Source organism: Zea mays, chromosome 5, assembly GCF_902167145.1.
Source record: "Zea mays cultivar B73 chromosome 5, Zm-B73-REFERENCE-NAM-5.0, whole genome shotgun sequence".
NCBI lineage: Eukaryota > Viridiplantae > Streptophyta > Magnoliopsida > Poales > Poaceae > Zea > Zea mays.
This window is the reverse complement of record NC_050100.1, coordinates 160,150,058-160,222,146: the sequence shown is the minus strand read 5'-3', so window position 1 is coordinate 160,222,146 and position 72,089 is coordinate 160,150,058. Positions and strand designations below refer to the sequence as shown.

At 47.3% G+C, this 72,089-nt stretch overlaps 2 protein-coding genes across 4 annotated transcripts; one reads left to right on the top strand and one right to left on the bottom strand.

Annotated features, from left to right (window-relative positions):
* Positions 1 to 30,516: 30,516 nt before the first annotated feature.
* Positions 30,517 to 50,341, top strand: LOC103627118 (ABC transporter A family member 8). Of its 3 annotated transcripts, none has more exons than XM_008647434.2 (18): positions 30,517 to 30,771; positions 31,190 to 31,577; positions 31,655 to 31,734; positions 31,833 to 31,986; positions 32,487 to 32,600; positions 32,681 to 32,829; positions 33,130 to 33,288; positions 33,406 to 33,568; positions 33,838 to 33,963; positions 34,055 to 34,138; positions 34,333 to 34,697; positions 34,874 to 35,074; positions 42,288 to 42,397; positions 42,507 to 42,591; positions 49,185 to 49,313; positions 49,418 to 49,523; positions 49,629 to 49,717; positions 49,832 to 50,341. In XM_008647434.2, the coding sequence occupies exons 1-18, from the start codon at positions 30,532 to 30,534 to the stop codon at positions 50,096 to 50,098; spliced, it is 3,009 nt and encodes a 1,002-aa protein (XP_008645656.1). In that variant the 5' UTR covers positions 30,517 to 30,531; the 3' UTR covers positions 50,099 to 50,341. The 3 variants fall into 3 exon arrangements, with proteins under 3 accessions (XP_008645656.1, XP_008645655.1, XP_008645657.1); XM_008647433.2 differs by having other exon boundaries at positions 49,821 to 50,341; XM_008647435.2 differs by lacking the exons at positions 42,288 to 42,397; positions 42,507 to 42,591 and having other exon boundaries at positions 30,518 to 30,771; positions 49,821 to 50,341.
* On the bottom strand, positions 38,927 to 41,945 carry LOC109939955 (uncharacterized). Its single transcript, XM_035959162.1, has 3 exons — positions 39,986 to 41,945; positions 39,569 to 39,913; positions 38,927 to 39,439 (listed from the first exon to the last, which is right to left on the bottom strand). The coding sequence occupies exons 1-3, from the start codon at positions 41,378 to 41,380 to the stop codon at positions 39,245 to 39,247; spliced, it is 1,935 nt and encodes a 644-aa protein (XP_035815055.1). The 5' UTR covers positions 41,381 to 41,945; the 3' UTR covers positions 38,927 to 39,244.
* Positions 50,342 to 72,089: the final 21,748 nt, after the last annotated feature.

Here is a 72,089-nt window from a genome sequence, read left to right as displayed (position 1 = left end):
GATACTTTTGGGAACTATCAATTAAATAGTTCTTATCTATATGATGCTTGTTCTTGCTGTGTGTGGTTTTATCAACCCCTCTCCTGGTACTCACCCCCCTGGGATGTAGGCTCGATGCGTCGGGGCTAGATACCAGCATACCTAAGGAAGAGTTGGTGTCCCGGCCCCCAGGAGGTAGCCTCGACTGGGACCTAGACCTGCACACAGCTTCAACTACGAAGTGTTAGTAGCACACCCATAGGACCCATCGCCTAATACTAGCCATCCTTTGATACATGCACGGGACCTGCAAGATTTAGTCTGGGAATCCAAGTTGTGTGTTCGGACCCCCCTGGACCGTGGTTCTAGATACTAGGACACCCGTCGTAGAGTGGTGGAGTGTGCAGGCTTACGGTACGGGACCAGGCTAAGTGGCTACACGTCTCCGGACCACCCCAGGAGACAAGCGTCCATTCTCTAGAACTGGACCCTAGGTTACTGGACCCACGGGACTATAGCTCCAAATACTAGGGTACCCGTCACAGAGTGGTGGAGTGTGCAGGCCTAGGGTACGGAACCGGGCTAAGTGGCTACGCAGCTCCAGACCACTCGAAGGAACGAGCTCCCGTTCTCTAGAGCCGACCCCAGGCTGCCGGACACTCCTGCTTTCGCAGAGGGGTCCTAAACTGCAAGCCTGGCTACTCAATTCGGATGTCATCATGTCAGCAGGGATGGGAACCATATGGGTGGGTTAGATAAAAATTGATAATATCTGGAAACTGTAGCAGAATAAAACCATCATAGGGGCACATCTGAGGGGGTAAATTTTTTTCCTTATAACTTGACATGCATGAGTGCAGACCAACAGGCCGGGCTTATGAGGGCGGACATCACTGGGCTGGCGTACACATATGCACAACCTAGTTACAAGAAGAAATCATAACCCCTCGGACTTGCTTCTGTGGGTAGGACTTACAGGAATGCTCTATGTTCTAGGGATTGGGAAGAGGTACACCTTCAGTTGTGGCGAGGCTGAGAGCACCTAGAGGGGCGTGAATAGGTGATCCTGTAAAATTCAAATACTAATAGCCACAAAACTTGGTTAAGTGTTAGTACAGCTAAGTAGCAAGCTCTTGTGAACACAAGTAATCACGAGAAAAACAAGCACAAGAGACACGGTGGTTTTATCCCGTGGTTCGGCCAAGTATAACACTTGCCTACTCCACGTTGTGGCGTCCCAATGGACGAGGATTGCACTCAACCCCTTTCAAGTGATCCAATGATCAACTTGAATACCATGGTTTTTCTTTTCTTAGACTTTCTCCCTTTTGCGAGGAATATCCACAACTTGTAGCCTCTTGCCCTTACAAAGATGATCACACAAGAAGCACGGAAGTAAGGGAGGGGAAAAGCAACACACACAAGGCAGCACAATCACGCACACAAGTCACAACTTGAGCTCAAAACACAACCCATAGAGTTCTCAACTCAAATGGAGCTCAAGTCACTATCACAAAGAATCAAATGCGTGAAGTTGGAGTATTGATGCTTAGGAATGATCAAAGAATGCTTGGGTAACTCCTCCATGCGCCTAGGGGTCCCTTTTGTAGCCCCAAGGCAGCTAGGAGCCGTTGGAAGCCAACAAGGAAGGTAATTCTTGCCTTCTGTCGGGTGGCGCACCGGACAGTCCGGTGCACCACCGGATAGTCACTGTAGCATGTCCGGTGCGGATCTCCTTCCTAAATTGGCGCAGCCGACCGTTGCAACTCCGGGCTGGTTGGCGCACCGGACACTGTCCGGTGCACACCAGACAGTCTGGTGCCCCCAGCCGACCGTTGGCGCGGGCCACGCGTCGCCCGCTGATTGCGCGGCCGACCGTTGCTCTGGCGGCCGTTGGCTCACCGGACAGTCCGGTGCGCCACCGGACAGTCCGGTGAATTATAGCTGTACGCCGCCAAATTCTCCCGAGAGCGGCCAGTTCGCCGGAAGCCAGCCTGGCGCACCGGACACTATCCGGTGCACCACCGGACAGTCCGGTGTGCCAGACCAAGCTGAGTCTTGGCTGCTCCAGCCAAATCCTTTTCTTATTCTCTTTTCTCTGATTCTAGCACTTAGACAAATATATTAGTACACACAAAAACCAATGTACTAAGTCTAGAACCATACCTTTGCCTTGATTATCACTTCTCTCTTTGTTTAGCACAAAAGAGCTTATTTAAATGTGTTGGACACTTAATCACCAAAACATAATAGAAATTGCCAAAGGCACATTTCCCTTTCAATCTCCCCCTTTTTGGTGATTTATGCCAACACATTCAAAAGCAATGCAAAACATGCAACATTGATTCAAATTGAAGACCAAATTGTTTTTAACTCTAATTTGGCATATTTGGATCATTCTTTGCCACCACTTGGTTTGTTTTTGCAAATCAAATTCATTTTCCTATCTCTAAGTCAAACTCACTTGTTTGGGCACAAAGAGAGATATTCCAATTGAAAAATTGATCGAGTGCCAAAAACTCCCCCTTTTTCTCATAATCATAAATTCTCTCCACAAGAGACCCAATTTTGACAATAAGAGTATTTTGACAAATCAAAAGTTCTAACTCTACTATTTTCAAAATTCTTAAGTGGTAGCTGATCCATTTGCTTTGGCCTTAATTTCTCCCCCTTTGGCATTAAGCACCAAAACGGGATCATTATTGGCCTTGTAACCCCATTGCCTCACCAAAATTGTCAATTAAGAGCAAAAAGGCAATAAGAGCATAGATATGAACTTGGAGTTAATTACCCTCCCATCGGAGTGCAGTGGAAGTCTTGCATGGTCCAAGTTAACTTTTCCCTTTCAATGCACCTTGGAGACTAAATCAAATAATCTTAAACACACGGTTAGTCTCAAAGGGTCAAGTCGTAGCACATCTCCCCCTAAATATGTGCATCACTCACACATGAACTTGTGAGGTCTGGGGATCCCTTGTACAACTTGAGCACCATAATTGAGTAATAAATTACATAAATGCATAAAGAAACATGATCAAAGGCATAAAACACATGTATGCTATAGATCAATCCAAGTTACGCGAATCTAAGACATTTAGCTCACTACGTAGCCTGCAAAAGGTTTTCTCATCTAAAGGCTTGGTAAAGATATTGGCTAGCTGGTTCTCAGAGCTAATATAGAACACCTCGATATCTCCCTTTTGCTGGTGGTCTCTCAAAAAGTGATGTCGGATGTCTATGTGCTTTGTGCGACTGTGTTCAACAGGATTATCCGCCACGCGGATTGCACTCTCATTGTCACATAGGAGTGGGACTTTGCTCAGATTGTAGCCAAAGTCCCGGAGGGTTTGCCTCATCCAAAGTAGTTACACGCAACATTGTCCTGCGGCAACATACTCGGCCTCAGCGGTGGATAGGGCAACAGAGGTTTGTTTCTTAGAACTCCAAGACACCAGGGACCTTCCTAGGAATTGGCACGTCCCTGATGTACTCTTCCTATCAACCTTGCATCCAGCATAATCGGAGTTTGAGTATCCAATTAATTCAAAGGTAGACCCCTTTGGATACCAGATCCCGAAGCAAGGCGTAGCAACTAAATATCTAAGAATTCGCTTAACGGCCACAAGGTGACACTCCCTTGGATCGGATTGAAATCTAGCACACATGCATATGCTTAGCATAATATCCGGTCTACTAGCACATAAGTAAAGCAAAGAACCTATCATAGACCGGTATGCCTTTTGATCAACAGACTTACCTCCTTTGTTGAGGTCGACATGCCCGTCGATTCCCATTGGCGTCTTCGCGGGCTTGGCGTCCTTCATCCCAAACCGCTTGAGAAGATCTTGAGTGTACTTCGTTTGGGAGAGGAAGGTGCCGTCCTTGAGTTGCTTCACTTGGAACCCAAGGAAGTAGTTCAACTCGCCCATCATTGACATCTCAAATTTCTGTGTCATCACCCTGCTAAACTCCTCACAAGACTTTTGATTAGTAGAACCAAATATTATGTCATCGACGTAAATTTGGCACACAAAAAGATCACCGATACAAGTCTTAGTGAAAAGAGTGGGATCGGCTTTCCCAACCTTGAAAGAATTAGCAATTAAGAGATCTCTAAGGCATTCATACCATGCTCTTGGGGCTTGCTTAAGTCCATAGAGCGCCTTAGAGAGCTTACACACATGGTCGGGGTACTTGTCATCCTCAAAGCCAGGGGGTTGTTCCACATACACCTCCTCCTTGATTGGCCTGTTGAGGAAAGCGCTCTTCACATCCATTTGAAACAACCTGAAGGAGTGGTGAGCGGCATAGGCTAATAGAATGCGAATAGACTCTAGCCTAGCCACTAGAGCAAAAGTCTCCTCGAAATCCAAACCTACGACTTGGGCAAAACCTTTTGCCACAAGTCGAGCCTTATTCCTTGTCACCACTCCGTGCTCGTCTTGTTTGTTGCGGAACACCCACTTGGTTCCCACAACATTTTGCTTTGGACGTGGCACCAGGGTCCAAACTTCATTTCGCTTGAAATTATTGAGCTCTTCCTGCATGGCCAACACCCAATCCGGATCCTGCAAGGCCTCTTCTACCCTGAAAGGCTCAATAGAAGAGACAAACGAGTAATGCTCACAAAAGTTAGCTAATCTTGAGCGAGTAGTTACTCCCTTGCTTATGTCACCCAGTATCTGATCAACGGGGTGATTTCTTTGAATTGTCGCCCGGACTTGAGTTGGAGGGGCTAGTGGTGCTTCTTCCTCCATAACTTGTTCTTCTTGTGCTCCCCCTTGATCACACGCCTCTTCTTAAGGAACCTGTTCATCATCTTGAGTTGGGGAATGCACCATCGTTGAGGAAGAAGGTTGATCTTGTTCTTGTTGTTCCTGTGGTTGGACATCTCCAATCGCCATGGTGCATATTGCGGCCGTTGGAACATCATCTTCATCTACATCATCAAGATCAACTTGCTCTATTGGAGAGCCATTAGTCTAATCAAATACAACGTCGCTAGAGACTTCAACCAAACCTGATGATTTGTTGAAGACTCTATACGCCTTTGTATTTGAGTCATAACCTAGTAAAAACCCTTCTACAGCTTTGGGAGCAAATTTAGAATTTCTACCTTTCTTCACTAGAATGTAACATTTACTCCCAAATACACGAAAGTATGAGACATTGGGTTTGTTACCGGTAAGAAGTTCATATAAGGTCTTCTTAAGGAGGCGATGGAGATAGAGCCAGTTTATGGCGTGGCAAGCTGTGTTCACAACTTCTGACCAAAACCGCTCAGGCGTCTTGAATTCTCCAAGCATCGTCCTCACCTTGTCAATAAGCGTCATGTTCTTCCTCTCCACCACACCGTTTTGCTGCGGTGTGTAGGGAGCGGAGAACTCGTGCTTGATCCCTTCCTCCTCAAGGTACTCCTCCACTTGTAAGTTCTTGAACTCGGACCCGTTGTCGCTTCTTATCTTTTTCACCTTGAGCTCAAATTCGTTTTGAGCTCGTCTTAGAAAGTGCTTGAGGGATCCTTGGGTTTCTGATTTATCCTGCAAAAAGAACACCCAAGTGAAGCGGGAAAAATCATAAATAATAACAAGACCATACTTACTTCCCCCCATGCTAAGGTAGGTGACGGGTCCGAAGAGGTCCATATGTAGTAGCTCCAGTGGTCTTGATGTTGTCATCACATTCTTGTTGTGATGAGTGCTCCCCACTTGTTTTCCTGCTTGACACAGTGCACAAGGTCTATCTTTCTCGAAACACACATTTGTTAGTCCTAACACATGTTCTCCCTTTAGAAGTTTGTGGAGGTTCTTCATTCCAACATGTGCTAGACGGCGATGCCACAGCCAGCCCATGCTAGTCTTAGCTATTAAGCATGCATCTAGATCGGCCTCCTCTTTCAAAAAATCAACTAAGTAAAGTTTACCGTCTAATACACCCTTAAACGCTAATGAACCATCACTCCTTCTAAAGACAGAAACATCAACATTTGTGAACAAACAATTGTAGCCCATGTGGCACAATTGACTTATAGATAGGAGATTATAGCCTAGCGACTCTACTAAGAATACATTGGAAATAGAGTGCTCGCTTGTGATGGCTATTTTTCCCAAACCTTTGACCTTGCCTTGATTCCCATCTCCGAATATTATTGTATCTTGGGAATCTTTGTTCTTGACATAGGAGGTGAACATCTTCTTCTCCCCCGTCATGTGGTTTGTGCATCCGCTGTCGATAATCCAGCTTGAGCCCCCGGATGCATAAACCTGCAAGACAAATTAGGCTTGGGTTTTAGGTACCCAACTCTTGTTGGGTCCTACAAGGTTAGTCACAATTGTCTTTGGAACCCAAATGCAAGTCTTGTCTCCCTTGCATTTGGCTCCCAACTTCCTAGCAACCACTTTCTTATTTTTACATGAGAGTACAAAGGTAGTGTTGCAAGCATGGAAAACAGTAGCAGATTCATTACACATTTTTCTAGGCACATGAGACACAAGGTTTCTCTTAGGCCTACTTCTGTCGTGCACAAAAGTAGAACTTGAAGCAATCATAGCATGTGAATCATAACTTCTATCATAATGAACATTCCTAGAAAATTTTCTATCATAAATGAACGCATGATTCCTTTGAATGCTACTAGTCATAGGGGCCTTCCCTTTCTCCTTGTTGGGAATGGGAGCCCTTTGGCTTGTTAAGTTCTTGGCTTCCTTTCGAAAGCCAAGCCCATCCTTAATTGAGGGGTGTCTACCAACAGTGTAGGCATCCCTAGCAAATTTTAATTTATCAAAGTCACTTTTGCAAGTCTTAAGTAGAGCATTAAGACTTGCCACTTCATCATTTAATTTAGAAATGGAAAAATGTTCATCACAAGCATCAACATTAAAATCCTTGCATCTATTGCAAATTACAACATGTTCTACACATGAACTTGGTTTATTTGCTACCTCTAGCTTAGCATTTAAATCATCATTCAAAATCTTTAAACTAGAGATTGATTCATGGCACACAGACAATTCAGAGGATAACAATTCATTTCTTTTAGTTTCTAAAACAAGAGACTTTTGTGCACTAACAAGTTTGTCATGTTCTTCATACATAATATCCTCTTGCTTTTCTAAGAGTCTATACTTTTAATTTAAGGCATCAATTAACTCATTAATTTTATCTACCTTTGCTCTATCTAAGCCCTTAAATAAATCGGTATAATCTACTTCATCATCACTAGAGGCATCATCACTTGAAGTAGTATACTTAAGGGTTTCTCGAACGCTTACCTTTTTCTCCTTTGCCATGAGGCAAGTATGGCGTTCGTTGGGGAAGAGAGAAGACTTGTTGAAGGTTGAGGCAGCGAGTCCTTCGTCGTCGGAGTCGGAGGAGGAGCAGTCCGAGTCCCATTCCTTTCTGAGATGTGCCTCGCCCTTTGCCTTCCTGTAGCTCTTTTTCTTCTCCTTCTTCCCGCTCTTTTCTTGTCCCTGGTCACTATCATTATTGGGACAGTTTGCAATAAAGTGACCAGTCTTACCACACTTGAAGCAGGAGCGCTTTCCCCTTGTTTTGTTCTTGTTGGGGTACTCCTTGCGTCCTTTAAGAGCGATCTTGAAGCGCTTGATGATGAGAGCCATCTCATCTTCGTTTAGCCCAGCCGCCTCAACTTGTGCCACCTTGCTTGGTAGCGCCTCCCTGCTACTGGTTGCCTTGAGGGCAATAGTTTGAGCCTCGTGGACGGGGAGTGGACCGTTTAGAGCGTCGTCCACATATCAGGCCTCCTTCACCATCATGCGCCCGCTCACAAACTTTCCAAGAATCTCCTCAGGCGTCATCTTGGTGTACCTGGGATTCTCACGAATAAGGTTAACAAGATGGGGGTCAATTACCGTGAATGACCTTAGCATAAGTCGGACAACGTCGTGGTCCGTCCATCTTGTGCTCCCATAACTCCTAATCTTGTTGACCAGGGTCTTGAGCCTATTGTATGTTTGTGTTGGCTCTTCTCCCCTGATCATCGCGAACCTTCCCAGCTCGCCTTCCACCAACTCCATTTGGTGATCATGGTGGCATCATTACCCTCATGAGAGATCTTGAGGGTATCCCAGATTTGCTTGGCGTTATCCAAGCCGCTCACCTTGTTGTACTCATCCCTGCACAATGATGCTAGCAAAACAGTGGTTGCTTGTGCATTCTTATGGATTTGCTCATTAATGAAAACGAGGTTGTCAGTACTATCAAAATGCATTCCATTTTCAACAATCTCCCAAATACTTGGATGGAGAGAAAATAGGTGACTACGCATTTTGTGACTCCAAAATGAGTAGTCTTCTCCATCAAAGTGTGGAGGTTTCCCAAGTGGAATTGAAAGTAAATGAGCATTAGAATTGACAGGCATGCGAGAGTAATCAAAGGAATAGTTTTGATTAACCATTCTTTTCTTCGACGAAGAATCATCGTCATCGTCTCTTGGTGAAGAAGAAGATTTGTCACTATCGTAGTAGACGATCTTCTTGATGCGCCTCTTCTTCTTCCCGTCCTTCTTCTTGTGACTCGAGCCAGAGTCAATGGGCTTGTCATCTCTTGGCTCATTGAAGATGGACTCCTTCTCCTTATCGTTGACCACCATCCCCTTTCCCTTAGGATCCATCTCTTCGGGCGATTAGTCCCTTACGTGAAGAGAACGGCTCCAATACCAATTGAGAGCACCTAGAGGGGGGTGAATAAGTGATCCTGTAAAATTCAAATACTAATAGCCACAAATCTTGGTTAAGTGTTAGTACGGCTAAGTAGCAAGCTCTTGTGAACACAAGTAATCACGAGAAAAACAAGCACAAGAGACATGGTGGTTTATCCTGTGGTTCGGCCAAGTATAACACTTGCCTACTCCACGTTGTGGCGTCCCAATGGCGAGGATTGCACTCAAACCCTTTCAAGTGATCCAATGATCAACTTGAATACCACGATTTTTCTTTTCTTAGACTTTCTCCCTTTTGCGAGGAATCTCCACAACTTGGAGCCTCTCGCCCTTACAAAGATGATCACACAAGAAGCACGGAAGTAAGGGAGGGGAAAGGCAACACACACAAGATAGCACAATCACGCACACAAGTCACAACCTGAGCTCAAAACACAACCCATGGAGTTCTCAACTCAAATGGAGCTCAAGTCACTATCACAAAGAATCAAATGCGCGAAGTTGGAGTCTTGATGCTTAGGAATGATCAAAGAATGCTTGGGTAACTCCTCCACACGCCTAGGGGTCCCTTTTATAGCCCCAAGGCAGCTAGGAGCCGTTGGAAGCCAACAAGGAAGGCAATTCTTGCCTTCTGTCGGGTGGCGCACCGGACAGTCCGGTGCACCACTGGACAGTCACTGTAGCATGTCCGGTGCGGATCTCCTTCCTAAATTGGTGCAGCCGATCGTTGCAACTCCGGGCTGGTTGGCACACCGGACACTGTCCGGTGCACACCAGACAGTCCGGTGCCCCCAGCCGACCGTTGGCGCGGGCCACGCGTCGCCCGCGGATTGCGCGGCCGACCGTTGCTCTGGCGGCCGTTGGCTTACCGGACAGTCCGGTGCACCACCGGACAGTCCGGTGAATTATAGTCGTACGCCGCCAAATTCTCCCGAGAGCGACCAGTTCGTCGGAAGCCAGCCTGGCGCACCGGACACTGTCCGGTGCACCACCGGACAGTCCGGTGTGCCAGACCGAGCTGAGTCTTGGCTGCTCCAGCCAAGTCCTTTTCTTCTTCTCTTTTCTCCGATTCTAGCACTTAGACAAATATATTAGTACACACAAAAACCAATGTACTAAGTCTAGAACCATACCTTTGCCTTGATTATCACTTCTCTCTTTGTTGAGCACAAGAGAGCTTATTTAAATGTGTTGGACACTTAATCACCAAAACATAATAGAAATTGCCCAAAGGCACATTTCCCTTTCAGAGGCGGGCATTCCCGGGTCGGCATGCTTCCGTCACATTGAAGGGTCCTTCCCAACTGGGGGAGAGTTTGTGGAGCCCTTCTCGGTTCAGTACTCGCCGTAGGACTAGGTCCCGGACCCTGGGCTCCCTACTATGCACGATCCGCTGGCGGTGGCGCCCGAGCGCTTGGTTGTACAGTGCATTTCAGGTCGCCGCTTTGCCATATGCGTTCGTTGATGAAGTCCACGTCCTCACGTCGTAGCTATTCCTGCAAAGACTCGTTAAAATACTAGACCCATGAGGATCCCATAAAGGTTTCCGGGGGAAGGCAGGCTTCAGCCCCGTAGACCAGGAAGGACGGGGTCTCCCCGGTGGCCCGACTAGTTGTCATTGCCGGAGTCGGAGTCTCCAGTGAAAACATCCTTCAGGACCCCCTCGATTGACTGATACCCGAGGTCCGGTTCTTCCGCAGCCACCTCGCCGCTGTCGACCCTTTCCTTGCCACGCCATTAACGAGGAGGGGAGCCATCCTTGGAGGTCTGCTCACGCCGTTCGCTGACGCGCTTCGCGAGTTCGATAATCTCGCAACACTCCGCGGTGCTATGGCGACTGTTGGGGTGTACAAGGCATGAGCCGCTGTTACCCCTCTGCGGTCGTGGGCGCTTGTTGCGCTCGTTTCGGCCCCTAGTCGTAGCTGCGACGACCGGAGCACAGACGGTGGCCTCTCTGTCACACCCGGGTTTTAGGGATCCAAAGCCCGGGTGCGAACATAAACACCAGGTGTGCTGGGACCAAGTCTCACACATATGATGCATAGTGGCACAGGATCGAATGTCACATCTTTACTATATAATAGGAGTTCTGTACAAAATAAATAAATAATTACATTATAAGGAGACAACGGTCCAGCAACCCGAAGTTGACTGGGAGACGACGGCCTAGACCACTCACGAACTCATCACGGCATCCTCCACGCGCCTCATCCTGTGGTACCTGCTCTTGACCTGTGGGGGGTGTGAGACAGCAAGAGTGAGCTCACATACGTTCATCGCTCAACAAGTTGTGGGGAATAATGTGCATGAACTCGCCAAAGGTGGGAGCTCACGTGAAGTGTAAGGCTTACCAAAGAGGATGGTTAGAGCTGAGCATTGCTTTTAAAGTTGGTCAAAATTTTATTAGCAATTACTAAGTATAAGTAAATACCAACCCAATTAAATAGTAGAACAAAAGTAACAAACTCACCTGCGATGCAATGCATATGACAAATTGAGTTTAAGTTCCATAATTTAATCATGTGAGTGTCCGAGCCGCTCATGACCGTGAGCACGGCTAGTATACCAGTTTTACACTCTGCAGAGGTTGCGCATCTTTACCCACAAGTCATGTTACCCATCTACCAAGGGATCGCGACTTCCCATACACCTCTACCGAGGAGGCGAGGCAGGGTAACACTACGAGGCCTTTACAAAGTTCCACTAGCTTCAGAAAACCCGCTACAGTTTATAGGAAGCTCCAATGCAGGAATCCCTTGCAGGACCGCCATCACAGCAAAATCCTCCCGAGGGCCTCCCCAGGAATCCCTTGCAGGACCGCCATCACAGCAAAATCCTCCCGAGGGCCTTCCCAGGAATCCCTTGCAGGACCGCCATCACAGCAAAATCCTCCCGAGGGCCTCCCTACACTGACCACTCCCCTACTGCCCTTGCCCCTTTCGGGTAAGGTAGTCTTCCACTAGCTTTCCTAATTAATCGGCCAAGGGCGTCCCATTAAACCCTTGTGGTAGCACTGTTTTCCCGGGTGGTTCTCCATGTTCCAATTAACATAATGATCTTATCATGAACAGTGATAATAAACAGATAATAAAAGTGTGATCATGAATAATGTATCTTCATACCCAAAACCACATAAAGCACTAGCAAGTACTACCCAAAAAGTTCAGTGGTAAACAAGGTATAAAGATAGACAAACTAGGGTAACCTATTGGGTCCCATCAAATTAACCTATGCAGATCATTATGATTAATTAGAACATGAGTGGGTAAAAAGAAGTGATCAAGGGCACAACTTGCCTGAGACTTGAGATTCCAGGTACCAGGATGATCTTCAGGTGACTCGTGACCTCACGCTAGTCGTAGCAATACAAACAAACATTGTATAGGCAAAATTAACATTACACCAAACATAAGTAAAAATATATATTAATAATCTACATATTAAAATAAGATCACAGGAACAAGAATTATTAATTTCGGAGTTATAGATTTTAAGTTATGAATTTTCAAAGTTTTTATGTGTTTAAAATGGATTAGGTGAGAGATAACTTTTCTTACTGTTTTCATGATAAAACAGAGGCTCTGAGTGATAGAGAATAAAATTATAAAATTTTAGAAAGTGGAATGGAGTAATTTGGAGTTCATATGCATTTTCTATGAATTATTGAAGTTCTAGCAATTATTTTCCTATTAAAAATCCCTTTATAAATTATTTTCTCTGGTTTTAATCCCTTCTGGACTGGGCCCCGATTTCTAGAAAATATAGGGTTCTCGGTGCAAGATTTCTAAGACACAGAGAATAGTGTTCTCTGGATGGCGGGTTGATTTGTAATTTCTTCGGGGTCTCTTTAGAAAAAATGCCAGGCGAAGGGGTATCAGCAGATCTGAGCCGTTCGATCAGAATCCCGCGGTTCAGATTAAATTATGAACAGGTACGGAACGCAAACCCACGGATCAAAGATCGACGCACCAGATTTAATAGGGCCGCGATTAAATCCCCACTCTCCATCCAGAATCCAACGGTCCTCTCCACCATTCCGAAACGTCACTCGGGATTTAATCTCAGCCCTTGATTTAAGGATCAACGGTGATGGCACCCTTCTCCTTCCCAGCGCCGGCCCGACGCAACGGCGCCCCAGCCCCCGTGGCGGCGCCATGGCCAGAGCGAGCCGAGAGACGATTCCGATGTCCAAACTTAAATTAGATGAACGCTACGCGTAGAGGAGGTCAAGGCGAACCTAGAGGAGTATTTCTCACCGGCAATGGTGTAGTAGGGATCTCGGCCCATGGTGAGGCGCGATTTTTCCAACGGGCGTGACGACGGCGAGCAATCCGCCGGCAACCAGGGTCTCTCCGGGCCAGATGCCACCATGTCCGAGTCCCGGAGATCGCGACAATGCTCCCAAGGCCGAGCTTGCGCACCGAACGGCAACACGGACACAGTCCCATGGCGGCGGCGGTGGAGTTGTGTGGTCGACGACACCTATTGATTTCGTTGCCTCCCCATTGCCCGAGACGGATGCTTCCGATGGTGGAGGAAGAGGATCACGCCACGATTTTATAGCCGAGGATGGGGACAAGCTTGGTTAGGCCGCGCGACAGGTGCGGGAAATCCCCCCGCGGATTCCGCGGCGTTAGCCGTGCGCAGCGGAACGCAGGGAGGGGATGAATCTGTTCGGTGGACCCCACTCCCGAAGTCACAAGGCGCGCGGCGAGTGGCTCAGGGCAGCGGCCTAGGCGGAGGTGGTTCCTAACGGTGATTCGCGCCGGCGCCGCGAAGACAGCGGGGAAAAGCTCCCGCCGAGCTCGCGCTCCGTGGAAGACGGAGGAACTGCAGAAGGGGCCCACCCGTCGGTGGCAGGTGACCAGAGCGTGCACACAGGGGCTGGCTTGCGGGACCCCTTCGGCAGATGGCAAGTGCGCCACGCGCTCGGTTGGGCCGGTAGGAGAGAATGGGCCAGGCGTGGTTATGGGTTTTATCCTTTTCTTTTTTTTTTATTCTCTTTTCAAATTTCCACACTCAAGTATTCAAACTTAAACTTAGACCCATGTTTTAAATTTCCAGGTTTCCAAATGTTTTAATGGAAACATAAATTCTACTGTTTACAAATTTTATTCTTCTTCTTAATCCATTGTGGAGGGAATAAAATATTTTGCTTTCTCATTTATATATTTTTTTCTAATTCGAAATCTACTTTCTGAATTTGAATTTGTTAGTGAATTTCACCCATGGATTATGTGTACCAATAAAAGTGCTAACATGAAGGAATATATATATATATATATATTTATAGTGTATATTCTTTTCCCTCTCTTTTCTTTTCTCTTTCAATTTTCAAATTCTAATTTTCACACTTAAACTTGTCTCACAACTTTGAATACAAATGCGAACATACAAGAATTCAGCATGGAATGCACATTTATGTTTTTTTTTTGCCATTTGACTATTTTAATTCCTTTTGTTGAATAGACACAAAGAAAAGAAGATCAAGAAATCCTAAAAATTCTAGCATAGAAGTATATTTATTTATTTATCCCATTATCTTTCTCTTATACCAATTTTGGGCATTACAAATCCTACCCCCCTTAAAAATAATCTCGTCCTCGAGATTTGTAAGGAAAGGGATGTAAAAAAAAATTATTTATAGTTTAGCCTTTAACTTTTAAGTTAGTTTTAAGAATAAGAAGTTTCATGTTAATTAGAAAGTGATTATGAAAGCATGGGTATCTATATGTATAGTCATTTTATTATAAAAGATGGGTATGTTAGGGCAAGAATAGCCTAGGGTAAGAAAGTTTATGGTGAGAAAGAACTCCATGTTAAGTGGTAATGCATCTGAAGATTGAGTTTGACTTCTCTCCTCCCTTGACGAGGTTGGTCTTTTCTCCTCCGATCTTGGTCCCATTGATTCACGGTTAGTGTATATCATTGGGGTTCTGGAATATGGTTAAGATAGATATAGATGAGATGGACTACATGTTGTAGGTCAAAAGTTTGTTTGATAGGAGTAGGTTCTAATTTATTTCACCATTATTATCTTGTTAATTGACTGACCTAAGATTAGGTCGTGTTTTATATTAGATGGGATCTAGATTAGTTTGGCATGAGTAGATTTGACTAGATAAGATCGAATTAATTTGGATTAGATTATGGTTGTCACTCTAGGAGGAGATATGCAAAGTGTTTAGGATAAGATGGAAGGATAAGATAGAATCTTTTTAAGGTAACATGGGTCTATAAGATAGATCTACTTATTTTTTTTTATGGGTGATAATCTATCTTTCTAACTATATTCTTATGTTTGTATGTATTTGGATGTAATTGTGGACATTACTCCACAACTCATCACACTCAATCAAAGATCCAAATCAGACAATTATCATAAGAACAAACACTCAAGCGTATAGATATTTAAAGAAAATATGGTCTTGTTTTTGTTCCTAAGAGTAGGTCTCCTATTCCTAAAGGTTACTTTAGGCACGAGATTTCAAGAGTGTGAAATCCACATTTGTCTTTAGAAGGAAAAGGTAAGAATAATCAGAGTAAGCGGAAATAGATAAGAATAGATTAAGAAAAGCCTAGAAAAGAATCAGAGTAGCAAAGGTAAGTAAAGAATGGTTGTCCAGTTCTATCTAGGTTTCGTCCTACAGTCAACATTCCTCTGATACCACTTCTGTCACACCCGGGTTTTAGGGATCCAAAGCCCGGGTGCGAACATAAACACCAGGTGTGCTGGGACCAAGTCTCACACATATGATGCATAGTGGCACAGGATCGAATGTCACATCTTTACTATATAATAGGAGTTCTGTACAAAATAAATAAATAATTACATTATAAGGAGACAACGGTCCAGCAACCCGAAGTTGACTGGGAGACGACGGCCTAGACCACTCACGAACTCATCACGGCATCCTCCACGCGCCTCATCCTGTGGTACCTGCTCTTGACCTGTGGGGGGGTGTGAGACAGCAAGAGTGAGCTCACATACGTTCATCGCTCAACAAGTTGTGGGGAATAATGTGCATGAACTCGCCAAAGGTGGGAGCTCACGTGAAGTGTAAGGCTTACCAAAGAGGATGGTTAGAGCTGAGCATTGCTTTTAAAGTTGGTCAAAATTTTATTAGCAATTACTAAGTATAAGTAAATACCAACCCAATTAAATAGTAGAACAAAAGTAACAAACTCACCTGCGATGCAATGCATATGACAAATTGAGTTTAAGTTCCATAATTTAATCATGTGAGTGTCCGAGCCGCTCATGACCGTGAGCACGGCTAGTATACCAGTTTTACACTCTGCAGAGGTTGCGCATCTTTACCCACAAGTCATGTTACCCATCTACCAAGGGATCGCGACTTCCCATACACCTCTACCGAGGAGGCGAGGCAGGGTAACACTACGAGGCCTTTACAAAGTTCCACTAGCTTCAGAAAACCCGCTACAGTTTATAGGAAGCTCCAATGCAGGAATCCCTTGCAGGACCGCCATCACAGCAAAATCCTCCCGAGGGCCTCCCCAGGAATCCCTTGCAGGACCGCCATCACAGCAAAATCCTCCCGAGGGCCTTCCCAGGAATCCCTTGCAGGACCGCCATCACAGCAAAATCCTCCCGAGGGCCTCCCTACACTGACCACTCCCTTACTGCCCTTGCCCCTTTCGGGTAAGGTAGTCTTCCACTAGCTTTCCTAATTAATCGGCCAAGGGCGTCCCATTAAACCCTTGTGGTAGCACTGTTTTCCCGGGTGGTTCTCCATGTTCCAATTAACATAATGATCTTATCATGAACAGTGATAATAAACAGATAATAAAAGTGTGATCATGAATAATGTATCTTCATACCCAAAACCACATAAAGCACTAGCAAGTACTACCCAAAAAGTTCAGTGGTAAACAAGGTATAAAGATAGACAAACTAGGGTAACCTATTGGGTCCCATCAAATTAACCTATGCAGATCATTATGATTAATTAGAACATGAGTGGGTAAAAAGAAGTGATCAAGGGCACAACTTGCCTGAGACTTGAGATTCCAGGTACCAGGATGATCTTCAGGTGACTCGTGACCTCACGCTAGTCGTAGCAATACAAACAAACATTGTATAGGCAAAATTAACATTACACCAAACATAAGTAAAAATATATATTAATAATCTACATATTAAAATAAGATCACAGGAACAAGAATTATTAATTTCGGAGTTATAGATTTTAAGTTATGAATTTTCAAAGTTTTTATGTGTTTAAAATGGATTAGGTGAGAGATAACTTTTCTTACTGTTTTCATGATAAAACAGAGGCTCTGAGTGATAGAGAATAAAATTATAAAATTTTAGAAAGTGGAATGGAGTAATTTGGAGTTCATATGCATTTTCTATGAATTATTGAAGTTCTAGCAATTATTTTCCTATTAAAAATCCCTTTATAAATTATTTTCTCTGGTTTTAATCCCTTCTGGACTGGGCCCCGATTTCTAGAAAATATAGGGTTCTCGGTGCAAGATTTCTAAGACACAGAGAATAGTGTTCTCTGGATGGCGGGTTGATTTGTAATTTCTTCGGGGTCTCTTTAGAAAAAATGCCAGGCGAAGGGGTATCAGCAGATCTGAGCCGTTCGATCAGAATCCTGCGGTTCAGATTAAATTATGAACAGGTACGGAACGCAAACCCACGGATCAAAGATCGACGCACCAGATTTAATAGGGCCGCGATTAAATCCCCACACTCCATCCAGAATCCAACGGTCCTCGCCACCATTCCGAAACGTCACTCGGGATTTAATCTCAGCCCTTGATTTAAGGATCGACGGTGATGGCACCCTTCTCCTTCCCAGCGCCGGCCCGACGCAACGGCGCCCCAGCCCCCGTGGCGGCGCCATGGCCAGAGCGAGCCGAGAGACGATTCCGATGTCCAAACTTAAATTAGATGAACGCTACGCGTAGAGGAGGTCAAGGCGAACCTAGAGGAGTATTTCTCACCGGCAATGGTGTAGTAGGGATCTCGGCCCACGGTGAGGCGCGATTTTTCCAACGGGCGTGACGACGGCGAGCAATCCGCCGGCAACCAGGGTCTCTCCGGGCCAGATGCCACCATGTCCGAGTCCCGGAGATCGCGACAATGCTCCCAAGGCCGAGCTTGCGCACCGAACGGCAACACGGACACAGTCCCATGGCGGCGGCGGTGGAGTTGTGTGGTCGACGACACCTATTGATTTCGTTGCCTCCCCATTGCCCGAGACGGATGCTTCCGATGGTGGAGGAAGAGGATCACGCCACGATTTTATAGCCGGGGATGGGGACAAGCTTGGTTAGGCCGCGCGACAGGTGCGGGAAATCCCCCCGCGGATTCCGCGGCGTTAGCCGTGCGCAGCGGAACGCAGGGAGGGGATGAATCTGTTCGGTGGACCCCACTCCCGAAGTCACAAGGCGCGCGGCGAGTGGCTCAGGGCAGCGGCCTAGGCGGAGGTGGTTCCTAACGGTGATTCGCGCCGGCGCCGCGAAGACAGCGGGGAAAAGCTCCCGCCGAGCTCGCGCTCCGTGGAAGACGGAGGAACTGCAGAAGGGGCCCACCCGTCGGTGGCAGGTGACCAGAGCGTGCACACAGGGGCTGGCTTGCGGGACCCCTTCGGCAGATGGCAAGTGCGCCACGCGCTCGGTTGGGCCGGTAGGAGAGAATGGGCCAGGCGTGGTTATGGGTTTTATCCTTTTCTTTTTTTTTATTCTCTTTTCAAATTTCCACACTCAAGTATTCAAACTTAAACTTAGACCCATGTTTTAAATTTCCAGGTTTCCAAATGTTTTAATGGAAACATAAATTCTACTGTTTACAAATTTTATTCTTCTTCTTAATCCATTGTGGAGGGAATAAAATATTTTGCTTTCTCATTTATATATTTTTTTCTAATTTGAAATCTACTTTCTGAATTTGAATTTGTTAGTGAATTTCACCCATGGATTATGTGTACCAATAAAAGTGCTAACATGAAGGAATATATATATATATATATATATTTATAGTGTATATTCTTTTCCCTCTCTTTTCTTTTCTCTTTCAATTTTCAAATTCTAATTTTCACACTTAAACTTGTCTCACAACTTTGAATACAAATGCGAACATACAAGAATTCAGCATGGAATGCACATTTATGTTTTTTTTTGCCATTTGACTATTTTAATTCCTTTTGTTGAATAGACACAAAGAAAAGAAGATCAAGAAATCCTAAAAATTCTAGCATAGAAGTATATTTATTTATTTATCCCATTATCTTTCTCTTATACCAATTTTGGGCATTACACTCTCGGAGCCGCGGTTCTTCTTCTTCTTTTTGCCGTCCTGAGTGATGACACCCGAGCCACCCGTCTGGGCAACCCCGATCTATGGTGCCAAGTGCCATGCACGGCCCTCGGTAGCCCTGGCACACTTGTCGGCCAGAGTGAAGAGCGTGGTGATAGTTCCTCGTACCCTAGTGAAGCGGGAGATGAAGGTCCGGAGAGTTTCCCTGGGCTCCTGCCTCACTGCATGGAGGTGAGCCTCCACGCCATGCCGCTGATAAGCACTGGCGAAGTTTGCTGCAAACCGCGCACAGAGCTCTTCCCAGGAGTAGATTGATCCTGGGGTAAGGTTCATGAGCCAAGTCCGGGCAGGCCCAGACAAGGCAACATGAAAATATGTTGCCATTACGGCGGTGTCTCCACCTGCTGCCGTAATGGCGGTGATGTACACCTGCAAGAATTCCGACGGGTTGGACGTACCGTCGTACTTTTCTGGTAGGTGCGACCGGAACTTGGGTGGCCAGGTCGCCACGCGGAGATGATCCGCGAGTGCGGCGCAGCCCACGCCGGCCAAAGGGACACCCGCCTGAAACCGGGCGCCTATTGGGGTTTGCGGTGCTACCGCAGCAAAGTCTTGATCGAGGTTGCGACCCTCAATGTTTAGCCGGCGCTCATGCGCCCTCTCTAGAGAGACTCGAGCGTCTTTGCGACCCTCGAAGTTTTGTCAGCGCCCTCGCGCCCTCTCCAGAGAGACCCGAGCATCCTCTCCCGCACGCCTGCGGTTGAGCTCTACCCGGAGGTCATCGGTCTGTGCACCCCTCACCGAGGGTGAGCGCACAGACGTTGTCGCCTCATGTTAGCGCCGAGATGACCGCGGCCTAGACCTGGTCGAGCCGGAGTGCGCCATGCCGAGCAGTCGGTCGATGTCGTCACACCACTGCTTCATGGCCCCTAGTGAGATCGTGGAGCTTGGAGGGTGGCACAGCAACTCCCTGGCCGCAGACAATGCCCCTGGAGCTGCCCTCGATGGAGTCCGGGATGTCTGCGCAGTTGTATGTTGCTACGCAGCGTGCATAGCAGCAGTGCCCAGCACTGGGCGGTTGGGAACCCGTGGCATGGAATAAGCAGCTTCCTCCTCCACCAGGAAATCCCCCGTAGTCTCGGCGCGGTGCTCAACGATTTGCACCATCATGCTGAGCAAGAAAACAAGCAAAAACCTAAAGCCTATCCCCCTACCTGGCGCGCCAAATGTCGAAGAGGAAATCTCCGGCCGGGTGGCGGAATGCACCCGCCCTAAATCCTAAGATGAGGAGGGGCCTAAGTGTTTTGCCTGCTAGGTGGAAACGGGGAGAACACAAGAACACACAAGGATTTAGAGTGGTTCGGGCCGCCGGAGCGTAATACCCTACTCCATTGTGTGATGTATTGAGCTTGAGAGATTGTATGAACTTGTGTGAGCTTGCCTTGTAACGTCGTGTGCCCTCCCTTTTATAGCTCAAGGGGGGCACATACAAGGACACTGAGCCCCGACATGTGGGCCCAGGGACATAGCGGATGTAATACTTGGAGGAACTAATGCCAGTTACCAGTGCAATCTCCATGCGCCCTGATATCCGTGGTCTGCGTAGCATTGGCGTGCAGCGGAAGCTTCCTTGGCAACGTACGAGTGATGATGAGCACAGTGTATGCTGCAGCACAGGCGTACCGCCTTCCAACGGAAAGGACAGGCACGCCGCCTGTAGGGTGGCTGGGCCGCCGTCCGTCAGCGGAGTGGACAGGGCGCATTAAATGCTGAGGCGGCACATCGCCCTCCAATGGAGTGGACAAGACTCATTAAATGCGGGGGCAGCACATCGCCTGCCAGGCGGTGTGTCTTATCCGCAATAAATGCAGAGGATGCGCGGCCCAGGAGCCTTACGTTAGGCTCCGCCCGTTGGCTTACGTCACGGGCAGTCGGCCACGCAGCAGCATCGGGTCTCCGCCTGAGCGGGGAGCTGAAGCCTACGCGGTATGGTCCGGACACGTGTCAGCTCCGGACCCCCGCCTGGCCTTGGTCAAGGCCTGGGTCCCAGGACCTTGGTGTGAGTGGCCCAGACCCTGCACAGGGGGGTCCGGGACCCGTCCTAGGGGTCCGGGCACGCCCGTGGAGGTTCTGGACCTTGCCCGGATGTCCGGCCCATACGTACAGGGGTCCGACACTTTCCCATGGGGGTCCGGACCCTCTGTTGATATCCTAGAATATATCATCTTATCTGGCCACGTGGCGGCCCTGGAGCTGTCCATGTGGTGGGGTCGGGTGTTGTTCACCACACGACTAGAGATAGCCGCGCGGACACCGTGTCTTCATACTGTAGTAAGGGGTACCCCTGATTCAGGGTACCGATAATTCTATTTCCAATCTTAGAAATGAGAATGCCATGTTACATGCTAAGATTGATGAATTAAATGCTTGCAAACCCTCTACATCTACTGTTAGCCATGTTTCCATTTGTACTAGATGTAGAGATATTAATGTTGATGCTATTCATGATCACCTAGCTTTAATTAAACAACAAAATGATCACATAGCTCAACTTATTGCTAAAATTAATGAGCATGAGATAGAAATGAAAAATTTAAATTTGCTAGAAGCATGCTCTATAGTGGGAGACGCCCTGGCTTCCAACAGGTATCTAACTTTGTTAAGGGCAAAGCTCCCATGGTTCAGGATAACGAGGGCTATATTTTATATCCTGCTGGTTATCCCGAACATAAGATTAGGAGAATTCATTCTAGTAAGTCTCACTCTGGCTCTCATCATGCTTTTATGTATAAGAGTGAGGCATCTAGTTCTAGGCAATCCACTCATGTTAAATTGCCTAAAAAGAAAACTCCTACTGCATCAAATGAGCCTATTGTTTCATTTAAGACCTTTGATGCATCATATATTTTAACTAACAAATCAGGCAAAGTAGTTGCCAAATATGTTGGGGGCAAACACAAGGGCTCCAAGACTTGTGTTTGGGTACCCAAGGTGCTTGTTTCTAATATCAAAGGACCCAAGACTATTTGGGTACCTAAGAACAAGGCCTAAACTTGTTTTGTAGGTTTATGCATCCGGGGGCTCAATTTGGATAATTGATAGCGGGTGCACAAACCATATGACTAGGGAGAAAAGGATGTAATCCTCCTACGAGAAAAACAATGATCCCCAAAGAGCTATCACATTCGGGGATGGAAATCAAGGTTTGGTCAAATGACTTGGTAAAATTACTATATCACCTGACCATTCTATTTCCAATGTTTTTCTTGTAGATTCTTTAGATTACAATTTGCTTTCTGTTTCTCAATTATGCAAAATGGGTTACAACTGTCTTTTTACGGATATAGGTGTTGCTGTCTTTAGAAGAAGTGATGATTCAGTACATTTAAGGGAGTATTAGAGGGTCAGCTATACTTAGTTGATTTCAATAGAGCTGAACTCGATACTTGCTTAATTGCTAAGACTAATATGGGTTGGCTCTGGCATCGCCGACTAGCCCATGTTGGGATGAAGAATCTTCACAAGCTTCTAAAGGGAGAGCACATTTTGGGAATAACCAATGTTCATTTTGAGAAAGACAGGGTTTGTAGCGCATGTTAGGCAGGGAAGTAAGTTGGTGTTCATCATCCACACAAGAACATCATGACGACTGACAGACCGCTTGAGCTACTCCACATGGATCTATTCGACCCGATCGCTTACATAAGCATCGGTGGGAGTAAGTATTGTCTTGTAATTGTGGATGACTATTCTCGCTTCACATGGGTGTTCTTTTTGCAGGAAAAATCACAAACCCAAGAGACCTTAAAGGGATTCTTGAGACGGGCTCAAAATGAGTTTGGCTTAAGGATCAAAAATATTAGAAGCGACAATGGGACGGAGTTCAAGAACTCTCAAATCGAAGGCTTTCTTGAGGAGGAGGGCATCAAACATGAGTTCTCTTCTCCCTACACACCACAACAAAATGGTGTAGTGGACAGGAAGAATAGAACTCTACTTGACATGGCGAGGACCATGCTTGATGAGTACAAGACTTCGGACCTGTTTTGGGCGAAAGCAATCAACACCGCTTGCTATGCCATCAACTGTCTCTACCTTCACCGAATCCTCAGGAAGACATCCTATGAACTCCTCACCGGTAAAAAGCCCAATGTTTCATAAGGGTCTTTGCTAGCAAATGTTTTATTCTTGTTAAAAGATGTAGAAAATCTAAATTTGCTCCCAAGGCTGTAGAAGGCTTTTTACTAGGATATGATTCAAACACAAGGGCATATAGAGTCTTTAACAAGTCCACTGGACTAATTGAAGTTTCTTGTGACATTGTGTTTGATGAGACTAATGGCTCTCAAGTAGATTAAGTTGATCTTGATGAGCTAGATGATGAAGAGGCTCCGTGCGTCACGCTAAGGAACATGTCCATTGGGGATGTGTGTCCTATGGAATCTGAAGAGCCCACACAAGCACAAGATCAAGATGATGAAAATGAAGATCAAGAAGAGCCACCTCAAGAGGAGGATAATGATCAAGGGGGAGATGCTAATGATCAAGACAAGGAGGATGATCAGGGTCCAAGACCGCCTCACCCAAGAGTCCACCAAGCGATTCAACGAGATCACCCCGTGAACTCCATCCTCGGCGATATTCATAAGGGGGTAACCACTCGATCTCGTGTCGCACATTTTTGTGAGCATTACTCTTTTGTGTCTTATATTGAGCCATACAAGGTGGAAGACGCATTAAGAGATTCAGATTGGGTGTTGGCAATGCAAGAGGAACTCAACAACTTCACGAGGAATGAGGTATGGCATTTAGTTCCACGTCCTAACCAAAATGTTGTAGGAACCAAGTGGGTATTCTGCAACAAGCAAGATGAGCATGGTGTGGTGACAAGGAACAAAGCCCGACTTGTGGCCAAGGGATATTCACAAGTCGAAGGTTTGGATTTCGGTGAAACCTATGCACCCGTAGCTAGGCTTGAGTCAATTCGTATATTACTTGCATATGCTACTTACCATGGCTTTAAGCTTTACCAAATGGACGTGAAAAGTGCCTTCCTCAATGGACCAATCAAGGAAGAGGTCTATGTTGAGCAACCTCCCGGCTTTGAAGATAGTGAGTACCCTAATCATGTTTACAAACTCTCTAAGGCGCTATATGGGCTCAAACAAGCCCCAAGAGCATGGTATGAATGCCTAAGAGATTTCCTTATCACTAATGGCTTCAAAGTCGGTAAAGCCGATCCTACTCTCTTTACTAAAACTATTGAAAATGATTTGTTTGTATGCCAAATTTATGTTGATGATATTATATTTGGGTCTACTAACAAATCTACCTGTGAAGAGTTTAGTAGGATTATGATTCAAAAATTCGAGATGTCTATGATGGGGGAGTTGAAGTATTTCTTAGGATTTCAATTCAAGCAACTCCAAGAGGGCACCTTCATCAGCCAAACCAAGTATATTCAAGACATACTCACCAAGTTTGGAATGAAGGATGCCAAGGCCATCAAGACACCCATGGGAACCAATGGGCATCTCGACCTCGACATGGGAGGTAAGTCCGTAGATCAAAAGGTATATCGGTCGATGATAAGATCTTTACTCTATTTATGTGCATCTTGACCGGATATTATGCTTTCCGTATACATGTGTGCAAGATTCCAAGCCGATCCTAAGGAAGTTCACCTTAGGGCCGTGAAAAGAATCTTGAGATATTTAGTTCATACACCTAAGTTTGGTCTTTGGTACCCCAAGGGATCCACCTTTGATTTAATAGGTTATTCAGATGCTGATTGGGCAGGGTGTAAAATTGATAGAAAGAGCACATCAGGGACTTGTCAGTTCTTGGGAAGATCCCTGGTGTCTTGGGCTTCAAAGAAACAAAATTCAGTAGCTCTTTCTACCGTCGAAGCCGAGTATATTGCCGCAGGCCATTGTTGCACGCAATTACTTTGGATGAGGCAAACCCTCAGGGACTATGGCTACAAATTGAGCAAAGTCCCTCTCCTATGTGACAATGAGAGTGCAATCCGCATGGCGGATAATCCCGTTGAACACAGCCGCACTAAGCACATAGCCATTCGGTATCACTTTTTGAGGGATCACCAACAAAGGGGAGATATCGAGATTGCTTATGTTAGCACCAAAGAACAATTAGCCGATATCTTTACCAAACCACTAGATGAGAAAACCTTTACCAAACTTAGGAATGAACTAAACATTCTTGATTCTCAGAACTTTGATTGATACTTTACACACATAACTAATTTATATACCTTGATCATATCTCTTTCATGTGCTATGACTAATGTGTTTTCAAGTAAATTCTTCGGCCGAGTCATAGATTGAAAGGGAAATGGAGTACTCGGCGAAGACAAGGCTTCCTCTCCACTCTACCGGTATCATTTACCCTTCGCCATCACTCCACTCTCAATTGGTATAATCTTCACTCATATTCATTAATACCATTGGAGATAAAGTAAAAGGGCTCTAAAGACTCCGTTTTTGGCGATTAATGCCAAAGGGGAGAGAGTATTAGCCCAAAGCAAAAGGACCGCACCACCACGCCAATTTCAAAATTTTTCGAAACAAGTTTAAATTGTTAAATGTTTTTCAATTAGTATCTTTGAAATTAGTATTCCTCTAAGAAATTCTATCTCAATTGGTAAATATATTTTAAGGAGGAGTTTTTCAAAAATTTGGTATCTAATATATTTGATCTTCTTTCAATTGATAAAGCCCTCTTGAACACTAAGAGGATAATTTCATTAAGGGGGAGTTTTGTTTAGTCAAAAGAAAAACATTTGAAACAGGGGGATAAAACTTCAAATCTTAAAAATGCTTCTCGAAATCTTATTCATATACCTTTGTCTATTTGCAAAAAGACTTTGAAAAGAATTTCCAAAAAAATTGCAAAAACAAAACAAGTGGTGCAAGCGTGGTCCAAAATATTAAAAGAAAGAAAGCAATCCATGCATATCTAATGAAATTATAAATTGGTTTAATTCCAAGCAACCTTTGCACTTATATATTTGCTTTAGTTTGTGTTGGCATCAATCACCAAAAAGGGGGAGATTGAAAAGGAAAAATGGTCAAACCTTTTCCTAAATGATTTTGGTGGTTGAATTGCCCAACACAAATAATTGGACTAATTAGTTTGCTCTAGATTACATGTTCCACAGGTGCCAAAGGTTCAACACAAACCAATAAAAAGTTAAAGTTAGGGTTCAAAAAGAAAGGAGCAAAACCAACCGAAGGCTGCCCTGGTCTGGCGCACCGGACTGTCCGGTGCACCACCGGACAGTGTCCGGTGCACCAGGGAGATCAACTCTGAACTGCTCAGCTTCGGGTTTTTGGAGAGCCACTCCGCTATGATTCACTGGACTGTCCGGTGTAGCACCGGACTGTCCGGTGTGCCATGCGGAGCAACGGCTACTGCGCCAACGGTCGTCTGCAAACGTGAACAGTGAACGTGAACAGTGCGCGGACAGCGCGCGCAGAGTCAGAGCAGTGCCAAAAGGCGCACCGGACAGTGAACAGTGACTGTCCGGTGCACCACCGGACTGTCCAGTGGTCCCAGCTGTCAGAGCTCCAACGGTCGAACCCTAACGGTTGGGTGACGTGGCTGGCGCACCGGACAGTGTCCGGTGCGCCCATCGACAGATAGCCTCCCCAATAGCCATTTTGGTGGTTGGGGCTATAAATACCCCCAACCACCACACTTCAAGGCATCCAAGTTTTCAGCCATTGCATTCAATACAAGAGCTCTAGACTTCACTCCAAGGCACAAATCAAGAGATCAAATCCTCTCCAAGTCCCAAACTCATTCCAAAGACTTAGTGGCTTGTGAGAGAGAGACATTTGTGTTCATTTGAGTTGTCGCTTGGATCGCTTTTCTTCTTCCTCCATTCTTGTTCTCAAGCAACTTGTAATCAACGAAAGAGACACCAAGTTGTGGTGGTCTTTGTGAGGGATCTAAGTGACCCATTGATTAAGGAGAAAAGCTCACTCGGTCTAGGTGACCGTTTGAGAGAGGGAAAGGGTTGAAAGAGACCCGGTCTTTGTGACCACGTCAACGGGGAGTAGGTTTGCAAGAACCGAACCTTGGTAAAACAAATCACCGTGTCATCCGCTTTATTTCCTTGTGATTTGTTTTCGCCCTCTCTTTCAGACTCGCTTTTAATTCTAACGCTAACCCGGCTTGTAGATTGTGCTTAAAGTTTATAAATTTCAGATTTGCCTATTCACCCCCTCTAGGCGACTTTCAAACATAATCATCAGTAGTATCAGCTGCTACTCCATATAACAACATCCAAAACGTTGTATTATTTTTTTGCAGACTAAAAAGGCCAAGAATACCGATACCATTCCTTTTCTGTACAAAGTAATGGTCATGTTGTTCTACGACATTCCATATATGTTCAAACAATGGATGGCACATTCGAAACCTGCATGTCAACGCTAATGAGGCTCATATGTACAATTAGTATTTGCAGAACAAGGGTATAAAAATCGTTTACTTACGTACTGTCGTCGAAAGAAATTATGCCCGTACATAGGATCATTTGAAAAATAATCTTGATACAATCTTTGCCTATCTATCTCATTGAAGTACTCGGTGTCCTTGGATAGAGCCACAATATTTTGTCTCATTGTCTGACTCATCAACATTCGTAACCACATGAGTAATAGAGAGAAGGAAATCATCATCGTCGTCATCCGACGATGGATCTAGCACGTATTGCAGTGACAAGTTTTGGCGATTCATTGGAATTTTGTTTTGCCTACTACACTAGCGATGGAATCATTAGAATCAATAAACAAAACCCTATGAAGGGGGCTAATCAATAAACAAAACCCCATGACGAAATTATCATAACCATGTGCCTTTTTGTTTAGTGGAAGAATCAAAGCGAATCAAACACGTACCAATCACTGCCGACAAGGATGAGGTAATCGCTGGCAGCAAATTGCAACGTTGGTGTCCAACGGTGACGCAACACAGGGACAATGTGGCCTAGACTTGGTGCAAAGGCATATGGCCCAATAAAAGTAGATGTGGCCCATGTGGGTTCTTTTAATTTTTTTTGGGACAAATTATTAGCATTCTAGTGTGGGTTTAGATTTTTGGGGATTTTTTCTACAACCCCCAATAATAAGTTTTTTGGAATAATTTATTGGCATTCTATTGGAGATGCTCTAAGTTATGGTTCCCTTAGAGCCTAAAACATGATTTTCTAGTTAGATACTCCTCCGATCTCATGGGGAACCTATAAATTTCACATGGAATACATTTTCTATTAAAATATGACCACACCTTTCTCTATTTGTATAATAAGATCATAATTGATTGAAAAAACCATCTACCTAATATGAAAAACACAATTTCTACCTTACATGTTACCTCTAGACCCTAGTCTTTTCAACCCATTGCTATCAGGGGCGGATTTAGGCCCCGGGCCACCTGGGTCGTGGCCCGGGGCGCAGCCCAAAAATGTTCTTTTATATAGGTCTTTTTTCTACCAAAAAATCTAGCCAAAATACATTTCAGCCCAAAAATATGACCCAAGAGACCTCTTGCTTGTATCGATTGAGTCTGGCGCTGGTGGCCTCTCTTATGTAGCCCAAATAGAATCTGGAACCAAACACTACTATTTGTTTACATCCATTAGTGTGTAAGGGTTTCAATGCGGACTTTGATGGGGGTCAAATGGCTGTTCACCTACCTTTATCCTTGGAAGCTCAGGCGGAAGCCCATTTACTTATGTTTTCTCATATGAATCTTCTGTCTCCCGCTATTGGAGATCCTATTTGTGTGCAATCGGACTTTATGTATTAACGATTGGAAACTGTCTAGGTATTTGTGCAAATAGATATAATAGTTGCAGAAACTCTGTAAATAAAAAAGTAAACTACAAGTCACGAGAACATATACTCTTTTAATTATTTCGGAAATTTGCGCGGCTGCGTTTCCTATGTTGCCAGCGGCGCGACCGCCTCCATTCAGTACTCTATCGCTCTCCACGCCTTCAGGCTCTACGAATTCGGCAAGGGCACAAAGCAGCATCCTCCGAGGCGGCCGGGCGGGCTCTGACTCAGGCATCCGCCACCGCCAGTCCGTCTCCAGCGTCCCTGCGATCCTGTAGCAATGACGCGCGCGACCTGCATTGGCGCCGCGCCACCGCCTAAATCCGCCCCTGCCATTACATCTTCTCCCAAACTACACAACTTCCTCAACCTGATTCCCTTTCTTTTCTTATTCATAGGCGAGGGCGGAGCGCCTCCGTGGCCAATGGGCAGCGACCACCTGAGCGGCGAGCGCTATGTGCTGAGTGCTGACTCCTTGCTGCCATATGCCTATGATTCTCCTCTATTGTTAGTAATTATTTCTAAATGTCTGATTCTCTTTTCCTATCTGCCACAATTTCACTGGATTGTTTTAAATATTAGTACCCCTAAAGTGCGAAAAAATAAAAAGACGAGTAGTAAATCGTTATATTTGTAGAGTGGCCCGGGACGTCATTTTTACGGAGCTCCGCCACTGATTGCTATCCAATATTTTTTACGACGAGTTTTTGTACAGTTTTTCTCTTTTCGTCTAATATATTGGAATGACAAATCTTTTGCCTTTCCCTTTCAGAAAAAAAAGATCGATTGACTTTTTAGGTGGCCTTGTCGATCCTGTGGCACCCCTATTACATGTCTCCGAGGCATTTGAGGGTTTCTTGGACGAAGAATGAGCATCTAATTGGCTTTATTGACTAACTAGTCGACATCAGCATTGGTATCTCCCTTTGCTACGTATCTAATTGGTTTCCAACTGAGGTTGAAAGTTGAAACCATGCATGGATTTTTAATTTCTTCGACTTTCAGTTGACTCTGTTTCCAGAAACGACCACTGGGCCTCCGGTTTCTCCTCTCCCAGCTGAAGGCCAACTGGCCAAGTACGGAGGCACCTACGCGTTCACGTCGACGGCCGCGGCGGACCAGGACGAGGCGGTCCCCTGCCGCCAAATGGACGTACCTACCACATCGCCGGGACGGGACGATGCCCAACAAGCAGGACGAGGGGGGTGAGGATCGCCAAGGCCATCCGCGCCATGGAGCAGGCGAAGCGCTCGCTGAACACCGCCGCCTGCGGCCTGCTGGTCCTGGTCGACGCCATGCTGTTAGACGTTCCCATCAAGGCGTTGCTTTTGCTGCCTGAGAAGTGCATGCCATGCGCTGCGTGACTGGAGCCGGCCGGGTCCGGGATCGCTCGGAGATCCATCCATGCAGGATCTGGGACGCCAAGTACGTGACGTGATGATGCAGCGCTTGCACCGGCCACCCAACTGTGCCTGGACACATTCGGTTGCTGTTGCTCGATCTGTTCGTTGCTGCGGGCCGGAGGAGGCAACGACGCAAGCAGCGTTGGGTACAGGTACAGCGACAGCGGTCGTGCCATGGGATGGGATCGCCACCGAAAAAGCGTGCAGCGGCTTGCGGATACGCTTCTTCGGGAACCCAACTGCCATGGGAGACGCTTCTTCGGAGGAGGCAACTTGACCTCAACCATGCAACGCCCCTCTGTAGACGCCTAAATGCAGATTGCAGAGTTGATGGTTTGCTTCCTACAAAGCCGTCATTTGCATGTAGTGCTGCACTGCTGGTGGCTTCAGTCCTTCACACGCCTGCTCCCAAGTGTAGCAGCAGGGTCTTCTACTCTTCTCTTCTCGAGCTCCCCCCATTTTCTCTCCAGAGGGAGGAGCCGAGCAGGCAAAATGGGTGCCAACTGCCTCGCGCAGACCAACGCACTCTTCAGGAAGAATCTTGTGATCCAGGTGATGCGTCCTCGTCTCCTGAGTCCTGACCACTCTAATTTTCCTTCGTGTTTCGAATCTCGACTCCTTTTTCGTGGGGAAAATTTTGTTTAAGACCCTTCCTCCAAAAACCTATTTTCTAAAGTGAAAATAAACTAATTTTACTTTAGAAAATAGAAATCCTCAGAAATGTTCTCAAACTAACCATGCCATAAAAGTTTGCCTCTGAAAAGATTAATGCTACTGCAGCAGTACTGCATATGAAAAGAATGCAGCTCGATCCTGTGAATTCCGAGGAACTAAAAAGAATGCAGCTCTTGTGTTTTGGTCCAAAGATTCGACCTTCTTACCGGAACAAACCCCCAAAATCCTCGTTTCTGCTTTGCGCTGATGAACTCTGACATGTTCTACCTCCACTACACTGTCGATCCGCGTGCAGAGGCGCAACCACAGGTCGAACTGCTGCCTCATCTGCTTCCCGCTCGTCGTATGCCTGCTGCTCGGAGGGGTGCAGCTGATCGTGGCGATAGCGTACGCCAGTTCGGCGGCGCACAGGCCCCGGGTCGACTGCGGTGGCTGCACCGCTAGCACCACCAGCAGCTCCAGCGCGGACACGGTCGTAGGAGGACCGGTTTGTCCGACCCAGTGCCCCCTGCCGACCGCGCCGAAATGGCCGCCGGTGCTGCAGCTGCCGCCGGCGCCGGAAGACATGGAGGAGATCGGTTCCTCGACGTCGACCGATGATCTTACCGGCGCTTCGACCGCACGGCCGAACCCACCCGCGGCGACGTTCCTCGTCACTGGAACAAACAGGTCGTTTGCAGAAGGTATGCACATCTTCAGTAAAATGCTGGTGCAAGTTTGGAATTTTTTTCTCTCTCGTGATTTCCGGTTCTTGGAGCAGGTGTCATGAGTAACATGTTCTCCAAGCATGACGAGTTGAGCTCTGCAGCCAACATCTCCGCCGTTGCTGATTTCGCACTGGTCGGTGGTGCTTGGTTCCCTTCCCTAAATCGAGCTTTGTTTGTGTGATGCTCACTTACTGAGCCACTGATCCAACTTCTCCTGCGAAACGTTTCCAGGGTACAAATGAGATGCGCTTCATCTCTAATGGCGCAGAGGAACTTGGTTCAGATTTTGACCGCCGCAACCACCTTTTCTTTCTTCAGACAAGCTGCACTCCGAACGCGACACTTTCTTTTCCAGTCCAACAAGGTCGCAGCAACTTCACCAAAGGTGAGATTCTTAACGGCTACGTAGAGAGACCAAACGATGATTTCGCTTAGCACAAATCTGCTGGGTAGAACATGCGATTCTTTGCTGAGTTTTTAAGGAAAATATATCAGATTTGCCATAAATAAAACGAAAAGGAAACAGGTGGCTAATGATATTTAGTACTCCCGGTATTATATTAAGAAAAGACCAAAACATGGTTCCGGTCGAGAAAATCTCCGTGAGTCCTAGATTTTGCAACGGTCCATAAGGAGGGTGGCGCGTATGACGTAACCCATGAGCGGGCAAGCACAACGTGATTTTTTTAACGAACATTTGACGATGTGGTTGAGATGTGCTCATTACGCTAGAGACCTCTTTCGCTAGTGAACGATTAATATCTAATACTATTTTTAGAATGGAATTTACCGGGTACTTTTTTCTCCACGAACATTTGACGATGTGGTTGAGATGTGGTCAGACACAGTTATTCTTATCTGAACAAAAAAACTGGCCTGAATCAGATGCGGGATGTATCGAAGGATTGTTTCTTTGGCGTGAGGATTCATCAGCCATTAACAGTGAATCATACAGAGGTTATTACAAAGAAGACAAGCAAGCCAATCAAATCGCTTCAGGTTGTACCATTCTTCTCCTTGTTCATTTCTTTTGCCCCGCCCTAAATGGCAACTCTAAGATTACATTTTTCTGTTTACAGCATATGATCTCACAAGCTCAGACCTCAGCAAGTTTAACTTGATTGTCTCATACAACTCAACATACAAGGGTGCTATTGAATTGTCATTATCGGTAGCTTCATTTTCGTTTTCACCAATCTTGCTTCGAGTTCCACGATTACTGAATCTGGTAATTATTTCTTTCGACTGAAAAATATAATTTTCCAAGTGAAACATACTTGCTACAACATACTATCAAGCCCTTCCCCCCACTCAGCTCACAATTATACAAATTTTATAACTAAGATGTACTAGTTTAAACTTCCTATCTTTCTATTGGCTATCTGTGACCACAGACCAATTAAAAAAAATACGATTTTTGAATGTTTTTTGAAAGTCAAGATCTTGTGTTACTAAATGCTCTCTTGTTGAAAAAAATATTTGAAATGTATACGCAGTGGTTTACTTATTTTATGGTGCTCCTATGCAGGTCTCAAATGCATACCTTCAATTGAGGGGCAGTGATACTAAGATGCAGTTTGAGTTTATTAAAGACATGCCTAGAGTTGCTCAACAAGAATTTCCTATTGATATATCCTTCTTAGTGGGAAAATTGGTTTTCGTATGGATGATAATGCTTTACTTTCCTGTATGGTCTCTTTTACCATAGACTGAACAACATTTAGTAGATTGGAACTTTCTTTTCTTTCCTGATACAAACATTAGTTAACTTGCAGAATCAGATGTAAACTTGTTTCTATTGCAGGTCATCCTGAGCAATTTAGTCTATGAGAAGGAACAGAAGCTAAGAACTATAATGAAGATGCATGGCCTAGGAGATATGGCATACTGGATTATATCATACTGCTATTTTCTTCTTCTATCGCTACTGTATATGCTCTTCTTAGTTTCTTTTGGCTCTATTTTCGGTAAGACGATACATTTAACAATTTGACAAGATGTGCTCAATTAATATTCCAAATAAAAGGTTACATTGCTGACCTGTTATTAGGGTTGTACAAATGGTTAATAGTACACTAGTTTTAGTTTTCTGTGTTTTCTTCTAATAATAGCTGCTTTTAGTATGGTGAAATTTATTCAGAATATATTGAAAGTATACATTATGGACCACTTGTGCATTTTAAATCAATGCGAATTACTTATGCTTTGGAAATAATACTCGTCTTTCTGTTGCCAGGTATAAAGTTATTTAGATTGAGTGACTACAGGGTACAATTCGTGGTTTACTTCGCCTACATAAACTTGCAAGTTTCATTTGCTTTTCTTATGGCAACATTCTTTTCAAATTGCAGAACTGCTAGTGGTATGCTTCTACTTGAGTGTTTGCATTTCTGTGTTCTTCATATGGTTTTAGCAACTTGCCAACTTCCACTGTATGTAACTATTTCATGCAGTGACTGGATATCTCTTCACAATTGGTTCTGCCTATTCAGGAGAATATTTATTCAGGCCTATTTTTGAAGATATGTCCCTCTCAAGTCTGTGCCCAAGCTACTACTTCCTATATTATGTCTAAGTCTGTTATGATATATTATCTCCGTTCGCTTATATTTGTCGCTGTGAAGTTTAATTTTGAACTAAGCAGCGTCAAATAAAAAAAATTCAGAGGGAGTATCTTATACAACCCTACCATTACTTTTAAGACAAAAATATCATTTTTTCTGCCCTTTAGGAAGCTGGAGTACACTCATGGAGTTGTTCCCACCATTTTGTTTGTACCGCATAATCTATGAGTTCTCTCCACCTCCATCACCTTTGTATCGTACAGACTTTTCTGGAGTACACTGGGAAGACTTAAGTGATCACAAGAATGGAATGTTAGACATTCTCATCATAATGGCAGTCGAGTGGGCCACATTCCTTTTGTTAACATTCTTTGTGGATGAATTTGGTACCTTCCGAAACGGAATTAGAAAAACGGTTTCAATTTTCCGCTCAAACACAGATCAGAGCTCTCACACTTGTCAGATGCAGACTATTCAGCTTGAAGAATTCCTACCCTCAGTTGAAACAGACAGGACTGATGTTTCGAGAGAGGTGAATTCCATATTGTCTATCATCGTCACCCTTATGCTTATGCGATTCTATTTTTGTATTACTTTTATGTTCATTAAATCTGAATAATACATTATTTGGAATGACTCTTGCATGAATGTGTTTTTACCAAATTCTTGGCACAATTATCTTGCTTTCCCCCTTTTTTCTGGTTTCAGAGAGAAACAGTTCAACAACTCTTACGAGAATCAGATAGCAATTTTTCAGTAATATGCGACAATCTTAAGAAAGTGTACCATGGAAAAGATGGAAATGCAGAGAAAATTGCTGTCGCAGGGTTATCACTTTCTGTGCAACGTGGGCAGTGTTTTGGAATTCTTGGTCCGAATGGTGCTGGAAAAACCTCTCTCATTAGCATGGTAAGTACAAACAGTCTTAGATGCATAAATCAGTAATGTGTTATGTGTACATGATGTTTGACACGGCACTTTTTCTTTCCCAAGAAATGTCACCAATTTAGGAATGTTGCTATACACATTGGTTTAAATAATCATGAAACATCATGTTTAGAAGTTCCTGAGTTCCTCTTTATTCCAGAAGACTAGTTATTGTTCAATAGTTCATCGATTAGCATATTTTTTTTTGAAAAGGCAGGAGGTCTGCCAAGATATATTGATAAGAAGAATAACAAGAGGTTTAAGTCAATACAGTGACCGAAGTACTAGGCAAAGATCCAACCTGAAGAGAAGTAAACAAAAATAAAAAACAGACCCCACTAAATAGTTGTTAAGGGGTAACTAGGTGCTTGGCCCCTGCCAAAATCCAGGCTGCTGTCTCACTCTTGATTTTGGCAATGATTTGTTGGCAGCTCGAGAATCTGCGATCAAATATTCTCGCATTTCGTTCTCGCCAAATCTCCCAGTTTACAAGGATCAAAAGTGATCTGATGCCTTTTCTATTGCATCCCGGCAAAAAAGCCAGCTTTTCCCACCAATGCCCCAGCTCGGGGGGTCGCCCCCAGTTAGACGGCTTCAGGCCCTGAACAGCTACCCAGACAGCAACTTCCTCCCAAATTCTTTTGATGAAACGACATTCCACAAAAAGATGAAGCCCCGATTCCTGGGCAGCACGACACAAGACGCAAGTTGGTTCATGGGACCAATTCCTGGCGGCTAATCGATCTGCTGTCCAAATGCGATTTTGAATTGCTAACCAACTGAAAAACTTGCATTTTGGAGGCGCCCAGTTCTTCCAGATGATGAGGTCATAATTTGTGTGAACAGAGCCCAAAAATTGTGCCTGATATGCCGATTTGACTGTGTAGCGGTGATCCACAGTGAAATTCCAGGTGATGGCATCATCACGCTCTGGGTGAAACTGGATCTTTTGGACTTCAGACCAAAGAATGCAGAACTCATGAATGTGGTGGGGAGTAATCGGTCTGTCGAACAGCGCAAGATCCATGATCCAGGCATTGTTTGTGACCGCCTCCGCTAAAGATTTCCTCTTATTTCTTGATATAGAAAAGAGACGAGGCGCCAAGTCCTTTGGCCTTTGCCCCCTCACCCAAGCGTTGCCCCAGAAGGAGATTTTAGAACCATCACCAATATCAATGGTCGTCGATGCCGCAAAAAGCAGTCTATCAACATCAGAGCAAGGAATCTCTAAGTTGTCCCAAATATTCTGTGATGAGGTGCAATTATGCCAGAGCCATCGCGCGCGCAAGGCACGCGCAAAAGCGCCCAAGTCAAGAACTCCCAAGCCCCCAAGGGATTTTGGCCTCGCCACCCGTTTCCAGTTGACTTTGCACTTTCCGCCCGTCAGTCGTTCAGAACCGGCCCAAAGGAATTGTCTTCTTTTGGAGTCTAGAAGGCTAATCGTTGCCTTGGGAGCATTAAGGGCGGTTAATAGATAAATTGGTTGTGAGGTAAGCACTGTTTTCACCAGATTTAAGCGCCCTGCCACTGAGAAATTTCTCCCATTCCAGCTGCTCAGTTTGTTCAATACTTTGTCCACCAAAAACTGGAAGTGCTCCTTCCTGAGTCTAGTTGTGGAGAGAGGGAGGCCCAGGTACCGGATCGGGAAGGTTGCTCTTCTGGCTGGGAAGCAACTAAGGATGTCATCAAGGGGTAGCCCCTGGCAACGGATTGGGACGATCATGGACTTCTGAAAATTGGTCATCAGACCAGAGGCCTCGCCAAATGAGGTGAGCAACTTGACAATTGTCTCAATATCCTCTTTTTTCGGCTTAACAAACAAAGCTGCATCATCAGCATATAGCGAGATCCTAATGCTGGGCGAGCTGTTTCCCAACTTGCTCAATGCTCCACTGTCCGCGGCGATCTTTAGAATTTTTTGCAAAGGGTCTATCGCCAAGACGAACAGAAGAGGGGAGAGAGGATCGCCTTGCCTGAGACCTCTCTCATGATGAATAGGAGGGTTAGGGACCCCGTTAACGAGCACTCTTGATGTTGAGGTGGAGAGGATAGAAGCGATCCAGTCAGTCCACCTCACAGGGAATCCCAAATTGCGGAGTAAGGCAATCAAGTAATCCCAGCGGACGGAGTCAAAAGCTTTTTCAATGTCTAGCTTGAGGAATAGCGTGGGCGAATTAATACGCTGGAAGCGCCTAACAGCGCTTCTAACTGCAAGGAAGTTTTCATGAATGCTCCTTTTTTGAATGAAGGCACTTTGGCAAGGTGAAACTAACTCATTCATTCTCGGCGCCAGACGAAGAGCCAGGGTTTTGGTGATAATCTTAATGAAAGAATGGATGAGGCTTATAGGTCTGAAGTCCCCAGCTACCTCCGCGCCTTCCTTTTTGGGGATTAGAATGATGTTTGCTGAATTGATTAATTGGAGGTTGAGGCATCGATTATTATAGAAAGCATTCACTGCAGCCATGAGATCATGTCTTATAATGGTCCAACAAGATTTAAGGAAAACACCAGTGAAGCCGTCCGGCCCTGGAGCCTTATCTCCTGGTAAAAGATCAATACTTCTCTTAATTTCCTCCTCGGAGAACGGCGCGTCGAGGCTTGATAGATCAAACTGCTGGTCAGAGATAATGTCCCAGTTAAGGTCGATAGATCTAGGGGTTGGCCGCTTTAAAGCATTATGGAAGAAATTTTGTAGCTCTTGCGCTTTTTCATTGTGCGAGAAGACCCACCCATTACCGCTCCGCAACCGTTGAATGAAATTTTTTCGCCTCCTGGAGCGAGCTTTCCGGTGGAAAAATTTAGTGTTGGCATCTCCGAATTTAAGCCAAAGCATGCGTGAGTTTTGCCTGTTTCGTGCCCTTTCAATTACCGCATAGCCAAGGATGCGCATCTTCAATCTATTTCGGAGGTTCACTTCCATGTCGGACAGTCCCCTATTTTCTTGTGCCATGTCCAGTCTTAGACTAACTTCTAGGGCCATATACATAAAGAGTCTAGCATCAGGTATTAACTTGGAGCTCCATTCCTTAAGCGCCTTGGCCGTGAACTGCAGTTTGTAGTACAGCCTATGAAAAGGCTCACGATGTTGGGTCGGTGCCAGCCAGGCTTGCTCAACTGTATGCTGGTAACCTGGTAATTTGGTCCAGAAATTCTCAAATCTAAAGGAACGTGGACGCCTCGGCATAGTAGTATTGGATAGGAGCAACGGGCAGTGGTCAGAGACCGAGGATGATAGTGCATGCAGACCAAATATTCCGAACATCTCCTCCCATTCAGAGTTGCAGAAGAATCTGTCTAGTCTTACGAGAGTGGGATGTCGTCTCTCATTGCTCCAAGTGAACTTCCTATTTTGCAAAGGAATTTCTTTCAAGTCGCAAATGTCAAGAGCTTGCCTGAACAGAAGCATTAGGCGAGGGTTGACTCTAGAATTGTTTTTGTCGCTTGCTTTGTATGTGCAGTTGAAATCCCCAAGGACCAACCAGGGGGAAGGTGAAGGAGGCCTCTGTGCACTCATCTCTCTTAGAAAATCAGGCTTGCGGCCTCTACAAGATGGTCCATAGACGACTGTCAGGTAGAAGGAAGCACAACGATCCTTAAGAGAGACATTTGCAGATATGTGGAATTCTCCGATAGTAAAATTGGACAATTCGAGTAGGTCGCTATCCCAAAGCAAAAGAATACCACCCCGTGTTCCACTAATTCCTTCCGCAGGTTTAAAACTGAATTTATTAAGCTTTGGTCCTCCAAGCGCCATCACAATGGACCTGTCGACCGTTGATAATTTAGTCTCTTGCAAACAGGCAAGATGGCAAGTGGTGGTGGAGATCATCGCGCGCACTGCATCTCGGCGCGCTTGCAAATTTAAACCCCTAACATTCCAGCACAGGATGCTAAAGTCAGACATGGAGGAGAAAAGCACCCCGATTAATTGCCGACAGCTGGATGAAATTGCAGCACTGCACAATAATGACAGTGAAACATAAAGGGGCCACCAGGGCCAACACAAGCATGGCTGTTATAGGTCTGAAGCAAAACAGCAACCCAATACAGTCCAGGGTGCTCACAAAAGTAGTAGAAACTGAGCTGAGACTCATTGACATAACAAAAGCAGACCCTCATCATCTAACATGGAGCTAGAACAGCCATCAATCAAGCCGCAGTAACTGCTCTGGCCTCTGCATGCATGGCGTCCACCTCCTCTTGGATCTCAGCTATAGCATCTCCAGCAATTCCCAGCAAGGCCTTGTCGAGGCGAACTGTGTCTGGCGTATCCAGATTGAACAGAGCATCTAGGGCCGTCCCCATCTCCACAGTCAGTGGCTTCTTGAACCAATCCTGAAATTCCTGCAAAGCAGTATTAAAATCAGCAGCGTCATCTTTTGCCAAGAGACCAAGCTTGCGGCAGAGGACGCGCTGGGCCCGTTGCATGACATTCGTTCGAGGGCCGTTGGCAAGTCTGGCGCTACGACGTACCGTCGAAAGGTTGAAGCCGTGTCGCTGCTTGATTCTTCTAGCAGGTGCTGCAGGAATAGTAGACAGAGTGGTCGCTGGTGTTGTTACCCCCTCCGAAGGATGTAGCACTGGTCGCTCGAGTATGGCAGGCGAGGGCTTGGTGAATATGGTGTTGAGTAGATGGCTTTGCGCGGTGGTTGACACCGCAGCAACATCTGTTGAAGGTTCATGCACCGCAGCTATCATCCGAGAGGAAGCGTCGACATTGGAGTCCTTTACAGCTTCGGCGTTGTAGCCCGCAGCAACCGTGCTGCAGGGAGAGCCTAACAGCACATGGTCCTCCTCAGACTGCACCAAAGGCAGTAGCTGCATAGCAGGGCATGTTGGAAGGGAATCAAGAATAGTTGTGAATGCTCGCTGCACTGGGATGAGACTTACGTTGTCTGCGAACTTCATCCTGCTGCCATCCCAGACAGCAAGGTTGCTGTCGCCAGCAGCAGCCCCAGGGACCGGATCGACTTGGCCCTTAGGCACCAAGCGCGGTCGCCTTCGGTACACGCAGCCAACGCGGTAACGACCTTTAGGAAGAGCTGCAGCCTTCACAGCAGGGCGCGGAGAACCGTCGTTGCCACCACCGCGTGAGCTGTGGATGCCGGGACTGCAGGCGCTTGGTGGAAATCTGGGGCGAGCAGGATGCCGTGGGGGGGTCGCTGAACGGCCACGCCGGACAGCAACACGGGTGGAACGGCGCACACGGCTGCGTCCACGTATCGCCGGGTCACGACCAATCGCCGGGTCACGGCCAACATGTGGCGTAACCAACGACGTGCCTCCGGCATGACGAGGCTGCTGATCGCCATGAAGGTGGTGACGAAGTTGCTGATCGCCGTCGAGGTGGTGACGCCGCCTGGGTGAGTCATGGCGCTGGCCATGGCGCGACCCCGAGCGCTCCCGCTCGCGGTCCCTGGGAGCCCGCGAGATGCTACGAAAGAGCCGGGAGCTCCAACTGTCGTCGCGTCCTGGGCGGCGACCACGACGGTCACTATCACCATCCTCATCCCTGCGACGGTTGCTGCGAGGTGGTGGAGGGTCGTGACGGTCACGTGGTTCGCACTCGCCGTCAACAACACCAAGCCTCCAATCATACGCACGTGAATGCCCATGGCCATCCCTGGTAGGGGGGTCTTCCACCATATCAAGGTGGACGATGACCCTGAAGGTTAAGCCGCTACGCCCCGCCGGTGTCGCGTCGTGGGCAGTGCTGCTCCTGTCAACAATGGTCAGCCACGTTACCTTAGGTATGTCAGACGGGTTTCGCGCCCACGCCCACAGATTGAGCGTCGTAGCATCCTCCATTCGCAGCGACTGGGCTTCAACGTAGTCCAGCACACAGGACTTAGCCACCGCACGCTTGGCGATGCCATCGTTCCATGCGTGCAGAGGGATGCCTTCCAGACACAGGCGCACGTGGGAGCCGAAGACGCTGTGGTCGCCGTGGACGGGGAGCTGCCACGGCCTGACGCGGATGTCGATGTTGTTGTAGGTGAAGTCGCGCTGCGCCACAGCCGTGTCCCGGTGATGCTGGTGTTCAAAGGTGACGAGGAAGTCCTCTGGATAGTGTCTCACCACCTTGATGTCTTCTTCGCGCATCCTGAACCTAGAGCAGAAAGCCCTTGTTACTGTGTTGGTGCTTGTCGCCGGTCGAACGCCGCCGAGCCAGGCCCATGCCGCGTGGGTGCTCAACCGCGCCAGCTCGCTGTCCATGTCCCGAGAGGACGCGGCAACAGCGAAAGTCTCCTGCGGGCGCTCCATGGGGTTGCCAGGCTTCACCATGTTGACTTGGCGCAGAGGAGGGAAGTTGACGTTGTCGAAGCAGGGAGGTGGTGGGAAGGCAGAGGGGGTAGAAGCAGCAGCACTAATCTTCTTGGGACATTGCCAGGCTCTGTGTCCAGGGCCGCCGCAGTTGAAGCATTTCAACGGATCCCTGCAATCAATGGCGTAGTGCCCTCTGGCCAGACATCGGAAGCATTTACCTCTCAGGCTTACCTTAAGATTTTTGTTGTCCAGATGGCGGAACCTTGAATGCTCGGTTGTTGGCTTCAATGAAGTCGCAGGCGAATTGAATCTCTTGCGGAGTCGCCGATGGACCGTTGTCTAGCCAGGCAAATCTTCAGCGCCGGATTCCGCGGATTTGCTGCGTTGAGGAGTGATGGGACGCAGGCCTGGGTATTGAAGTCGGTGGGTAGCAGTCCCATCCCGGCCGTGCGGAGTGATTTTCGTTGGAGCAGCAGACGCGTCAAAGCAGGAACGATGAGATTGGTCGGCGGACAGAGCTGATTCGGCGAACCTAACTCTCCTGGTGCAGGCGGCCTTAGCTGTCGACGAACCGGCGGCAGGCTTGAGGCAGGACCGCGTCGAAGAAGAAGTCCCGGAGTCAGATCTGGGAATGCGGGCGTCCGCGTCGAATGCTGGAATCTCCACCGAGGCAGGGTGGCTCTGGAGGATGGAGGCCTGATCAATGGGGTGATGGAGGGGTTGGGGTTGGTTTTCCGGCGAGCAGGCGGGGGGAGCGGCAGCGGCGGCAGGTGCGGTGCTAGCCGCCGCGAGGACGGGGAGAGCGTCCATTCTCCGAGAGCTTTCCAGAAACTTGTTACGTTAGTTTTATCGATTAGCATATATAATCTATTTCTCATTTCTAGATCGCACTATCCAATTTGATTAACCCTTAACCTGTCAACAGCTGACAGGATTTACTAAGCCTACATCTGGCACAGCTTATATTGATGGAATGGACATACGATTGGACATGAACAAAATCTATACAGGAATTGGTGTTTGCCCGCAATTTGAGTAATGTTAACTTCCTGCCTCTCACTAAGCCTCTGTTTCAGAAAAAAACGACTCGTATAATTGTTAACTTGAGATTGCTACTCCCTTTATGTTGATCATCTCCATGCAGCTTGCTATGGGAAACACTGACGGGTAGGGAGCATTTGATGTTTTATGGGAGACTTAAGAATTTGAGAGGTGGAGCATTAGATGTGGTAATCTCTGGCCATAGGTTAAACTATGAGGACATATCTGGTGTACATGAAAGCTTAGTGCACATGGTGCACATATTAAATTATCACTATCCATCTCAGATGTAACGTCTCTGGTTGATCATTGCAATTTACAAATAACACCTTCTACCACTACACCCACCACGTCGGAGGGTGTCGTTAGCAAAATATAACAAACAACTAGAGACGTTAGATCTAAGATGAGTGATGTTGATTTAATATGTGCACCATGTGCACTAAACTTCCATGTGCACCAGATATGTTCTCTTAAATTGCAGACAACTATCTATTTTTGTCATCGACTAAACATACATGTCTATTTTTGTCATTCAAAGCATGAATTTTTTTATGCAGTTAGTTTTTCAAATTTCTAAATCATTCATTCCATGAAATTGTTCGTCGACCCTATTTCCGTTAAATTTTCAAATGTTCTAAATCATTCATTCCATGAAATTGTTCATTGACCCTATTCCTGAATCCTGATTCTGTTGATCCTGTTAAAGAAGAGTGAAACGGTAACATTGTATTCTATAGGGCCCAAAGGGCAAAAATACATGTGTTCATTCTTACAGAGAGAACCCTAGATTACAAGAAAATACACTTTAAGAAAAGACTATACATATACACTAACACCCCCTCAAACTCATGATTGATCAACAACATTGAATTTAGAAAGAAAACTATATTGAGCTCTAGTATGGGTCTTGGTAAGCAAATCCGCAAGATGCAATTCTGAAGGCACATAATGAAGGGAAACCACATGATCCTAAATTGCAGACTAAACATAAAAAATAGTCGATGCCAATATATTTGGTGAGTTGATGTTTCAATCGATCCTGAGCATTACTATTGGCACCGGTAGTATCACAGCACACATGCATAGGTAGGGATGGCAATGGGGAATTCCCCTCAGGGAATACCTCCCCATCCCTATCCCCGCGACGAAACAATTTCCCCACGGGGATCCCCACGAACACTTGCAAGAGACGTTTCTTTCCCATCCCCGTCCTACCGCGGGGATAAATCCCCGATGGGGATCCTTGTCCCCGCTTAAATTATAATTAGGACGTACATCCTTTATTATTAATATAAAACATTGTTACTTATACACATTGGCAGATGTAAGAAATCATTATGTGTACATCAAAATGAACACATTTGTACTATGAGTTATCTCTTGACAATATAATTATTTATTTTTATCATTAACTATTACACGAAAACAACATCACGTGCAAATTTAACGGTTCTCCGCAGGGAACGGGGATGGGGAATGCTTCCCTGTCCCATTCCCGTTTACCCGTCGGGTGTCAATTTTCCTCGTTTACATCTCTGTGGGGGAAGAAACTTCCTCGTCCCCATCCCCTAATGGATGAATTCCCCGCGGGGAATCGAGGATTGGGTCCCCATTGCCATCCCTGGGCGTAGGAGTAGTAAGAGAAACCCCAAAGTCAGCCAACAACCACCGAAGCCATGTCACCTCAGCCTTCACACAAGCCAAGGCACGCAACTCAGCCTTAGCACTGGAACGAGCAACATCAGTCTGCTTCTTGGTCTTCCATGAAACCAAGGAGGAGCCAAGGAAGACACAATAGGCAGAGATGGACTTGAAATCCGAAAGATAGGTACCCCAAGTCACATCAGAATAAGCAGAGAACTGAAGAGAGCTTGTGCTATAAAAGAACAAACAATAGTAAATGGTGCCGCGAAGGTACCAAAGGACACGAAGGTGACCATAGTGGATGGTAGTGGTTGCAGAAATGAACTGACTCGGAATGTAAACAACATAGGAGATATCAGGACGAGTTATGTCAAGGTAGACAAGACTACCAACAAGATGGCGATAGCGAGCGGGATCCTCAACAGGAACACCATCGGTGACATGAAGACGAAGGTGAAGATCAATGGGAGTGTCCGTAGAACGATGATTAGTAAGGCCAGCACATTCAAGGATGTCTTGAATGCATTTGCGTTGTGAGAAGTAATAGCCATCAGGTGTGGAGGTGACCTCAATCCCAAGAAAGAAGCTAAGAGGACCCAAGTAAGACATGTGGAACTGCGCATTGAGTCATGCCTTGACTAAGGCAATGTAGTCGAGATCATCACTAGTGATCAACATATCATAAACATAGAGAAGAATAAGGGTGCGAACTCGAGATAAAGTGTGAACAAAGAGAGTGGGATTATGTTTCTGGCCACGAAGCCAGCAATAGTGACAATAGAGGTGAAGCGCTCAAACCAGGCACGAGGAGCCTGCTTAAGGCCATAGAGAGAACGACGAAGCCGACATACATGACCATCAGGAACAAGGTATATAGGCAGAGGATACATGTAGACTTCCTCATGCAATTCACCATGAAGGAAAGCATTCTTCATGTCAAGTTGTGAGATAGCCCACTGGAGAATAGAGGCAACAACAAGGGTATGAACAGTGGTCCGATGAGCAACATGAGCAAAGGTCTCCTCATGGTCATGTCCAGACTCTTGTTGAAAATCACATGCAACAAGTCACACTTTGTAGCGCTCAATGGAGACATCAGAGAAACTCTTAATCTTGTAGACCCACTTGCACGTGATAGTAGAAGCAGAGGAAGGAAGCAGGACAAGATACCAAGTGCTAGTGCACTTAAGAGCAGCAATCTCCTCATCCATAGCTGATTGCACTCAAGATGGGAAAGCGCAACACAATAAGAGATAGGCTCAGAGAGAAGGGAAATAGAAGAAACAAAACCAAGACGAGTTGGATGACAAAGTCTACGTCTATCGTGAAGGACGATAAAATGTACGTCTACCGCGAATGTCATATCACAGAGGAGGCACACCAAGCACAGATGGAGACAGGCTAGATGATGCTAGAGGGGATGGTGGAGGATTCATACGTCGAGTGTAGTGGAAAAGAATTAGAGGACGTGGCAGAGGGGATGGTGGAGGTGGTGGAGGTAGAGGAGGCGATGTGGAGGTGGAGAAGATGATAGTGGTGGAGGTGATGGAGGAGGAGGTGATGGGTATGAAATAGGAATAGGGGAGGGTCGCAGAGACAAGGTGGTAGGAAGAGGTGGAACCAAGTGAAGGAAATCAACAGACTCAGAGGGAGAGGAAGAAGAGGACAAATCATGAGGAAAGAAAGAACATGAATCATCAAAGGTCACATCTCGAGATACTCAAATGCGGCGAGTGACAGGGTACCAACAACGATATCCCTTACACTTAGAGTCATACCCAAGAAGACACACTAAACAGATTGTGCAGTGAGCTTGGTCCTCTCACGAGGTTGAAGAAGGTCAAAGGCAACACAACCAAAAGCATGAAGGTGAGTATGTGACTATATTGCGGTGGTCATCTGGTCGACCAAAGAGACACTCAAGAGGATTGACACCATGTAGAGCAACTGAAGGTTGAATGTTCACAAGGTAAACGACTGTAGCCGCAACTTCGACCCAGAACTGAGGAGGAACAGAGGATGTCAGGAGTAATGCACGAGCAGTCTCAAGAAGATGATGGTGCTTACGCTCAGCAACACCATTCTGAGCGTGAGCACGATTACAATAATACTGAGGAAGGGTGCCCTGCTCAGGAGAAAGAAATGGAGAGCACGAGATAAGTACTCACCGACAGAGTTGACCCGAAAAACACGAATGGGAGAATCAAATTAGGTGCAAACCATAGGAGCAAAATTCTGATAAGCAGTGAGCACTTGAGCTCGTGGATCCAAGAAATACACTAATGTGAAACGAGAAAAATCATCAACGAAAGTCACATAATAATGATGTCCCCATTTCTAAATGAAGGGAGTAGGGCCCCATACATCAGAGTGAACAAGATCAAAATCTCTAGTAGACACTGTCTTACTACTAGAATAGGGGAACTGTAGCTGCTTGCCAAGCTTACAGGCCATACAAGGGAGGGAGGTATCACTAGAAACCTTCCCAAGGACACCACTACAAACAAGTGATGACAGATGAGACCCACACATGTCATCAAGATGATGGCACCATTGAGCGAAGCTGACTAAAGTGGTGGCGGCAAAAGTTGTGGCATTATCAATGGAGTAGGACTAGCAGCGAGTGGAAGCTGAAGGAAGACGTAGCCAATCAAGCTCCCAAAGACGAAGAGGATCACGATGCTGGTGGACAGTACCAACTAGGGTCCCCGTACAACGATCCTGAACAAGGCAAGTGTCAGACTCAAGAATGATGCGATAATCATGATCAGTGATCTGACCAGCAGACAATAACTACAAATTAAGATCAGGAACGTGGGAAATAGAGGAACCCTAAAACACAAAGTGTGAAGGTGGGTGTCATGACTAAGAACAGGGTGGGAAGTGCCACTAGCAGTGGTAACAAGCAAGAAAGCAGGTGATGAACTCATGGAACAATGAGGAGTAGAATCATGGATCATGTGAAAAGAAGCTCCTGAGTCAAGAATCCAGGGCACAACAATACCTGACAATGAGGTACCTGGCGATGGCCCTGGTGGGGACACACGAGTGAAAACTGAGGAGACCACAGAGGAAGCAGATGAACTAGCACAAAGGCGCTCCATGCATCGAGTTATGTCGAGGGCCCAGTCAGGAGGTGACTGACGAGGCAGTGGCAGCAGGAGTGGGAGCACCTCCACGACAGCGTGGAGGACGACACCTACACTTCTCGATGGTATGGTAGTCGCCTTGCAGTAGCACAAGAAGACGATTACAACAGTGCTCCCTGGAGCAAGGGGGATCGCTGCAGGAGCCTAAGTAGAAGTAGGAGTTGGGGTAGGCGACGCAGTCGGAGCAACAAGAATTGTCAAGGAAGACGACATCACACCACGAAGACAGATCTTCTTAGCCTGGGCTAAGGTGACTGCCTCAACCAGGGATGGGAGAGGAGAATGGGCGAGGAGTTGAGCCCGATGCCGCTGAAACTCCAAACGGAGATGCTAGAGGAACTCATGGAGGCGACGAACACTAGTGTGCCCCTGCCGGAGGACACAACATGGACAAGTCCGATATTGTGGTGGCTCTAGCGACTCGAGCTGGCGCCACATATCAATCAGCTTACGGAAGAAGGCATGGACGGAAGAATCCTGTTGATGAATAGAGCTAGTGAGCTCCAGGGTGGAGATGTAGAGAGCGACGCTTCTCAGCTGGTAGAGAGCCTACACCCGCTCCCACATCGCTTGAGTGGAGGGCAAAGAAGAAAGATCCATACCAAATTCCACCTTCATACTGCCAAGAAGAATCTAAGTCGCCCGAGCCTGATCAGCAAGCCAAGCATCATAATCGGCTAAGTCAGTCATGTAGTGCTCAACAGCCTGAGCATAAGCATCCATGACCTCAACAGTAGGGGGAACGCCATCGACACCTGCAGTGGGCTCCTCAGGACGTGTCGGGACATGAGGAGAAGAAGACAAACCGATATGGTGTCCCCATATACGGTGGCTATTGAGACACACACGAAGCATAGTAGACCACTCCCAAAAGTTGGTGCCATCAAAGGTGACAGATGGAAGTTACACAAGTGGGTTGGAACGAGGAGCAACCATGTGGAGTGGGATGTGAAGTGGAATGAGAAGTGGGTTGGAACGAGGAGCAGCTAGTCTCAATGTGATAGCTCTGCTCCTAAAGAGATGGAGCAAGGCAGAGCTCCAATGCCGGTGGCACAACTACTGGTGCTCGACGTGTGCGCAAGGGCAAGCAACAAGCAGGGAGGGAGCGTGCACAGGCGGTGGCGCGCGACTGCACAGGGTAAGGCACACGCTGGGGCGAGCTACGGGCGCACGCGGAGCAGGAACCACGGGCAGAGCGGCGAGCCGTGGTGGCGAGAGGCGGCGTAGGGCCGACGGCGGTGAGCGGGACTGGCGGCGGCGCGGCGGCACAAGGTAAGCTGTGGGCGCACGTGGAGCAGGTCACTTTTAGTCCCTAAATTGTCTTCGTCAAGGCACGACTCAGTGCGCGGTTCTACATGTCTGACTTAGGTTCTACATGTCTGACTTAGGTGTGTTTGGTTGTGGGACAGCTAGGACGGGATCGTCCCCTGACGTCCTCTCTCGTCCCTCCAATTTTGAGGGACAACAGGGGACAACACTAGATAATACTGTCCCAACCCTTGACCCAGAACCAAACAACCTAATTTGAGGGATCGTCCCATCCCATCCCGTCCTGTCATTGCAACCAAACGCACACCTGATGGCTATTACCTCTCTCAACGCAAATACATTTATGACATCCTTGACTGTGCTGGTCATTTTTAGTTCCTAAATTGTCAAACTATATGATTAAAGATGACCTTTTAAATACTAGAAATTCTAGAGACTAATGTTTAGTTACTAAAGTTTAGTACGAACACCCCTAAGAGGCATTCGATTCGAGACATTCTCAACGCTAGCAAGTGAGTAATTAATAAACAATATCTATTTTAAAAGTCCCACGTCGCAGAAATTCATCCCGGACATTTTGAAGATTTTCTCCAAAATTGAGAGTCACACCACCTATCCTATTTTCTATTCATGTTGCAACAACATCGATATCGATCGCACATTTACAACTATGTGTTTCGTATCAATCAGACCAAAGCACTGTTTCTTTCCTCCAGGCCGTGGAACATTCTCTGAGAAGTGTAAGGCTATTTGACGGCGGCATTGCTGATAAGCGTGTGGCAAAATACAGCGGTGGCATGAAGCGCCGTCTCAGTGTTGCCATATCTCTAATCGGTGATCCTAAGGTATACTTGCTTGTATTCACATACCTGACCATAATTCAGGAAAATATATAGGGTGCATTTCTTGTACAATCGTTATTCGAAAGAGTGTGGTGAGCTTTCTGTAGGTTGTTTACATGGACGAGCCGAGTTCCGGATTGGACCCGGCATCAAGGAGGGCACTGTGGAATGCTGTGATGTCTGCCAAAGAGAACAGGGCCATAGTCCTCACAAGTACACTATATACACACACGCCCACCTATATTCTCAGAGATCACACTCCATTCTCAGCTTCTTCCCTAAGCTAGCTAACGACAGTGTTCTGTTCAACTTTTTCAGCGCATTCGATGGAAGAGGCTGAAGCTCTGTGCGACAGGATAGGGATCATGGTAAACGGGAGCCTGCAGTGCATTGGAAACTCCAAAGAGGTAGGACACGACTCACAACAAGGCAGTACTGATCTACTTACTACGAACGCGAACTTGCTGAAAGATGGCCACCGTACCGGCCACTTTGTTGACATTTTTCCAGCTGAAAGCCAGGTACGGAGGCACGTACATGCTCACCGTAACAGCTGCGGCGGGCGAGGAGGCGGCGGTGGAGCAGCTTGTCCGGTCGCTCTGCCCCGCGGCGAACGGAGTGTACCGCATCTCCGGGACGCAGAAGTTCGAGATGCCGAAGCAGGGGCTGAGGATCAGCGAGGTGTTCCAGGCCATGGAGCGTGCCAAGAGCTGGCTGAACATCGCTGCCTGGGGCCTGTCCGATGCAACGCTGGAAGATACCTTCATCAAAGTCGCAAGCGGGAGTGACGCGTCCTCCGTGTAGGCTGTAGATAGATAGATGGCGGCGTTTGGACTTCTGTATTCGATCTAATAAATCCATGCCGGGGCGTTGTTACTGGTAGACACAATTGCGCACTTCAAATGCATGAAAAGTCCGGGCTATTTGAACTTGGCGTTGAACTAAGAGATGAGATGATAGTTGTAGGTTCGTATAATCAAATAACCATGTCATGTGAGAGTAAAGTTAACCTTACGGAACAATTGTGATTATACCCTTCAGTATTGCACTTGCGATTTTACCTCTCGTCTTACAACTTTGTGATTTTACCTTTTTTTTTTTGAAAACAAAGCCGTCGTTTGTCCCTCCCGCTTAATACCGTCATAGCACGTTCTGATGTTGATATTGGAGCACATAATTGAAAATTGAAACCAGCTTTTTTAAATCTTGTTATTTGGTCTCACACAGAATTGAGATTTGGGAACAGAGTCCCAATTCCCTGGAATTGAACTACAACTAGAAATTCCCTCTCCCAATACCGAGTGTCACCCCTCTGCGTAGAATTAGGCCGCACAATTCCAAACTACAATTCGACGACATCCAAACAATAAAATTGTAATTACATCTCATTTTACTACCATGACTGATTTGGTATTGAACCCAATTCAATTCTATGCCCTCCAATATCGACATCCAAACGGAGCATTAGTGAAAATCAGAGTTAGTGATTAAAAAATAAAAACATGAGAGGTAAAATCACATTTCAAGGTAAGAGAAGAGTATAATCACAATTAACCTTGAAAATAATGTTGAAATTTTTAGGGTTAATTGTGATTATACCCCTTCTCCCACCTTGCAATTGTGATTTTACCCCTCATTTTTTATTTTTAATCACTAATTTTGATTTTCATCAATGGTGTTAAGGGGAGGGGTAAACGACAGCTTCATTTTCAAAACAGAGGGATAAAATCACAAAGTTAAAAAACTAATGGTAAAATCACATTGTAAGGTCACACAAATTACAGGTATAATCACAATTTTTTCTAACCTTATCTATACTCCTATATATAACCCACTTGTTTCAACTTTGCAAAACTCACTCAACCAAATCATCCCACACTCATAACTTTTCCTAAATCCACCAAACGAACTACACCCACAAATAACATTCCCTCAAAACCAACAGTTCATCAAATTGCTGGATAACCCACCTATCTCTTACTCAAATTCAATGGCCAATGTTATTTGGATTATCCTTCCTCCTCCATCCCTCACACGCACAGTAACCCCTACCTCCTCCCTCCCTTGCGATTTCGTCGCCCCCTCTCACGCCGCCACCAACCCCCCTCGCACTGCCGCTGCCAACCCCCCATCTCCCTTTCTTCCCCTCCCTGGGACCGTAGTGTTAGCATGGGTATCAAACTAGTGCACATAAAAGAGTAAGCTTATTCATAATATATATATGAAATAAGGAATCATCAACAAGTATATGTGACATATTATAAGGTATAAAGTAAAACAAGACATGCACAACATCATAATCATATCATACATACATAATAACATAAAGTATATAATACAACATATGAACATACGAAAGAATGTGCATATAAGAGTATCACAAATAAGACGTGTAAAAATAAAAACCTAATATGTCTTTCACTCATAACTTTTCCGATCTCTTGTACCACCCTTCTCTACATGCTCCCCCACACATACTCTTGTCTCTCTCCCTTTTGTATCAAGCACCAAAATCATCTAAAACCCAATGGTCCTAAGGAGAGGAAGACGTAGTCATACCAAGTCGTAAAGGGAGAGTGGTAAACTTAAACTACGTCAGGAGAACATCCTTTTCTGAATATGAAGAAGTTGTTGTGTGTCCTGAAGGTGTTGTCTCTGTCTCCGGTACTGACTAGTCGATTAGTGTAATAGAAGGGATCTACGAGGATCACATGTCTAGGCCTCTCTATCTCTACTAAGGGTCCCTAGCTACATTTATATATGCAGGAGCTATAGTTACAACTCGATTATGAACTATATACTTAATTGGCTTACAGTTCGAGTACCCATATTGGAAACCATAACCGATTAGAACTTCACCGTTTGGTTTTAAGGAATATGCTACCTTGTACCATACCCCCTTTAGAATTCTAACTGGTCTACTTGTTAGATGTGTTATTTTCTATAATTATGAAATTCTATGGTATATGCTTTCCACAAACTTCTGAGCTTCATGAAGATTTGTAGAATCGCCTTGAAGGTCTTGAATGGAAATCGAGTTGAAAAATATGGGTTACATTGCTAGATGAACACCAAATGGTGTAGCCCTTGAGCTTCGAGTTGTATTGCAACAATTAGCTCGAATATATTCACACCCGGATTTAAGGGATAAAGCCGGGTGCGTCTCATATGTGCGCCAAAGAAGAACATCACATATAATGACAAAGTGTATAGAGATAAATGTCACAAGTATCATTATTACATAGCGGAAGTCTTACAAAAATAAATGATAACAGTAAAGCGAACTAAATATTATTCCTTGGTGCCATCAAGTTGACTGGGAGACGCCAACTAGATAAGCTCAAATTCCTCGTTGTAGGGCTCCTCTTGGACCACGTGCTCTTCACCTGTGGGGGGGTTTATATATCGCAAGAGTGAGCTCACAAAAGATCATATCTCAACAAGTTGTGGGGAATAATGTGCATGAACTCACCAAAGGTGGGGGCTCATGTGAAGTGTAAGGCTGATCAACAAATAGGGGTTAAAGCTGTCTGTTGCTTTTAATAAGTTGATCAAATTTTATTAGCAGTTACTAAATGTAAGTAGATACCAAACCAGAGTAATAATAGATAAAAATTAATAATAAACCACAATGCGATGCAAATGACGAATTGAATTTAATTCCATAAATTAATCATGTGAGAGTCCTGAGCTGCTCATGATCGCGAGCACGGCTAGTATACTAGTTTTACACTCTGCAGAGGTTGTACCCTGTACCCACAAGTCATTTTACCCATCTTCCATGGGGTTGTACGGACCCCATACACCTCTACCAAGGAAGCGAGGCAGGGTAACACTACGAGGCCTTAACAAAGTTCCACTAGCTTCGGAAAACCCACTACAGTTTCTAGGGAGCACAATGCAGGAATCCCCCGTCTGACCGCCATTGCATCAAAATCAACCCGAGAACCTCCCTACACGCCAACTCTCCTACTGCCCTTGCCCCTTTTGGGTAAGGTATACCTCCACTAGCTTTCCTAACTAGTCAGCCAAGGGCGTCCCATTCCACCCTTGTGGTGGCACGTGTTTCCCAAGTTAAGCTCTATGTTCCAGTTAACTTAATGGTCTTATCATGAACAAAAATAGAACAATAATAATAAAGAATGACCATGTGTCATAGTTATCTCAACACCCAAAACCATATGTAGCAATAGCAAAGAGTACCCAAAAATTCAGGGATAAACAAGGTGTAATGATGACCAAACTAGGGTGACCTATTGGGTCCCATCAAAATTAAGCCTATGCATGATAAAATGATTATAGAGAACATTATTGGGTAACTAAAAGTGGTCAAGGGCATAACTTGCCTTCAATGAGCTCCTACTCAGCAACTTCTACCTGCTGAACACCTAGGTCCTCAATCACTTGCTCGTCTACTCGCCACAATATAAACAAACATGGTAGAAGGGAAATTAATCATCACACCAAATAGAGCAATATACTGCATGATAATATTCTACGTATCGCAACGAGATCGTAGGAACAAGAATCACTAAATTCGGAGTTACAGATTTCAAGCTATGATTTTCCGAAGGTTTTATGTGTTTGGTATAAAAATAATTAAGTGAGTAATTATAATCTTGGTTTCATGATAAAACAGAGTTACTAAGTGATAAATAATATTAACACAAAATTATAGAAACTGGAATGGGTTAAAAAGGAGTTCAAATGAATTTTCTAGGAATTAAACAAGATTCTGGAATTATTTTTATACCAAAAATCATTTTATGTATTCTTTATCCCCTTTTAATTTACTAATTGACTGCGGGTATTATTCCTTGAAGTAAAGGGGGTTCTGCGCAAATCCCAGGACCTATATGTTCTAATTTTTGCCTCACTGAGTACACCACCATGGCAAAGGAGATATGTGGGCCATATTACGATCCGAGGATCGAGGACATCGACGAGATGTCCTCATGAAGGTCGGAGGAGGCACGAGGCATGCATGGTACTAGATTGCTGACGGGGCAATCGACTCGTCCTTCACTCCCACTCTGTCTTAGGTACGAGCAAGGAGCACGAGCGCGAGCCCAACCATACGACCTCGGCAGGACAACTCACAACATCGCATCCAGGAGCTCCAGGTTAGTGCTTTTGTGCCTCGTCATTGATTGAGTTATATACCTTCTCTTTGCATTATTATAACATTGGGGTGAAATATTATAGGCCTAGTTAGAAGAAGATAGGAGGGAACATATGGAAATGGAGGCGAGAATAAGGGCGGAGCGGGCGACTCCCTTGGCGGGTCAGCAGAGGATGTCGGAGATGTTCGAGTATATGCAAAGCCTTGGTGCCGCACAAGGTCTTGCTCCCCCACCTCCGTAGTTCCCTACAACTGACCATGCTCAGTTCCATACTCCTGTGAGTACCAAAATTTTAGTCCTGCATGATATATATTCATCTAGTCTCACACATCCAATCTCTTCTCTATGCAGGGACAATTAGCGGCATCAAACAACCCTCATGGATCGCCCATCCCATCACCGAACCAGTCCAACTGCCTACCTCATTGATGATCTCTTAGTTGTGCTTGTGAGACTTATGCAGTTTCAAACTTGACATACTTATGTTTCTATGGGTCTGGTAATACTTATGTTTATGAAACTTGGTCTAAACTTGTGAGATTTGTGGTTTTTGTGATACTTATGTTTGTGATAGTTCTTATGTTTGTGTAAAACTTGTGATATTTGTGAGATATGTGGTATCTATTATGTATGCAACGATTCTGTGAACTTTGTGATGTATATGTGATATATGGTTTGGTTGTTTGGATGGAATAATAAACCAAATAAAAAAGGGGTTTCTGGTCACTTTGCTAAGTGATACACTTGACAAAGAGTGTCTTTGCTGAGTGCGATGACCATAGCACTCAACAAAGAAGGCACACCTGGGAATCGGTAAAACTTCTTTGTCGAGTGGTGTAGTCTTGTCTGTCACACCCGGTTTTGAAGGTAAACCGAATACGAACCATGTATGTGCCAGGATCAGAAATTCACGTACGTAGCGATTACATAAATGACTCATCATAGCACAATGCTTCAAATAACAATAAAGAGTAAGTAATAATATTAAAGACTAGAGTCATTTACATAATATAAATCAAAGTGCACATAATAGAAACGTAGCCAATGTAAACAAACCCACCACATGTAGCTGACTGGGGGAAGTCGCTAGCCTAATCCTGGAACTCGTTGAAGTCCTGAAACTCCTGGAGGTCCACCTCGACGCCTTCTTCTCCTTTACCTGCATAGGTTGCACCAAAGGCAATCTGGTGTTTTGTGAAAGCAAGGCTGAGTACACATCAACGTACTCAGCAAATGTCCCATTTGGCTGAGGTGGACTAGCTTTATGTGGAGTTAAGCTCAAAGCAATTGCTTTTAGTTGGTCAGATATTTATTATTAGTGGAAGCCAAGTTTTAGCAGTAACCAACCCGTGAATCATTTCCTCATCGAGGAACATAATTATCATCGTCGTAGCCAAAACCATCAATAGAACCACTGTATCTCAGATCATCTGTCTAATCAAAGGAGCTCCCAAGGTCGCTCATAACCGTGAGCATGACTGATATATCAGTTTCATTCCTCTGCAAAGGTCGCACATTTTACCCATGAGTCGTGATCCCTTTCCAGCCTGGGTTTGCAAGACCCGTTCTTCACTACCGAGGTGAATGGCCAAGAATACACTACGTAGCCTTTATAAAGATTCCCCTGGTGTGTGGTCGCCCGTTAGGTTTCGCTAGTCGTACAAACACAATACTCCTCCCTAAGGTGGGTGACTAACAAAACCAAATCAAAGGAACCTCGGCACCCACCCTTAGCTGAGCAAGCACTATGCCCCAGCCCCCGTTGACAGCCCTACGTTGAAGCCAACTACACCCCCAAGTTCCTCCAATTAATCAGCTAAGGGCATCCCATACCACCCTCATGGTTACACTGTTTTCTGTGGTCATCCAGCGAACAGGTCCTTACGGAGAGGTACTCGAGAAACACCTAGAGTCCCCTAAAATATCACAAGGTCACCATCATAATCAAGATAGCATCATCATATCATAAATGTTCACATCATGTTCATTGATTAAAGTAAAGCAATAGCATGAAGCTAACCATAGTAACTTAAAAGGTAATCAAGGACAAGGTAAATAGAAAGCTAGTCAATCCTTAGGTTTTAATTATGTAATGCGGGGAAATGAGTTATCATGTGAATAGGACATAAATAGGTCAAAGGACACTTGCCTTCACTAAACAGATGCTTAGGGTCTTCAAACCCGTAGACTCAAAGAACTTGATCACTTGGTAGTCAAAGCTTGACCGTCGATTCCTCGAAGCTCGGAAACGGATCGCGATCTATTCTCGATGCGTAATGAATACAAACAGGGACAAGCAAACATATACTTGCATAAGAACATTGCACCATACAAAGAGAAACATTATAAATCATGCAATACGAATTAGAGCTCGCTACTACGGTCACGCGAGGAAAAGAAACACAGTAGCCGAAGCTACGGTTGAGAAGTTATCACGTTTACACTAAACGAGTATTAATTAGAATACTTAATTTGACATAATTATATTAATTAACCTTTATTAAATGTGAATTAAAACTACTACTTACTTTTGATTAATTTTCTACTCTAATAGTTGTCGGGTTCAACAAGTAATTAATTAATTAACTCGAGCGATTATAAGCGAAACAGATTGATATCGCGCGCGGACAGCGCACTATTCGCAAAAATGGGGCGCGGCTAGGCACGCGACACGTGAAAATGGCACACACGATACGCTCGAATGACACGTGACGACGCATGACACTGCGTGAAACAGCACGCGGAGGGCATGCGAAACAACAAGCGCGACACCACGCGAACAACGCGCGAACGACACATCTGAACGATGCGCAGACACTCTCGACTTAGAGGATGGACAACACGCGAAAAAGCACGACAGCGTGCGAACGACGAGCGGACACATGCGACATAGCGCGCGGACGACGTGCGAACAACATGTGAAACAGCACGCGTGACACACACGAATGACGCGCGACGACACGCGACACTGCGGATCAGCGTGCGGACGGCACGCGAAACAACGCACGCGACAGCGCGCGAACGACATGCGCGAACAGCACAACAACAAGCACATCACGCACGAATAGAGTGACGATGGGCGCGAACGATGATGCGTGCAAACAGTGCGAGCGACATGCGAGAATCGCTAAAAGATAATGTGTTTATTATAAACGAATGTTAATTGAGAACATGCGAGTCGACATTAATCACATTACTCTGTATTTAAAAAGCGCAAGTAAAATTATAAAATTATTTTTATTTAAATTGCTATTCTAAAATATTGGATGAACAAATAATTCACTAATTAATTAAAACTTGTGTCGTGACAAAATAATGTTACTAATATAAAATTGACGTTGATACAGAGTTGTCGCGACCGAAACGAGTAGAAACAGGTCTACGGCGCATAATATACTAAAAAAATAACAATTCGTGGACTATAAACGACACAATAAGTGAGAACTGCTAAACACACGTCATATTTACATAAAGCAAATATTAGTTGAAAGCATTTGAGTTGGCACTAACCATATTGTTGGGGGCCTTCATCTTCCGAAGGCCCTCAAAAACACGACTAACATGTTTTCCAGTATAGTATACTGTCACAGGAAGCTTCGGCTTTAAGATAAAGGTGTGCATGGTATGAAAAGCGTGATCGGGAAGAAAGACGAACCAACTCCGAAGCTGTGGCTGGAGAAGCTTCGACTTAGCACAAGGACAGTGGTGGAGAATGAAACCGACCTAAAAGAGAAAATAATGCTTAGTCCTCGACAACTTACTTTCTGGCTAACAGTAAATGTCAGGGGCATGAATGTAATTTTGCTCAGGCTGCGTCCTGTGCCTATAAATAGATAAATAGTAATACCGTACTGTTCACACTGACTTGTAATCACTCACACGTCACTCCAGCTTTTCTACCTTCTGTCAAGCCGAAGGTACAAATATAATTCAAATATCATTTATGTTTGTTTATAATTATACAATAGAGATTTTTGGGGACTTATTCTCAAATGCAATGAATTAAGAACAAGGCAACACAAAATGTTAATGCTTAAAGACCTTCGTCCTTCAAAACATTATCTCCCTTAGGATATAATGATCTTCAGACGAAGGTTCTGAAGGACGTACCTTGATCATCTCAGTATATCATAATGAAAGTAAGAGCATATGGATCATGGGAAATAACATGGATAATCATATGACATCATTAGGATATTTTTTATTATATTATCATGAATAAACATGAACAATATTGAATTACATTTGTGTTGGGGCGAAGGCGAAGACGCTACCCTTCGCTCCAGCCTTCGTCTATCTCGCTGTGCCAATGGAAGCAGAAGAACTGGCGAGGTCCACCCTTCGTCTTCTACACTACAAGACGAAGGCCTACGACGACGTCGCCCCGTCCCACGTCCTCACTCGACCTGGAGGCCCACGTGGGATTTGGCCCATTGTAACAGGCCCCGCACGGAGAAGTGTGTTACAGGCCCGATTTGTAATAGTTTTTCTGTAATGACAGTCTGTAACCCTCCTTTATGGGAATATTCCGGGGATAGTCCAGGTGCATGAGGGTACATGCGTCCTTACATTGAGACGTTGGGCACTCAGGCACCTATAAATACCCCCGTACAGTGCCCTTGAGAGGCTAGATTAACAGAGCTATTGCCATCTCAAGCCGAAACCTTGTTTACGTTGCTTTCACTCTCCCATTGGATCAACTTGCCCAGGAGAGCGAGTTCCAACATTTGGTGCCCACCGTTCGTGCTATGAAAAAACCACCCGCGATGGCACCCAAGAGAGCTAGCTCGAAGGCAGCCCCATCCGTTGACGAAGCAGCGAAGGCAGCGCTGCTGGCCGAGAAAAAGGGCAAGGCCCCTGCAGACACCACCCACCAAGAAGCCTGCGAAGACGACGCGCTCAGCAAGAGACACCACAATGATCAACCCACACCCGAAGGCACCCTCCGCACCTGTAGCTCCGGAGGACAACCACAGCCACCCCCAGGCTTTGCTCCACTAGAGGGCGAGGACGCCACTGAGGATGGCGAAGTCATCGGCGTTTCAGCAGAGGAACAGCTACAGCTGCGGGCCTTGCGCATCAAGAACCGCAACCTCTAGAAGCAGAAAGAGATCCTCGAGGCCAAGCACCAACGTGTCTCCACGCAGGCCAAGGTGTGCCAGATGATATGTGACGAGGAGCAGAGGGCTCAGGAGCTCGAACAAGAAATTGCGCTCATGCAGCGCGGAGGCCAACATGACCTGCAGCACGGCCCGCCCCTCCAACAACGCACGCCAATCGGAGACCTTCTCATTCCTCAGCGCGGGCCCGTCATCCCACACGCCGTAGCATTTCAAGGCATCAACTACCTCGATGAGCGGAGTCCCCTGGCACCGCACCAGCAAGTGTCACCATGGCCCGCCAATTTCAGGGCAGGGGTCTACCCCAAGTACAACGACAACACCGACCAAACACAATATATCATGAGCTATCAGGTCGCCGTCGCATCGTCTGGAGGGGACGACTCCACGATGGCCAAGTCCTTCATCATTGCCCTCGAAGGCCTAGCCCTAACCTGGTACACCAGATTGCCCCCGTTGTCTATCGACTCCTGGAGAAGTCTCCGGGACAAATTCCTGCTCAACTTCCAAGGGTACCGCCCAAACACCGATGCCTTGGCCGAACTGTCACTCTGCAAGCAACTGGAGAAAGAAACTCTGCGGGAGTACTACCGCAAGTTCTTGACCCTCAAGTCACAACTGCCTTCGGTCGACGACCAAATTGCAATTCACTACGCCATAAGTGGCCTTCGGGATGGCATCCTCTACAGCCACTGCATCAGGGACCCACCAAAGAACCTCCAGGAGCTCTATCAACTATTTGAAAAATATGCTAGATCCGAGGAGCTCCACCAGCGCAAGGTCGAGTCGCAGAGGAAACCTAAGGACCCTCCGCAGTCCAGCCGAACATGGACAAGACCTTCGCATTCAGACTCCGGTCGGGACAGCCGCAGTCAACAGCAAGTCCACAACATTGCCAACCAGCACCCCGCTGGTGAGACCCCTCGCCGTCAAGATTATCCCCCCAGGGCCACGGCAATGGCATGCTTGGTCGGGGTCGAGGACGGGCACAGCAACCACGCAGGTTTTTCTGCATATTTCACGGCGAAGACTGCGCGCACCCGATGAGGGACTGCTCGGAAACGAAGGCTACAAGGGACAGGATGTCCCGGGCACAACCCGCCGACAACCCAAGAGTTGTCGCCCACACATATCAACACCACCTCCCACAACCATACAACCACGGCCCCGCTCAGCACCCACCTAACCATGCATACCAACACCACCAGGAGGTACAAATCGTACCTCCTCCGCTCCAACCACCGCACCCGCATCAGCCAAACATCCACCACCCAAATCACCTCCAAGCACCAAAGCAAGAAGACTTCGTTGATCAGCCGTATCGCGGAGTCATTCACATGATCACTGGGGGTCCAGCGTCGACTTCGACACGAAGCGACAGAAGAGGGACCACTACCGAGGCATCAACCACGTCGCCGTCACCGGCCCAGTCGTGCAAACGAAGTGGTCCCACGTGCCGCTGACCTTCGACGCAAGAGATGTCGACCTGCGCAGCGCACCTCACATGGATGCCATGGTAATCAACTGCAGCATGGCAGGCTGGGACCTGCACAAAGTCTTGGTTGACAACGGCAGCCAGGCGGACATCATTTTCCTCCATGCCTTCGACCGCATGGGCATCAGCCACAGTCTACTCAAGCCTTCGGACAACCCCTTATATGGCTTCGGCGGCAAGGGCACCTTTCCTGTGGGCAAGATAGAGCTCCCCCTGTCCTTCGGTGTAGCACCCAATGCACGAAGTGAGCAAGTCACCTTCGACATCGTCGACATGGTATACCCATACAACGCCATAATGGGTCGGGGCTCCATCAACAAGTTTGAAGCAGCCATTCACGGACTCTACTTGTGCATGAAAATCCCGGGTCCGCAAGGTGTGATCACAGTCTATGGCAACCAGCAGACTGCACGCAATATTGAAAGAGACTTCGTTCCAGGGCAACGGAACATACACTGCCTCACGACGCAGCACGAAGTCCCCGAGGCCTCCCACCCAACCGTCAACGAGCATGTAAAGGCACAGCTACTGAGCAACGATGGAACGAAGATAGTTTCCCTTGACCAGGCTACGCCCAAGCAGACGGTCATCATAAGCGAAGACCTTACTTCACATGACGAAGAGAGACTCATCTCCCGTCTCTCCAAAAATAAGGACGTCTTCGCCTGGTCCGCCCTCGACCTGGTCGGCGTCAGTCGCACTATCATCGAACACAGCCTGGGCATCGACCCTTCGGTGCGGTCGAAGAAGCAGAGACTGCGCAAAATGTCTGATGAAAAAACCGAAGCCGCCAAAGCCGAGGTACACCGCCTGCTTGAGGCCAATTTCATTGAACCAGTCGCCTACCCTACGTGGCTCGCCAACGTAGTCATGGTGCAAAAGAAGAGTGGAAAGTGGCGGATGTGCATTGATTTCACCAGTCTCAACAAGGCCTGCCCCAAGGATAATTTCCCGCTGCCTCGGATCAATAAGATCGTCGATAGTACGGCCGGATGCGAAGTCATGTCACTCCTTGACAGCTTCTCGGGCTATCACCAAATATATATGAAGGAGAAAGACAAGGCCAGTACCAGCTTCATCACACCCTTTGACACATATTGCTTCGTCAGAATGCCGGAGGGACTAAAGAACGTTGGGTCCACCTTCTCTCGCCTCACCAAGACAGTGCTTGAGAGCCAAGTCGGCCGGAACATATTCACGTATGTGGACGACATTGTCATCGCCAGCAAAAACAAAGAGGACCATCTGGCCGACCTTGCAGAAACATTCGCGAACATGCGGGACGCACGACTTCGCTTAAACCCCGAAAAGTGTGTCTTCGGCGTTCGCTAGGGGAAGATACTAGGCTACCTGGTGTCGCACCGCGGGATCAAAGCTAACCCGACCAAAATCCAGGCTATCATCAACATGACGCCTCCGCAGTCAGCCAGACACGTCCAACGTCTGACAAGAAGATTGGCCGCCCTCAATAGATTCATTTCCAAGTCCGCAGAGCGAAGCCTACCTTTCCTCAAGACGCTACGCGGCGCAAAAGACTTCGCATGGGGACCAGAGCAAGCGGCGGCCTTCGCATCACTAAAGCAGCACCTGTCAGAATTGGCAATCCTTACTAGCCCCAACCCCTCGCTACCCCTGTTGCTCTACGTCGCAGCTTTGCCGCACGCAGTCAGCGCAGCGTTGGTCCAAGAGCAGACCAGGGAGGGCACAACTCGGCAATGTCTAGTTTATTATGTCTTCGAAGTCCTCACGACTTCCAAATGTAACATGACGGAGTTGGAAAAAATTGCCTACGCAGTCGTTATGGCATCGCGCAAGTTGCACCACTATTTCGAAGCATTCAAGGTACGGGTCACCTCGGACAGGGGACTCGGCGAATTATTCAGAAATCCGGAGGCGTCTGTTCGGATCGCCAAATGGGCAGCCGAGCTCTCCGACTATCACATTACCTTCGAGCCCAGGACAACCATCAAGTCACAAGTCCTGGCAGACTTCATCGTTGACTGGACAGGGCCAATAACGCAGCTGGACGGGCCTGCAGAGAAGGTGTGGACCATCCATTGCGACGGCGCATGGTGCCATGCGGGGGCAGGCGCAGCTGCAGTCATTATGTCTCCCGTAGGGGTCAAACATAGATACGCGGCACGCCTAAGCTTTGCTTTGGAATCCGACAGATGCACCAACAATGTAGCAGAATACGAAGCTGTCATCCTCGGCCTTCGCAAGCTACGGGCGCTTGGTGTCACTACATGCATAATCAAAACAGACTCCAAAGTAGTTGCCGGCCAGGTCAAGAAAGATTACGCAGCAAAGGACCCCGCACTCATGCAGTATCTCACGGTTGTCTGCAGTCTTGAGAGACAATTTAAGGGCTTCACCTTGCAACATGTGGACCGTGCCAAGAATGAGGAGGCCGATGCGTTGGCCAAAGCAGCAACCAGAGGCGAGGCCTTGCCCTCCGACGTGTTTTACCATGTCATCGGCATGCCAGCCGTCCGCAGCCCAGAGGGCCTACAAATAACCAACGACACCGAAGGCCACCACATAGTTAACCTCATCATGACCGAAGACTGGCGCACGCCAATCACCCTATTCCTGCAGGGATATTACCATCCAAGTGACATCAACGAGGCCAAGCGCCTCAAGCACCGAAGCCGAGACTTCGCACTCATTGAAGGCCAGCTTTACAAGAAGGGGGTCAGCCAACCCATGCTCAAATGTGTCACCGAGACCGAAGGCGTCCAAATCCAGCGCGAAGTCCACAGCGGGACTTGCGGCTCTCACGCGGGCCCAGGGCCCTCGCTGCCAAGGTGATCCGTCAAGGCTTCTACTGGCCCGCCATGATCTGCACCGCGAATCGAGTCACGAAATCGTGCGAAGCTTGCCAAAAATTTCCCCCCGCTCGGGCAACCCTTCGCAATCCATAAAGCTGATCGCCCACACGTGGCCCCTTCAGCGCTGGGGCCTGGACATTGTTGGGCCGCTTCCCACGGCCCAAGGGAACCTCAATTTCACCTTCGTCGCCGTCTAGTATTTTACAAAGTGGATCGAGGCGAGGGCAGTATCCACGATAACATCGAAGGCTGCCCAAAAATTCTTCTGGCAAAACATTGTTGGCCGATTCGGAGTCCCGTCCGAGCTCACAGTTGACAACGACAAACAAATGACAGCCAGGACTTCAAAGACTTCTGCTTCTCAATTGGCACCAAGCTTGCCTTTGCCTCAATATATCACCCACAATCCAACAACATCGTGGAGCGCGCCAACGGATAAATTTTCACGGCCATCAAGAAAATGCTTCTCGACGACAAGAAGGGCAAATGGGCCGACCTGCTACCTGAAGTAGTCTGGGCGCTGAACACGACCGAGTGCGGGCGACTGGGTTCACTCCTTTCTGCCTGCTATATGGATCGGAGGCCATGACCCCGCAGGAAATAAAACATGGGTCACCACGGACAAGCACTTCAGCCGTCCCCGACGTAGACGAACCAACTTCGAAGGACCTCATCGACGGAGACCGTGTCTTCGCCCTGCAGTCCCTCAACAAATACCAAGCTCAAACAAAAGCATGGCGCGACCACACAGTCGTCCCGAGAGAATTCAACGAAGGGGACCTCGTACTCGTCCAGACAACTCAGACAGAGTCACGGGGCAAGCTGGAGCCAAAGTGAGAGGGTCCCTTCATCGTCAAGACGAAGGCGTCCCCCAGCGCGTACAGGCTAACAACGCCATCCGGCGAAGACCTAGAGCATTCCTGGAATATTGACAATCTCCATAAATTTTTTGTTTGAATCCTCAGGGCTAACACACCCTTGTAATTCACCAAACAGTTTTATTCCGACCCGCACTCTTTTCCTCCCGGGGGGTGAGGTTTTTAATGAGGCAGAGCCATGTAATATACACGCAAAAATCCCCCGCAAAAAATTAAAACAATGTAAAAAAAGACCGCATCGACGGTCTTCGGCATTCGACCACATCGAAGTCACCACGAGGGGCAGCGAAGCCTCCCTCGCGTGCGACACTCCGCGCAAAAGTCGCCTAAGGGTGCAGCCGGACTAGCACAACAAGTGCGAAAAATCGAAGTCTTTTCCAAAAGACTCTCCGTGCAAAAGTCGGCTAAGGGTGCAGCCGGACTAGCACAACAAGTGCGAAAAATCGAAGTCTTTTCCAAAAGACTCTCCGTGCGAAAGTCGCCTAAGGGTGCAGCCGGACTAGCACAATAAGTGCACAAAACCACTCTCCGTGCAAAAGTCGCCTAAGGGTGCAGCCGGACTAGCACAATAAGTGCGAAAAATCGAAGTCTTTTCCAAAAGACTCTCCGTGCAAAAGTCGCCTACGGGTGCAGTCGGACTAGCACAATAAGTGCACAAAACCACTCTCCGTGCAAAAGTCGCCTAAGGGTGCAGACGGACTAGCACAATAAGTGCGAAAAATCGAAGTCTTTTCCAAAAGACCCTCCGCGCAAAAGTCGCCTACGGGTGCAGCCGGAATACTAGTACGAAAAAATCGAAGCCTTTTCTAAAGAACTCCGTACAGAAGCCTACGGGAGCGGCCTGATCAACGAAAGCGCGCAGCTTCATCACACAAAAGTATGTTTACATACATACAGCGAGGGCATCACACTTTACATTGGCTCAACCTTCGGGATGATACCCATCTCCCTATAGTTGAACAACATTATCCTCAATTCCTCACCCGCAAACAGACTTCGCAACTCCCCCTCACCCACACTCGCCCCAGCCGGTGAGGACAACAATTCCCGCTTGCCAGTCACATCCACACGAAGACGACCACCCTCCATCTCACCACGATGACGCCTATCACTTTGCGACAACTCACTCACTCTCCGTTTCGCCACCGCCCTTCGCCGCCTGCGCCCAGCACTCGCACCCGGAAGATCCTCAGCACCCATCACACGCGGAGAAGTCTCCGCCACAGCCACATCCAACGCTACAAAATAATCCAAGTCCTCTTCCGAAGACTCCTCTGTCCACACAATCAAACTCCCAGAATCATCAGACTCATAACACTTAGACACAGAATCATCAGAACCGGCTTCAGCAACCACGGTCGAAGCTGCCACAAAAATATCATTGTCAGTAGCGGTTGTGTGTGCAGGCCCAGACCCAAGAACCTGCACAGCAACCGAGGTTCAGTATCACACAGAAAATTTACACACCCCTTAAACACCTATTCAGCCACCCGCGAAGGCCCAGCCACGGCGGTGGGGTCTTCGGCTGCCGGCTCGGCCAAGACCTTCGGGGCGGCTTCGCCCGTCGGCGCAGGGGCCGGTGCAGGGTCTTCGCCAGCCGCCGCAGACGCAGGGATCACCGAGGCGCCTTCACCGGCATCCAACGGCGGCACCGGTTCCACCGCCGCAGCCTCGGGCAGTGCGCCGTCCAGACCAACTAGGTCCTCGACATATTCGGCATGAGCCATCTGCACCAACAGCACACTCATTTAGCGAAACCACATATACCCACACTTATAACCACACAAAAACAGCCTTTACTTGCTCTATCGCCCTGTCGGACCGATCCCTGACAGCCTCTCGATCGTGCGGACCCCACATCCTATCAAAAAGTGCCCCAGCCGACTGCTTCACCACAGGGTCTTCGACCTTTAAAATTTCACGTTCAAAGTTCTCATCCGCTTGGTCGAAGACCTCGTAGTGCCTGCACCCCTCGCGGGACAAGGCATTCATGGCCCCCTCGCAGGTGACGAGGGAGGCAAAAGACATGAAGCCCGTCACAATGGTCGAGAGCACCAGCAGCTCCTCCTGCAACCATTCGAGGAAGCGAAGGCCCGCCTCTTGGCCAGGCGCCTCGAAGTCAGCAGTCCGCGCACCTAGCTCGTGGTACGCGTCCACAAACTACGCGTGCGTCCGCTCTACCTCCGCGCGTGTCGAGGACTCGACCTTATCCACGCGGCCGCGTAGGGCGTTGAACCTCGCCTCCAGCTCATCGGCGCGTTGGCGGGCGAGACTGCCCTCCGCCCGCGCCACTTTAGCCTCGGTCTACGCAGCCTGCGCGTTAGCAATGGCCTTGTTGGCCTCCCTCCTCTCCTCCACCAGCTGGCGCCGGAGGTCCCTCTTCTCGGCCTCCATGGCGGCCACTTTCTCCGTCAGCCTGCGGTTCTTGCTTTCCGCAGCCGACTTCTCCCGGACAACATCCGCAGGCTGCGCCCGAAGACTCTCGACTTCGGCAGCCACGTCCGCAGTCAGGACCCCCGACGCCATGCAGTCAGCGAAGTCGGCCTCCTGACAAAAAACACATGAGACCCAAACCCACATGGAAGCAACAAACATCGAAGTCCAGCACAACTTACTTGCTTCAGCTGCTACGTCAGCTGCTGCGACAGCTGCTGCGAAGCCTCCCTCAACCGCCGGAACATGGAGCCCGCCACGTCCTTAGCAGCAGCGGCTGACAGAATCTCGCCGCTCGTGCAGAAAGCGGCCCACGGGTCCTGCGCGGCACCCTTCGCTCCAACCACCGCCGTTGGCGACGTGGTTGCCGCCGAAGGCGGGACAGCAACCAATTGCCCCTCACCCAACCCTGCAACACATCATCGGTCAAAGAACTAGCAAAAAAAACTTACCAACAAAATAATCCTCGACACTGATGTTCGTGCCGAAGTCGGCAACACATCTCCCCGGCGAAGGCAGCTCCTGTCCTTTCGTAGGTCCGCCCGGGGGAGGCTTGCCTCCGCCAGAGGCGGCAGTCTTCGCGTTCGCCGATGCCATGCTGGGTCCGGGGGCAGCTGCTTTTGCAGCCGGCACCGGCTTGCTACTGCCGGAGGCAGCAGCCTTCGCGCTCCCCCATGCCCTCTTCGCCTCGCGCATAGGATCTGCCATCCTGACGACCGCCCGACGCTTCTGCACAGCGTCTTGACGGTCCTTGTTCATCACTGCCGACACAACAGCAGCAATATTCCGTCCGTAAGGAAACACCTTCAAGTCGCGTGCCATGCGGGACGTATAGAAGTCTTCGCCAGCCGCGCGGGGGATCGGAACATTCTTGGGCCATCGACCCCCGGTAACCTCCAGCATTCGCGCCGAGGACTCCCGGAGCTCGGGCGAAGACATCCTTCCCCCGAGGGCTGCACACATCCCCATCAAATTCACAGCAAAACTATCAGACACCCCCATTCCCCCCACTATAGTACCTAATTTTCTCTTCTTAGTGGCCGGGGCAGCCTCCGGCGAAGGCCCTTCCTCGGTCACGCCCATCGGTTTCTTCCCGCGGCGGTCGGTGGCGTCTTCCCCGGGATAACCACCATATGGCAAGCAGTTCAATTCAAAGACCCGATTCAATCTGTCGTTGGACCCACAGATATCCCAGCTCCGCAGACCCTCTATCTTCGGCACGTAGCGCCCCACGATCCTCGACGCACCGTCTTCCGCTTCACGCACGAATGTGGCAGGATCCCGGCCACGCAGATCCAACGCGAAGGCAGGACTTCGCACCCGCTGCCCGCCCAGGAGGGCATCTCGCGAGGGCATACTTCGCCCAGCGCCCAGCCATGCGCCAAGGGCCATACCCCATACCCGACAAATTCCTCAACTAAATCGCACCCGCTACTCATGCGGGCAGCGCACCGAAGGGCTCCTTCATCTTCATCATCCTCCGCCACCTCAAACTGCGGGTACGCTACGTAATAATGGGAGCACATGACGGCCACAGGGAGCCCTGGGTGGTCTTCGACTGCGCCTTCAGAAACGTAAAACCAGAAATCCCACAAGTTGCCCCACTTATTGCGGGCGCAGGGAACCAACTCCACGACTTCCATCGAAGTCTTCCCGGTCCTCGGCGTAAATGCGCACGATCCAAATTGTGCAATCTCATGTCCAATTTTCCTCTTTTGCCAATGCAGACAGTAATGTTTTGCGAAGACCTCCACAGAGGGCTGACCGCCATACGAAGTCGCCGCCCAGAGATACTTCGCCAGGGCCACCACGACATTCGGCGTCAGCTGGTGGACCTAGACCTCGAATCTCCGCAGGACCTCCGCCACGAATCGATGTGCAGGCAGACGAAGGCCAGCGGTGAAAAATGCCTCAAACACGACCAGCTCGCCCTCCGGCTCGGGGACCTCCTCTGCCCCCGGGACACGCCCCACTCCGCTGCCAAAATACCCAAGTTGCTGCATATCCTGAACGCGGACCGAGGAAATCCGCGACACGCCAAACTCCACTGTACCACCAGGATGTAGCTCCTCCGCCGCCAAGTTGCTCAAAGTGTCCTCGGACGATGCGCCGGCCGGTGGTGTACTTGCAGCAGACGAGGAAGAGGACGCCATGGCTACATACCGTTGGCGGCGGCGGGCGGTCTGCTTGACGTGGGCCAGATCTCCGACGTGCAGGAGCAAGGAGGGCAGGCGAGCGGACGAGCGGTTTCAAAAGGAGACTAGGGTTTTGCGGCGCGCAGAAAGTGAACCTGAACCGCGCCGCCCCGCCCTCCTTTTTATACACGGGACACGACGCTTCGGGAAACCCACAGTCCAACAGTACCGCGTCCGTAAACGGTCACGTAAAAAACCCCCGCGGAACCATTTCGAGTGAGGGCAGCGTCTCCACCATCTAGCGATGTCTTCGACACCAGATGACTCAGTCGAACTGGTCCCTCGAAGGGCAAATGTTGGGGCGAAGGCGAAGATGCTACCCTTCGCTCTAGCCTTCGTCTATCTCACTGGGCCAACGGAAGCAGAAGAACCAACGAGGTCCACCCTTCATCTTCTACACTACAAGACGAAGGCCTACGACGATGTCGCCCCGTCCCACGTCCTCACTCGACCTGGAGGCCCACGTGGGATTCGGCCCATTGTAACAGGCCCCGCACAGAGAAGTGTGTTACGGGCCCGATTTGTAATAGCTTTTCTGTAATGACAGTCTGTAACCCTCCTTTATGGGAATATTCCGGGGATAGTCCAGGTGCCTGAGGGTACATGCATCCTTACATTGAGACGTTGGGCACTCAGGCACCTATAAATACCCCCGTACAGTGCCCTTGAGAGGCTAGATTAACAGAGTTATTGCCATCTCGAGCTGAAACCTTGTTTACATTGCTTTCACTCTCCCGTTGGATCAACTTGCCCAGGAGAGCGAGTTCCAACAATTTGTACCTTCGGCTTTGACAGAAGGTAAGAATTCAAATGTGACGAGCGAGTGAATACAAGTCAGCCTGAACAGTACGGTGCTACTGTTCATCTATTTATAGGCACAGGACGCAGCCTATGTAAAATTACATGCATGCCCTTGACATTTATTATTGACATAGGGATGATCTATCAAGGACTAAACGACCTTTTCCCCTTTAAGTCGGTTCCATTTTTCACTGCTAATCTGAAGCTTCTCCACAGGTACCTTCGGAACTGGTTCATCCTTCTCCCGAACCGCACTTTTCACATCGTATACAGCTTCATCCCAGAGCTGAAGGTCCCTGTATATATATATATATTATACTTGGAAAACATGTTAGCCGTGTTTTTGAGGACCTTCGGAAGATGAAGGCCCCCAACAAAGATATGAACAGTCTAATGATTCAAAATGATTATTCTTATTTCCTCTGTGTTCCATATCTCTATTTATGTCCATGTTTATTGAAATAATGAAGGTACATCCTTCATGACCTTCGTCTGAAGATCATTGTATCCTAAAGGAGACAAAGCTTCGAAGGATGAAGGTCTTTAACCATTAACACGTGTTGCCTTGTTGTTGATTCATAGCATTTGAGAACAAGTAACCAACATTGGCGCCCACCTCCGGTGAACTCACTCAACCACCTTCGGCAAGCTTTGACCTTCATCATGCCACCGAAGAAGAAAGCAGGGCCAGAGGCTGCATTGCAGCCACTGGACGTTAATCAGGAAACGCTACGCGAAGCTAGGAGCCAGAAGAGGAAGGCTACCAGCCCAACACCTCAGGAGGAGGAGTTGGACCAAGAAATCAGGGACCTCAAAGCCATCCATCAATAGGTTCAGAAGAAGAAAGAAAAGATGCTTCGTCTCGCTGATCTTCAGAGGAAGATTGATGAGGCCACTGAGGAAATGCGTCATCTCACCCAGGATGACCAAGACCGAAGGCCTCAACACAGAGAGCTTCGCCAAGACAATTCATACAACAATGATGAATGGTATGATGATTTTCATCATGGCAATTTTACTTTTGATGATGCTTCTCCTCTGGCAGCAGAGTTGCAGGCTACCCCATGGCCCCCATCATACAAGCCGGCTCAGCTTCCTATGTATGACGGGCACTTAGACCCGAAGTAGTTCCTAATGAGCTACGAGGCAACCATATCTTCATATGGGGGCAATACTGCAGTCATGGCGAAATCCTTCGTCATGGCAGTCAAAAGTGTCGCACAAACTTGGTACTCTTCTCTCCGGACAGGGACAATCACATCATGGCAGAAGCTCAAGGATATGCTAATCACTAGCTTCCAATGCTTTCAGACGAAGCCAGTCACTGCTCAGGCTTTATTTTAGTGTACGCAAGACCATGAGGAGTACCTTCAGGCGTATGTCCAAAGGTTCTTGCGTCTAAGAGCACAAGCGCCTACAATGCCCAATAAAATTGTCATTGAAGCCATGATCAAGGGGCTTCGGCCAGGACCTACGACTCAGTATTTTGCTAGGAAACCCCCATAAACCCTAGAAAAGCTTCTTCAGAAGATGGATGAGTACATCCGGGCTAATAATGATTTCCGCTAAAGAAGGGAAGAAGCATACATGTTTTCTGAGATGACCAAGGGCTTCGGAGGAAGAATTCACCCCAGGCACGTCAGATCGATCCATAATTCCAACCCAAGTGATGACAGAGGAAGTCAACCTCAAAGGCAGCAGCACAGCTCCCAATCTTCAGGGCCACAACAAAGCTCCTTCAGGCCACAAGCCCCAAGGGGCAGACGTGACAGAGGCTTCAGAGGTAGATACAGAGATTAGCCCAGAAGACTATACTGCTTATTCGGCGGTGAAGACAAGGGCCACACCACATGAACATGCCAAGTCACTATTCAGAAGCAAAAGGAGATTGCCTAAGCTGAGG

Excerpts from the sequence above, each read along its gene's own strand:
- LOC103627118 (XM_008647433.2), top strand. The coding sequence starts at position 30,532 with ATGCAGATTGCAGAGTTGATGGTTTGCTTCCTACAAAGCCGTCATTTG. Across the intron at positions 33,964-34,054 it reads AAATTGCAGAACTGCTAGTG|TGACTGGATATCTCTTCACA; the intron begins GTATGCTTCTAC and ends TATTTCATGCAG. Across the intron at positions 49,718-49,820 it reads GCATTGGAAACTCCAAAGAG|CTGAAAGCCAGGTACGGAGG; the intron begins GTAGGACACGAC and ends ACATTTTTCCAG.
- LOC109939955 (XM_035959162.1), bottom strand. The coding sequence starts at position 41,380 with ATGGTGAAGCCTGGCAACCCCATGGAGCGCCCGCAGGAGACTTTCGCT. Across the intron at positions 39,914-39,985 it reads GGATGAAGTTCGCAGACAAC|CTACTGCCTTTGGTGCAGTC; the intron begins GTAAGTCTCATC and ends CCTGCTATGCAG. Across the intron at positions 39,440-39,568 it reads ACGGCTTCAACCTTTCGACG|GAATTTCAGGATTGGTTCAA; the intron begins GTACGTCGTAGC and ends ACTGCTTTGCAG.